The sequence below is a fragment of the Pan troglodytes genome, chromosome 4, assembly GCF_028858775.2.
Source record: "Pan troglodytes isolate AG18354 chromosome 4, NHGRI_mPanTro3-v2.0_pri, whole genome shotgun sequence".
Classification (NCBI taxonomy): Eukaryota; Metazoa; Chordata; class Mammalia; order Primates; family Hominidae; genus Pan; species Pan troglodytes.
This window is the reverse complement of record NC_072402.2, coordinates 141269941-141342029: the sequence shown is the minus strand read 5'-3', so window position 1 is coordinate 141342029 and position 72089 is coordinate 141269941. Positions and strand designations below refer to the sequence as shown.

At 40.2% G+C, this 72089-nt stretch overlaps 1 long non-coding RNA gene across 1 annotated transcript; it reads right to left on the bottom strand.

Annotated features, from left to right (window-relative positions):
• Positions 1-28373: 28373 nt before the first annotated feature.
• LOC112209241 (uncharacterized) lies at positions 28374-65389 on the bottom strand. The gene is made up of 2 exons (XR_002943958.2): positions 65051-65389; positions 28374-28790 (listed from the first exon to the last, which is right to left on the bottom strand). It is a non-coding gene; the product is annotated as an uncharacterized LOC112209241 (long non-coding RNA).
• Between the last annotated feature and the right edge of the window lie 6700 nt (positions 65390-72089).

The following is a 72089-nucleotide window of genomic DNA, read 5'->3' as shown; positions in this document are numbered from 1 at the left end:
TGGTCTCCTGGCTGTTCTTCAAACATGCCAGGTGCCTCCTGCCACAAGACCTCTGCACTGGATCCTTCCCTCTGCCTGGAACATTTCCCCTCTCTGCTCACTCCCTCACAGGCTTCAAGCATTTGCACAAATGTCACCCTTTTTGGAGGAGCTTTCCCAGTTAACCTTATTTAAAATCACAATACTCTAACACTCTTTATTTCCCCTTTTCTCCTTTCCAATTTTTCCTTGCACTCATCACCTGCTAAGTGCTATATAGCTTATTTATTAGGATTATTGCCTCTCTTCCTCTATTTGAACATGAGTTTCCATAGTGGCAGGGATGTTTGTCTATATTATTCTCTATTGCATCCCCACTGCTTGGCACCTAGTAGATGCTCAATAAATATTTTTGGATGAGAATTTTATATCTTTTTAAATGTTTACATTTTTATTGTGAGCTTGAATCACCCTTGAAATTACAGTGAAAGACTGTAAAAAATGAAGAGCTCTTGTTATCCCTTTGAGAAATGGCTTTAGCGGAAGCACAAAAAGGCCTTTGCCCTCAGCTTGAACAGCAGCCTCATGGGATGCCCTCAGAGGCCTTGGTTCCGAATTGTTATGAGGCAGACAGGGCTTTGAATCAGGGCTTATAGTTCCTGATCCCAGACAAAATACTGACGAACATTACTTTGAGAGGTATTTCAGAGTTCTATAAATATATCTGTTGGGACAAAATGAAAAGACATAAGAAATTTAGCATAATGATTAGAAAATCCGAAAGCAAACTGAGTTTAAGCCTTGTGTCTTTACCTACTAGCTGTGTAATTAATCTTGATCAATTAGTCTTGCTCTGCCTCAGTTACCTCATCTGTAAAATAGGGATAATAATAGAACTTACTTCCTAAGATTTCTGTGAGGATGGGACGAGTCAATACCTTAAGTCCTGTAGAATGATGTCTGGCATATCATGCACACTGAGTATGTGTTAGCATCTATTAATGTAGAGAGCACAAAAAATAAATTTAAAAAACATTATGTATATCAGCATAAATTCACATGCATCAGCCTGTTTAGGTTCTTTTACACTAGTACAGAAACCTAACCTTTTTTTTCTTTCCCTTTTGTGCATATTAAATTGCCCTCAATTTTTACATAGGTACTATTCCATTTTTTATCTGGTGGTTATAAGGACAAACCCAAAGGTGAAAAATAAAAGATCTGATGATGAAATAAAAGTCTTCTCATGGAAGTGATTATTGAAGTGTCTTCTCATTTTACCTTCAAGCAAACACGTTTAAGAGGAAAGACAAAAATCCAAACATGTCTGTACTCACAGATGACTTGGTCTGTCTTTTCACACGCCCCTGTTTGTTCACTAAAAGACAGATAATAATATAGATTTCAAAAGAAACTCTGGAGCTGACTCTGAATGTGGGTGGTTGAGTTGATTTCAGAGCATAAAAATTCAGTTTCTATGATCTGCCCACTAGAGTAACTTGAAGTCTTAGCCTGATTTCTGCAATGGTCTCCTAAAGGAAGTAATCAAAGACCAGGCAGGTTCATTCACTCCTCAACCTGAAGCAAGCTGGCATTCTTCTTGACGCTTTCTTTTTCTGGTTTTCTTTCATTAAATATATTTTCTGTCTGCCACTGTCCCCCACTGCAGGCAACATGTTGCTGGCACATCTTTTATTTATTTTTATTTTATTTTATTTTTATTTTTTAAGACAGAGTCTCGCTCTGTCACCCAGGCTGGAGTGCAGCGGCACGATCTCAGCTCACTGCAGCCTCCACCTCCTAGGTTCAAGCAATTCTCCTGCCTCAGCCTCTAGAGCAGCTGGGATTACAGGCTCCTGCAACCACACCCAGCTCTGATTCATCTTTCTGCTCATCTCTCGATAAAAAGTAACTGTGCAATCCAAAGGAAAACAGACATTATGGTCAAATCAATCCTAGTCACTTAAAAATCAAGCTTCCTTCACAAAATCTTCATTGAGTATCTCTTTTAGCTCTCTGCTTCGGCTGTTTTCCTTGGGTTCTAACCAGAAACACGTTTCTATTGTTTAGTCTTAACGAGAACTATTTTTTAATCCTACTTTTTTCTCTATACCTCCCATAGCTGATTTTCTTTCTCTCATTCTCTCTCTCTCATTTTCTCTCTCTCTTTCTCTCTCTCTCTCATTCTCTCTCTCTCTCATTCTCTCTTGTCCCCTCTCTCATCATAAGATTTTTAAAAATTCCTTCCAACTAGAGACGTATTTCCACTATGACACGTGCCGTATGGAATAATTAGCTGGCAGATCTAATGCCCCATCTTCTTGTCTCTTTCTCACCCCGCCCAGAATTCCTACACAGCCACTCACAACCCCTCAAGTAACCACACAAGTTGAATTTGCCCTTTGACATGCCACTCCTGCCCCCCACTCTGTAAACATTTAACAGCCACACCAGAGAGAAAAGGAAAGGAACGCTGGCTGTGTGCAGAGCAAAACCTGGTCAGAGAGACATGATCTGCACCCAACTTGAGAAGGTGACTTGTCCCAGAGCTAATATTTATTTCTCAATGAAACTGTTAGAAGACTGCATAAACTAAAAACCCTTGGATTTAGAGCCTCAAAAAAACTTAAAAGACGATGTCACCTGCCACTTGAGCACTTTTTGTGACCCAGACACTCTCTAAACACTTTACATGGATTAGTTTGTCCAATCTGCACAACAGCACTATGAGGTAGAGCTAGGTATCATTATTATCTCCGTTTTAGTGATGAGGAAACAGGCTGAGAGACATTAAGTAACCTGCCCAAGGTCACCCAACTAGTAAATGGAGAAGTCTGCCTTCTTTACCACGAAGCCATCCAGCCCCCATCCCCCTATCATTTTATAGAAGAAAAAGCTGAAGCCTTGGGAGAATGAGTATCTAGCCCACCAGCAGAAATAGTCCTTCCATTGAGTCTCTTCTGATGTCAACCACTGTGTTACCCAGCCAAACCCCAATCTAATAAAATGCAACTTTGTGCTTCTACTGGTCCCTACACTTCTTACCAATCCTCTGTCCCTCTTTAATGCACTTATCTATTTGCACTGGGTCTCTCCCTGCTGGTCCTCAATGGTAAGGGCCTGGTCTTACTGATCTTTTTGTTCCTTGCACATACCTGGCACTTCATCCCACTGCTTTTCCTCTGCTTTTGAGAGGAATGGTAGGATTGATAAGCCATGGGAGATAGAGTAGCAGTATATCCACCACTCATGTGCTGTCCCTGGTTCCAGAATAATGCACATGCAGTACATATGGTTACATTGGAGAATAAATCAGTATTTTAAGTTTACTCCAGTGCCCTGGAAGTTTACTTCAATAACCAGGAATTGAAATCCCATCATGTCGTCGCAATGTGGTTAAGGCCATGTCAGAAAATAACCAGGGTAGCTGGGTTCAGTGGCTCATTCCTGTAATCCTAGCACTTTGGGAGGCTGAGGCAGGTAGGTCACTTGAGGTCAGGAGTTTGAGACCAGCCTGGCCAACAGAACAAACCCCTGTCTCTACTAAATAATACAGAAATTTGCCAGGCGTGGTGGTGCACACCTGTAATCCCAGCTACTCAGGAGACTGAGGCAGAAGAATTGCTTAAACCTGGGAGGTAGAAGTTGCAGTGAGCCGAGATCACACCACTGCACTCCAGCCTGGGCAACAGAGAGAGACTGTGTCTCAAAAGAAGAAAAAAAGAAAAAAATGACTAGGGCTATGGACAAAGATTTGAGAGTCTGTGCGTGGGTGGGTTTAGATGCCAGAGTAAGAGATGAGTGCAGAGAAAGGAAATCCCTGGAGACAAATCTCTGGGAACAGTATTTCTTGAGCTCTCCTGGAATTTGGCACAGACAGTCCTGTGCTTAAAGCCAGTGAAATCTCTAGCCCCAGAATGGCTTAGGTTCTAATTATAATGTAAAGTTGGGCCACTCTTTGGATACCAATATTTAGATTCTGTACCTGGAAGGTCTCAGGGTGGAGTGGTAAGCCTAGGGGTAGCAAGTGGTTTTCTTCATTAATTCTGCTCATTTGGTCATTACTACTAGGAATGCTGTATTAAGGATGCTTCTGAGGAAAGCAAGCTGCAATCACTGGGGAAGAAGGGCAAGGATTGATAAGCCATGGGAGGTAGAGTAGCAGTATATCCACCACTCATTCACTATCCCTGGTTCCAGAATAGTGCACATGCAGTACATTTGGTTACAATGGAAAATAAATTTTAAGTTGGCTGCAGGGCTCTATAGATCCAAGAATGTTTCACCCATAAATCCCAGTGCTTCCAGAAAGTACTGCTGGACTGGAATCCCAATCATAGCATCTGAGAGAAAATAATGGTTCTTACAAACTCTTTTGTTTTCGTGGACTTTTTTTAGTTTTAGTTTTTATGTTTTTTTTCCAACTTTTAAGTTCAAGGGCACATGTGCAGGATGTGCAGGTTTGTTACACAGATAAACATGTGCCATGGTGGCTTGCTGCATGTATCATCCCATTACCCAGGCATTAAGCCCAGCATCCACTAGCTATTCCTCCTGATGCTCTCCTTCCCCCCACCCTCCAACAGGTCTCAGTTTGTGTTGTTCCCCCCCTATATGTCCATGTGTTCCCATCATTCAGCTCCCACTTATAGTAAAAACATGCGGTATTTGGTTTTCTGTTCCTGCGTTAGTTTGGTAAGGATAATGGCCTCTAGCTCCATCCATGTCCCTGCCAAGAACATGATCTTGTTCATTTTTATGACTGCATAGTGTTCCATGGTGTATATGTACCATATTTTCTTTATCCAATCTATCATTGATGGGCACCTAGATTGATTTTTATTAATTTTTTAAAAAAACTTTTAGGTTCAGGAGTACATGTGCAGGTTTGTTATATAGGTAAATTTGTGTCATGGGAGTTTATTATATACATAATTTCATCACACAGGTACTAAGCCTAGTACCCAATAGTTATTTTTTCTGGTCCTCTCCCTCCTCCTACCCTCCACCCCCAAGTAAGCCCCAGTGTCTGTTGTTTCCTTCTTTGTGTACATGTGTTCTCATCATTTAGCTCCCACTGATAAGGGAGAACATGCAGTATTTGATTTTCTGGTTCTGTGTTAGTGTAATAAGGATAATGGCCTCCAGCTCCATCCATGTTCTGCAAAAGACATGATCTCGTTTTTTATGGCTGCATAGCATTCCATGGTGTATAGGTATCACAGTTTCTTCAACCACTCTACCATTGATGGGCACCTAGGTTGCTTTCATGTCTTTGGTATTGTGAATAATGCTGCAATGAACATACACATGCATGTGTCTTCATAATAGAATAATTTTTATTCCTTTGGGTATATACCCAGTAATGGGATTGCTGGGTCGAATGGTATTTCTGTTTCTAGGTCTTTGAGGAATCACCACACTGTCTTCCACAATGGTTGAACTAATTTACAACCCCACCAACAGTGAAAAAGTATGCCTTTATCTCCATAACCTCATCAGCATCTGTTATTTTTTGACTTTTTAATAATAGCCATTCTGACTGGTGTGAGATGGTATCTCCTTGTGGTTTTGATTTGCATTTCTCTACTGATCAGTGATGTTGAACTTTTTTCCATATGTTACAAACTCTTTTGATTGTAATACCTGGAAATATCAATCTTTGGAAATCCTTGGGGACAAGTTTCAGGCAGAGAGGTAGGAGAAGAGTCAGCAAGGGCCCTGTCAAGGGAGCCAAGGGGATTAAAGGGCATCAAGGCAGGTATTTGGCTAGTCCAAGTGCTGCAGAGATCAGTGCCAGGTCCTGGGAACAGAAAGATCAGTAAAACATGGCTCCATGGCACACCAAGGATGAACTGCTGGGAGCATTATCTGTAGAAAGTTTTAAAATAACAACAAAACCAACTCAAAATTCAATGCTTTTTATTATTGTCAGGCACTGGCAACTCTAAACAATGTCAGTGATAAAATACTCTTCTCTCAAAACATCTCTTATTAGTCTAAGTTCTAATCAGTTGATTGCTGAGTTTTAATAATATATAGGTAAGATTAATATTAGCAGGTTTGTATTTCCTATATTTTAATAAATACTATATTGTACATGGAAGATATTCAGAGAATTCCCAGTTACATAATTGCTACATATGTTTGTTTTGAGTAAAATTTGTAGCAATTTGTTTCAATGTGCTTTGGGCTCAGTGTGTCTCCAAACCTTTGGTATCACATATTCCTGCATTTAAACAGAAGACCTAAAATTATAAATGGCAACGTAGGGATTGTAAAGATGAAAAATACAACTTGAGTTATTTTAACTCTGCCGTTCTCTGTAAACACATGGAGTTTTTATTTGTATTTAAATTTTGACTACAGAGCCATGTGAAGGCTGCTAGAATTGATCCCAAATAAACAAAGACATGGACCTTATTGCAATTTGTGGAATATATTGTGCAGAGAGATTTTTATGTATTTCTACCAAACTTCCATTTCAGACCTTTCCTTTATATCTGTTACTTTGTGCAAAAGTTTCCAAAATTAATTTTTAAAACACATTCTTTAATCAACCATAAGTGAAGATAGACAGAGAAATCTGGCTAGCCATCTATTGAACATGAATATGTGAAAAGAATAATTTTGATAAAGTCATTGGCAAATGCACGTAAGTCAAGGAAACAGAAATATAATACTGTCATTCATTTCTGTGGCAGACCAATTGGTAGGTATGAATTTTTTCCTTTTGTTCAAAACATACAGTGGCATAATTAAAACACATTAAGCCATCTTAATTTTTGTGTATTATAATATTATCTTTTTAAATATTTTTTAATCGGACATGACCATATACATGAAACATAATAATAGAAAATTTCTACTTTCTACATTTCTTTTCTGGCCACTATTATTCACTTCATTTCATGATTATTATTGAAAACAATGTCAACATATTGAGGAGGAAGGTATTAAAAAAATGATCTTCTCAGCCAGGCACGGTGGCTCACGTCTGTAATCCTAGCACTTTGGGAGGCTGAGGCGGATGGATCACCTGAGGTCGGGAGTTCGAGAGCAGCCTGACCAACATGGAGAAACCCCATCTCTACTAAAAATACAAAATTAGCTGGACATGGTGGCACATACCTGTAATCCCAGCTACTCGGGAGGCTGAGGCAGGAGAATAGCTGGAATCCGGGAGGCAGAGGTTGTGTGAGCCGAGATCGCGCTACTGCACTCCAGCCTGGGCAACAAGAGAAAACTCCATCTCAGAAAAAAAAAAAAAAAAAAAAAAGATCTTCTCAGGGTGTCAAATATGCTAGGTATGCCATGAAGCGGAGGAGCCTGCAACCCTGCAGGGACAGACTCAACTTGATCAGATGAGGTTAATAAAAGGGTGCAGGTGGTGTGAAACAGAGTGTGCAGGCAATAGTGGAAGCACAAGGTTGCCAGTTCTCTAAGGGGAAGTGTTGTGTGGGGAGTTTCAGAAAAGACTTGATAGAGGGATTATTAGCTAGCTATGGGAGTTTGGGGTGTTCTAGGGCTACACTTCCTGGAAAATCATGAGGTCAGAAAGGCAGCTGGCCCATTGGTAAAGGACGCACTTTCCTCCACCTACAGCTTGGCAAGTTATGTAATGTCTCTGGGCTGCATAAGTAAAATGAAAAGCAAGGATAATATTAGTACCTGCCTTATTAGACTGTTGAGAGAAGTAAATGAGAATAGCACTGAGAATACAGTGTCTGAGCCACAAAAGCCAGGCTTACATAATAGTTATGAGGAAAGCTTGGAGTCGTTTTAGTGATGCCAGACTGTAAGGTAAAGGAATCAATGGCTGGAAGGGATTCAGGTTCCAGTAGATCAAACCATACTTCCTAGAAGTTTGGCCCGAATGGATGGAGATGCTATAGAAGTTGGAAGATGAAGGAATGGAACAGACTTTGTGGATCCCACCAGACTTCCACACAAATACCAGCTTAACCTAGAGCAGTCTTCCCCATGCCCCATCAGTTACTATCAATCCCATCACCCTCTTCATTTCCCACATAGTGCTTGATGCTAACATCCATGCTTCTCATTCATTTATTTGTTTATTGTCTTCCCCACCATCAGCCCCCTTCACCTTAGAATGTAACTTTAATGAGAACAGCAACCTTGACTGTCTTGTCTACCCCTGCATCTACAAAGCCTAGAATTGCTTTGCTCCTCCATAAATATTGTTAAATTAATTATTGAATTAATGCCATATATCATCAATCCATTTAAAGGGGGGTGATTTCAGCTCATTTGTCAGCAGAGGGAAAGAATCCAGGAATGGGGGAAAGCCTGACAATACCGGAGAGCAGGAATTATTCGGAGCTTAGGATCAAATGCACCAGTCGGGGGATGACAGTAGAAATGATAGAGAATAGTTCTCACCCTGGATATCACGTTTCATATAGAGCTGATTAATATCCCTCTACCTCTCACTCCCAGACAGCTGGACTCTGATACTCATGTGATTAGGCACATGCTGTCATTAATCATCTTTATAAAATAGCTCAAAGAAAATTACACCCAGCAAGTAGCCGTCCAACCTTGTTACGGTCCTCGCATGTTGGTTTGCTCCCTAAAATAAGCAGACCTTGTCTCAGTCTTTCAGCAACCCGAAAAGCTGCAGGAGTAGTTTATATGAAGTCTACTTAGACTCCACACAGGAACGGAGAGAAGCTTTTGGCTGAGATAAAACTACTCATCTAAATGTAGTCAACAAGAAAGTACTCAAATCTCCAGAAATTGTTTAAATAGAAAGAAAAATCTCCTGTGGATAAGAAGTTGCAGCTAGAGAAAGACTAGCAGAATGGAGAGAATTTCTGACTTCTAAATTTTTAAACAAATAAATCACCAAGACATATAGCAGTGTGCTTAAAATAAAGGCTGCACAGTTTGCCCTGTATTTAAGTGCATGCATACAGGGATAATACCTTTCTGGTGACATTTGTCCTTAACATAGTTATTTATCTTCAGGAAGACTTCTCACTGGCACACTTGGCAAAGGTAAAATTCAGTCCATTATGACCATTGATTTGGAAATGCATAAAATACTGGGATCCACAACAAACTGCATGATAAGCAGTAGTGAAAACTACAAATATGGCTGGGTGTGGCGTGGTGGCTCATGCCTATAATCCCAGCACTCTGGGAGGCTGAAGTGGGGGGATCACCTGAGTTCAGGAGTTCGAGACCAGCCTGGCCAACATGGTGAAACTCTGACTCTACTAAAAATACAAAAATTAGCTGGGTGTGGTGGCACATGCCTGTAATCCCAGCTACTCAGGAGGCTGAGGCAGGAGAATCACTCGAACCCAGGAGGTGGAGGTTGAGGTGAGCTGAGATCGCACCGCTGCACTCCAGCCTGCATGACAGAGCAAAACTCTATCTCAAAAAAGAAAAAAAAAAAAACCCTACAAGTATAATCAAAAGATATTTCTTTATTTTAAGTTCCAGGGTACATGTGCAGGATGTACAGGTTTGTTACATAGGTAAATGTGTGCCATGGTGGTTTGCTGCACCTATCAACCCATCACCTAGGTATTAAGCCCAGTATGCATTAGCTATTTTTCCTAACGCTCTCTCCACCGTGCCCTCCCCTGACAGGCCCCAGGGTGTGTTATTCCCCTCCCTGTGTCTATGTGTTCTTATTGTTCAGCTCTCACTTATGAGTGAGAACATGCAGTGTTTGGTTTTCTGTTCCTGTATTAGTTTGCTGATGATAATGGCTTCCGGTTTCATCCATGTCCCTGCAAAGGCCATGAATGCATTCCTTTTTATGGCTTCATAATATTCATTGGTGTATATATACCACGTTTTCTTTATCTAGTCTATCATTGATGGGCATTTGGGTTGATTCCCTGTCTTTGCTATTATGAATAGTACTGCAATGAACATACGTGTGCATGTATCATTATAATAGAATGATTTCTATTCCTTTGGGTGTATACCCAGTAATGGGATTGCTAGGTCAAATAGTATTCCCTGTTCTGAATCTTTGAGGAGTTTCCACACTGTCTTCCACACGGTTGAACTAATTTACATTCCCACCAACAATGTAAAAACATTCCTATTTCTCTGCAACCTCACCAGCACCTGTTGTTTCTTGACTTTTTAATAATGCCATTCTGACTGGTGTGAGATGGTATCTCATCAAAAGATATTTCTACAGACTTTTGTAATGGTGAAGAATGTAAGTTGAATTTCATTTTTGGTGTAATTATTATTAGTGAAATCAGATAATATGGTAAACAAAAATATGAGTATTTTCTCAGGTAAGTTAGAAGAGGACATCTGATGGAAATAAAAAGATCTCTACAGACATCCCAACCCCCATTAGGATTGTTATTGAGTCATATCTAATTTAGGGCTTCCAGACTACATTTCTCTTCTTGGTGTTGTAATACTATATTTTGTCAATATTTTAAAGCAGCATGACCATATATATGACACACAATAACTGAAATGTTTCACTTCCTACATATCTTTGTTTCCCAATACATGTTTTAATTAATTAATTTTTGCATTAAAGCCATATATCCTCAATCCCATTTAAACAGCTCATTTGTCAGCAGAAATAGTACAAGGAGTGGGGAAAGTTTGACAATACTGGACAATAAGAATTCATCAGGAATCTTCATTCGCAATATTTGCACTCATTCATTCAGCCAAAAATCATCAAGCTCCTACCCTGTGTTAGGCATTTTCATAGATAGTAGAGATGGAGGGGTCAGCATGTTGAAGACTCTGCCCTTCTATAGCTAAATTCTGAGGGAAGAGGCAAATAATAGGGTAATAATAAAAAGGGAAAGCCAATGATAACTGATATGCAGGTTACTAAACAGAAGGTTCGGCCAAGTGCAATAGTTCATACCTGTAATTGCAGCACTTTGGGAGGCCAAGGCAGGTGGATTGCTTGAGCTCAGGAGCTCAAGACCAGCCTGGTCAATATGGCAAAGCCCCACCACAAAAAAAAAAAAAAAAAAAAAAAATTAGCTGGGTGTGGTGGTACATGCCTGTAGCCCCAGCTACTAAGGAGGCAGAGGTGGAAGGACCACCTGAGCCCAGGAGGTTGAGGCTGCAGTGAGCCATGAGTGGGCAACTCACTGCCTCACTGCACTCCAGCCTGGGCAATAGCATGAGCTCTTTCTTAAAAGGAGAAGAAAGAAGGAAGAAGGAGGAAGGAGGAAGAAGAAGAAGAGGAGGAGGAGGAGGAGGAAGAGAGGAGGAGAGGGGGATGGGAGGGGGAGGGAGGAGGAGGAAGGAGGAGGAAGAAAGAAGAAGGAGGAGGAGAAGAAGGAGGAGAAGAGAAAGAAAGAGGAAGAAGAAGAGGAAGAAGAAGAAAGCTGTAATAGTGAATGGCTGGTGGCCACTTTCAATAGGGTGGTCAGGAAAGGCCTCTTGCCGAATGCAACATTTAAGCTGAGGCCTGGATATTAATGAAAAGCCAGGTGTGCAAGCATCTGGACAAAGAGACTCCAGGCAGAGAGCACCCATGCAAAGGTCCTGAGGAAGAAAAAAGCTTGTGATTTTTCAGGAATTGAAAGAAGGCACATATAGCTGGTGCATGGTAGTTAAAGTAGGGAGTGGTACAAAAAGTGTAGAGGTAGGCAGCAGCCCAATCACATAGGGCTTTTTATTTCAGGATAAGGCATTTGGATGCAGCTACGGTCTCAATGTTTGCGCCTCCCAAGATTCATAATCCCCTATGTAACAGCATGATCCCAATGTAATAGCATTAACAGGTGGGGCCTCTAGGAGGTGATTAGGTCATTGAGGGTAAAGCCTTTGTGAATGGGATTAGTGTCTTTATAAAAGAGGCTCAAGGGAGCTTGTTCTCCAACTCCACCATGTGAGGATGCAGCCAGAAGGCGCCATCTATAAAACAGAGATCAATCCCTCACCAGACACCAAACCTGCCAGCACCTTCATTTTGGACTTCCCAGATTCCATAAATTTCTGTTGTTTATAACTTATCCAGCCTAAGTTATTAAATTAGCCAAAACAGACTAAGACAGATGCTAAATGTAATGGGCTCCCATTGGAAGGTTTTTTAAAAACAGAATATGCCTTTTTAAAATATTGTAGCAGCTTCATGGATAATGGACCATGGGGAAGCAAGAGAGGAAGCAGTGGGGGGCCATCTGGAAGGAAAGAGATACTGGTGGTTAAGACGAGCACTGAGACAGTGGAGATGCTGAGAACTATTCAGGATGTATTTTGGAAAGCCACAAGACTGGTGAATAAATTGGGTAGAAGTTTAATAGGAAAATAGAAATCAAAGATGTCCAGGTTTTTGACCAGGGCACAGGTGGATGGTGATTCCATTCACTGAGATGAAAAAGACTGGGAAGGCTGCTTGGGAAGGAGGATCAAAAGTCCTGTTTTGAACAGATTAAGTTTGAAATGCCTATTGGACATCCAGATGAAGATTCCCAGTAAGCAACTAGATTTTCAGATCTAGATAGAGTTCAGGAGCAAGGTCAAAAGAGAGAGATACAGATTTAAGAATCATCAACAGTTGGTATTTAAAGCAATGAAACTGGGCAAGCCTATCCAGAGAGAAGGCAGATAGATAAGATAGAAAAGGCTGAGGCCAAAGCTCTGGAGCACAACATTTAGAAGCTCCAGAGTAGTAACAACAAGCAAGAGAAACCAAAGAGTAATTGGTAAGATAGAAGGGAAACAAAGGACTGTGGCATCGTGGAAGTTTTCAAGATTAAAGTTTCAAGAAGGGGCATATGGTCAACCTTGGCAAATACCATACCAAGAAACTGACTACAACGAAGACAAAGAATTGCCGACTATTTGGCAAGATTTCAGTCAGCAAAGACTTTGAAAAGAGCAGATCCACTGGAGAGGAATCAGGAAAAAAACAGGAGGTGAGAAAGTGAAAACATTTTGTTTCAATAACTCTTTTAAGGATTTTTCAGGTAAAGCCAGGCTGGGAATTAAATGAGCCCAGTCCAAGAGACAATATGTCACAAAGACAGTGGTGATACTAGAGACCCAGCCTGCCCCTGTTCCATCAGCTTCAGCCTAATGTGGCCATAAAGGAATTGTAGCCCAGTGTGTCAGATTTCTGATTTTTAAAGAAAATCTCGACGGCTATATTTGTATTTGAAATTTCTCAATTGTTCCATGTTGACTCAATTTATTAAAAAAAAAATCATGACAATCAAACAAATCCATCTGCAGGCCAGATGGTTTGACTAATGAAAATCCCTGGTCTAGTGATTAGAAGTGGAAGAGAAGGAGGAGGCCTGTCCTCTGCTCTCAATTCTCTACCTGTGTTCTCATTCTGAGTAATATCCACCTCACATACTTAGTTTTCTGTATTCTGTTCTAAGAATTTTAACTACTTTATTTTTGTCTAAATGATACACAATAACTAGTTTTACCATTTCTCAGTTCAATTGATTAGTTGTTTGATTTATTCAATTAAATATTTATTAAACAAGCACTAAGCAAGTAGAAGAGAAAATTAAAAGCATAACATTTACAATAGCAGAAAATAAAATGTCACATACCTAAGAATAAATCTAATAAAGGATGGGCAAAGTTTCTACACACACAAAAAAAAAGCCTACATTTTTTGGAGAAAGTAAAAATGATGTTAAATAATGAAAACACGTTGCATGTTCAGCAACTGGAAGATTTAACATATAAAGATATCAGCTCTCTCCCAATTGCTCTATAGATTCAGTAGCTCATCATGAGGAAGGCAATCTCAGTCCAAGTCCCAGAAGGTTATTCTCATGGGAATTGACAACGAGATTATAAAATTTAAATGGAAATGCAAATGGCCATGAATGCCATCGGAATTGAAGAACAAAGTTGGATAGCAAGATTTACTGTAAAAGCTACAATAATTAAAACACTGTGGTATTGGCACTAGACTAGACAAATTGACAGTAGAACAAGATAGAGAATACAGGAACAAACCCATGCATACGGAATCACTTGAATTAGGACAAAGCATAGCCTTTTCAATACATGGTGCTGGGACAACTGGAAATTCATTTGAAAAAAATTGACTTGGACTCCATATACACAAAAGTCAATTCCAGTTATGTTATAGTTCTAAGTTGAAAGGTGAAATAAAGTTTCTATAAGAAAACATAGGAGAATATCTTCATGACCTTGAAGTAGTCAAAGATTTTTAAACAGGACACAAGAAACATTAAGGTGCCATAAAAGAAAAGAAAAGATTGATTGGCCAGGCGTGGTGGCTCACACCAGCACTTTGGGAGGCTGAGGTAGGTGGATCACAAGGTCAGGAGATCGAGACCATCCTGGCCAACATGGTAAAACCTTGTCCCTACTGAAAATACAAAAATTAGCTGGGTGTGGTGGTACGTGCCTGTAGTCCCAGCTACTCATGCGGCTGAGGCAGGAGAATCCCTTGAACCTGGGAGGCGGAGGTTGCAGTGAGCCGAGATCGCACCACTGTACTCCAGCCTGGGAACAGAGCAAGACTGTCTCAAAAAAAAAAAAAAATGATTAAGTGAATCACATTAAAATAAGAACTTCTGTTTATCAAAAGCCTCCATTAAGAAAGTGAAAAAAAACAAGCCACAGAATGGGAGAATATGTTTGCCACACCTATACCTGACAAAAGATTTATATCCAAAATATATGTGGAACCCCGCTCCTTCAAATCATAGGAAATAAAGATAAATAACCCAATTAAAGGGAAGAATGGGCAAATATTTAAAGGGCACTTCACAAAAGAGGATGTTCAAATTACAAAAAACATATGAATAGGCTCAAGATTATTATCCATCAAAGAAATGCAAATTAAAGCCACAATGAAATCCCACTACAGATCTAGCAAAATGGCTGCAATTTAAAAGACCTATAATTCCAAGCTGCTGGAGAGCATGAAGAGCAACTGAAACTCTTATCTGCTACTGAGAAGAACGTAAATTGGTGTAACGACTTTGGAAAACTAACAATTCCTACTAATGTCAAATGTATGCATTGGGAACTTACTCATGACCCAGTAATTCCATAATTTCTTGAACTTGGTGGTAGCATTCAGTTCATGAAAATTTATCGTATGGTACACTTATGGTCTGTGAACATTTTTCTGTATTTGTTTCCATTCCATAAATAGATTCATTTTTAAAAATGCTTAGTGAGTACCTATGATGCACTAGACATGGTGCAGATATCGGGAACATGGTATAAACTAGAAGACCATGGGCCCTGCTCTCATGAAACTGAGTCAAATAAGGAATTAAATGAGCTATTTTTTAATTTGTATAAAAACAAAAATTGTGTACAAATAAGAGCCCATCTTGAAGCTTAAAAAGAAGTGTATAAAAATAGTCACATTTGGTGACTATTCCTTCATTTTGGTGTTTGTAAGGCATTCTGTATGTTCACTTTTTCTGACACTGCATTTACCATTTCCTCCTCATCTTTTGACAAGGGTAGAAATATTCTCTACCCTGCTTGAGGCTCACTTCTTCCACCTATCCTCTGAGCCCTATCATCTTACATGTATTTATCTCTATTAACACATGATATTGTTATTTTTCATTTACATGAATGTCTCCTCCACTAGACTGTGAAGTTCTTGAGGTCACACAAGTACTATCACTATTCTTTAATTCTCATGCCTAGCAGAGTGCTTGAGCTATATATAGTAGGTACTTTATAAATACTAGTGGGATGGAAGAAAGGAAGGCTACAGATATACAACTTCTATGTAGGATACTTACGTTCTTTCATTTTTCTTATGACATATCTTAAAAATATATTTGAACAATAATCGTTTAGTCAGTTCCTGGTACATAAATTTATTGAAGATGAGAATCTTCAATGTGGTGACATGAAGAGTCCCTTTCTCATAATTTCATTTTTCTAAATTATTTTTATTTTTCCATAAGTTATTGGGGTACAGGTGGTATTTGGTTACATGATTAAGTTCTTTAGTGGTGATTTGTGAGATTTTGGTGCACCCATCACTGAGCATCACACATTGTACCCTATTTGTAGTCTTTTATCCCTCACCCCCTTCCCACCTCTCCCCTCAAGTCCCCAAAATCCATCGTATCATTCTCATGCCTTTGTGTCCTCATAGCTTAGCTCCCACATATCAGTGAGAACATACGATGTTTGGTTTTTCATTCCTCAATTACTTCACTTAGAATAATAATCTTCAGTCTCATTCAGGTTGCTGCAAATGCCATTAATTCATTCCTTTTTATGGCTGAGTTGTATTCCATCATATATATATGTATATCACAGTTTATTCACTTGTTGATTGATGGGCATTTTGGTTGGTTCCACAATTTTGCAATTGTGAATTGTGCTGTTACAAACGTGTATGCAAGTATCTTTTTCAAATAATGACTTCTTTTTCTCTGGGTAGATACCCAGTAGTGGGATTGCTGGATCAAATGGTAGTTCTACTTTTAGTTCTTTAAGGAATCTCCACACTGTTTTCCATAGTGGCTGTACTAGTTTACATTCCCACCAGCAGTGTAAAAGTGTTCCTGTTCACCACATCCATGCCAATATCTACTGTTATTTCATTTTTTGATTATGGTCATTCCTTCAGGAGTAAGATGGTATCACATGGTGGTTTTGATTTGCATTTCCCTGATCATTAGTGATGTTGAGCAATTTTTTTAGATGTTTGTTGGCCATTTGTACATCTTCTTTTGAGCATTGTCTATTCATGTCCTTAGCCCACTTTTTGATGGGATTGTTTGTGTTTTTTTCTTACTGATTTGTTTAAGTTTGTTGTAGATTCTAGATATTAGTCCTTTGTCAGATGTATAGATTGTGAAGATTTTCTCCCACTCTGTGGGTTGTCTGTTTACTCTACTTACTATTCCTTTTGTTGTGCAAAACTCTTTAGTTTAATTAAGTCCCAGCTATTTATCTTTGTTTTATTGCATTTACTTTTGGGTTCTAGTTCATGAAATCCTTGCCTAAGCCAATGTCTAGAAGGATTTTTCCAATGTTATCTTCTAGAATTTTTACAGCTTCAGGTCTTAGATTTGAGTCCTTAATCCATCTTAAGTTCATTTTTGTATAAGGCGAGAGTTGAGTATTCAGTTTCATTCTCATACATGTGGCTAGCTAATTATCCCAGCACCATTTGTTGAAAACGGTGTCCTTTCCCCTACTTTATGTTTGTGTTTGCTTGTTGAATATCAATTGGATGTAAGTATCTGGGTTTATTTCTGGGTTCTCTATGCTGTTCCATTGGTCTATTGCCTATTTTTATACCAGTACCATGCTGTTTTGGTGACAATGACTTTATAGTATAGTTTGAAATCAGGTAGTACGATGCCTCCAGATTTGTTATTTTTGCTTAGTCTTGCTTTGGCTATGTGGGCTCTTTTTTGATTCCATATGAAGTTTAGAATTGTTTTTTTCTAATTCTGTGAAGAATGATGGTGGTATCTTGATGGGGATTGTGTTGAATTTGTACATTGCTTTTGGCAGTATGTTCATATACACAATATCGATTCTATCCATCCATTAGCATGGGATGTCTTTCCATTTGTTTGTGTTGTCTATGACTTCTTTCAGCAGTGTTTTGTAGTTTTCCTTGTAGAGGCCTTTCACTTCCTTGGTTAGGTATATTCCTAAGTGTTTTATTTTTTTACAACTATTGTAAAAGGGGTTGAGTTCTTGATTTGATTCTCCACTTGGTCACTGTTGGTTTATAGAAGAGCTACTGATTTCTGTACATTAATCCTGTATCCAGAAATTTTGCTGAATTCTTTTGTCCATTCTAGGAGCTCTCTGGAGGAGTCTTTAGGGTTTTCAAGGTAAACGATCATATTGTCAGCAAACAGTGACAGTTTGACTTCCTCTTTACCAATTTGGATGCCTTTTATTTCTTTCTCCTGTCTGATGGCTCTGGCTAGGACTTCCAGTACTATGCTGAAGAGGAGTGGTAAGAGTGGCTATCCTTGTCTTATTTCGGTTCTCAGAGGGAATGCTTTCAACTTTTCGCCATTCAGTATTATGTTGTCTGTGGGTGTGTCTTAGATGGGTTTTATTATATAGAGGTATGTTCCTTGTATGCCAATTTTGCTGAGAGTTAATCATAAAGGTATGCCACATTTTGTTGAATGCTTTTTCTGCATCTATTGAGATGATCATGTGATTTTTGTTTTTAATTCTGTTTATGTGGTGTATCACATTTATCGACTTGCATATGTTAAACCATCCCTGCATCCCTGGTATGAAACCCACTTGATCATGTTGGATTATCTTTTTGATTTCAACACTTCCAAACATGTGATAGTTGAGTTGTCTCAGTCACCATGCAGCAGTCCAAATTGTAAATTGTTTACCCACTAATATCATCAAACTACTAAATATATCTAAAGTAAGTACTTTATAGCCCTCAAAATGTTTGTATTAATCCATTTTCACACTGCTGATAAAGACATACCCAAGACTGGGAAATTTACAAAAGTAAGAGGTTTAATGGACTTACAGTTCCACGTGGCTAGGGAAGCCTCACAGTCATGGCAGAAAGCAAAAGAAGCAAGTCACGTCTTACACGGATGGCAGTAGGCAAAATGAGAGCACTCGTGCAGGGAAACTCCTGTTTATAAGACCATCAGACCTTGTGACACTTATTCACTATCATGAGAACAACACAGGGAAGATTCACCCCCATAATTCAATCACCTCCCACTGGGTTTCTCCCATGACACATGGAACTGGGGGAGTTACAACTCAAGGTGAGATTTGGGTGGGGACACAGCCAAACTATATCAATGTTCTGTTTTATAGCCAATATATCTTTGCTATAAATTCCCCAATGTGAGTTTTTATAGCAAAATAAATCAGTGACATGACAAAAAGGAGTAAATTAGTGAGTTGGTAATTAAAAACAGCATCATCTGTAACCTAGCAATCCAGCATCCCTGGAGTTAGACAAAGGCATCCAATAGCCTTGGTTTTGAGACACTTTGGAGTGTCTTCCACATTAACTTTCCTTGCCCTCAGCCTGAATGGGCCCTCAGCAGTCAATAGTTAAGACCCCATCTTGTGGCCACCATTGATTGGACAGGGCTGGACACTGGACACAAGCTAAACTAATCAGAGACTCTTCTCTGAGAACTTGAAATTAGGATCAAGAATTTGGAATCAAGCGATTTCATCTCTCCACTTGACTAGACTTCTAACATGGTGATTTGAGAGCCATGGGGTCCCAGGTTCTGCCATGAGGACTAGGGAGCAGAAAAAAGTGAGTCTACAAACAGTAAGAATGAGACAGAAATACAGAGAGAAACAGAGGCAAGAGATGGGGGATGTGCCCTATGCTCACAATGGCTTTCCCACTTCCAGATACTTCTGAGGCCAGGCAGTGCTTTCTGCCCTGGAGTTCATTGGATACCCATGTTCTCTTATGAAAGGAATTCCTTTATGGGTAGCTTAAGCTGGTTTGTTTGTTTGTTTGTTTGTTTTCACTTGCAACCAAGAAATCCTAAGTAATACAAGTTCTCATTCTGTTGTCTCGGAAAGGGGCATTAGTGACTTCTAAACCTTCCATGAAGCTAACCTAGTTTTAACTAATTTTGATTTATATATGTAAAAAGTAACCCATGAACATGGCACGAGTAAAAAAACTGAAAGTAAAAATCTTCCTCTACCCTCAGTCCCTAAGTAACTGTCCTTAATAGTTCTTTATATATCTTTAACAAAATGTTTATATAGATACAGATAGACGTATTGATATTTTATTTTACATAAATGGAATCATTTTACAAATGTTCTGTTGTTTGGTTTTTATACAGTAATATACCTAAGATATGTTCCCATGTCAGAAAATATGTATCTATCTTATTATTTATGAAGGTTGCATAATATTCCATTGTTTGGAAGTACTGTAATTTATTTAATCTCCTAGGACTTAGATTGTTTTCAGTTCTTTAGTATCATGCTGCAATGTCTTGCCCATGTATCTTTGAGTGCTGTTGTGAGTCTATTTGCAGTAAAAACCTCTAAATTGTAATTGCTAGCACCCATGATTTGTGCATTTTAAATTCAATAAATATTGTTTAACTGACTCCTTCCATGAGTCTAACTCTGAAGAAAGGAGCATTAAAACCTCCTGTAAGTAGAACTAGAAAGGGTGTGGGATAGTGAGTCAGATAAAGCACAGAACACTGAAGTATGAAAGGGAATATGGTTTTGTATGACACAGGCCAAAAGATGCTCAATGCTTCCTCATCTGATATGACCAAGACCAACGAGTTCTTAATGGGCCATTTTGAGTCACCACGATATAGATTTATATTCACCCACATCCTGCCTGGTAGGGTGAGACATGACCAGTAAAACCCAGTCCCCCTGTGGTTGAGAATTTATGAACTCAGGAGAACCCTGGAGACGAGAATATTTTTTTCTAAATCTTGCCTCCCTTCCAAAAGTTCTTCTGAACAAAATGAAAAAATGGGATTTCTCCTATCTAAGAGTTTATTTCACACTTTGTGGTTTAGAGAGCAACATGTCACTCCTTATAGGACTCTGGGGTGGCTATGACAATAATACCCATTTTACAGATGATGAAACTAAAGACAAAAAAAAAAGTGACTTTCCCATGGTAATAGAACAAGTAAGTTTTAAAGCTGGATTCAAGCCAAGGACCTCTGGCTAGAAAACAGTCCTTCTTTAAAGCAACGACACTAAGCTGAAATAGCTGATTTTGACCCCTTAAACAAACCATTTATTTGTAGCTAGTACAAGCCACTTGTTAAGTAATAGTTTTCCAATTGGGTATTTGGGAGCCATGTAAATACAGCTCCTGTGCATCAGCAGGGAGCTGTCAGGGTTTGAACCTTCAAGTTTCCTCTCTCACATTATTGAGTCAAAACCCATCACATGTTAGAAAAGAATCAACTCCACTTAGGAGAGAGCTGACTGAGCACAGGCTCTTAGGAAAGAGATGAGTAAATACTTCCGATAATTAGACAAAAAGTCCTAAATTAGCAAAGCTTTCTGAGAAATTTTGACATGTTAGGAAATCCTCAGAAGTATAGAATTGCTTTTCTGCAACCACTTACCTTCCCATTCCCTACTCCCAGCACATAACCATCAAGCAACCAAATGTCCATGAGGTCGGAGTTCTGTTAACAAACCAGCAGCAGTAAATGCTGGCCCATGGGATGCCACTCTCTGTGTCCAGTGGCCTTGGATCTCCACGAGGAAACACAGTTCCCTCAAGTGACAAGAGTTCTGCCTTACAATCATGAGTGTTAAAAATAGATGTGTACATGCAAGAGGAACAACCATGGGAAGTGGTTTTTGGCATTTCCTGTGGTCATATGTGCATCTGTTACCCGCCAACTGATTTCTAGAATGTGATTACAGATAGCTTACAGTAACAATTTTTATACCAAATGCCTAACTAATAAAAACATATGACTCTTCAGAAGTACAAATGCAAGGTATGGTGAGGAATTGAAGAAACAATCAGCATGATTCAGATCCTAAAATAAAATAAATCAGCACAGATTACATGATTCTATATTCCAGGTGTTCTCCTCCCTTCCTTCCACTTTTGATCTACACACTTTCCATCAATGATCTCATTCAGAACCATGGAATTAAGCATCATCATTACCCTTATAATACCACAACTCCCTCTCCAGCCCTAGATATCTCTATTGAGCTTGAAGCTTGTATAGCCGACTCCACCTTAATATCTTCAAATGATTGTCCAATAAGTATCTCAAACTTGACATAAACAAAACAGAACTTTGTGGGGGTTTCTTCCCCAAAAACCTATTTCTTTCCTATTCTTTCTCAAATAAGTAAATGGTAACATCCTTCACCCCAGTTCACATACACACCTCTAACAATTTTTGTTCATCCCACCTTTTTCCTCATATCCAATCCATCAGCAGGTCAAGCCACATGTCTCCACATCCATGGCTGCTCTTCTAGTCCAAGCTTCCTCCATCTCTTGCCTGGATTACTAAAACAGACCTGCTTTTATTCTTGATTCCTGGCAACCCATTCTCCCCTGCCTAACCCCTCCATCTTCCATCACACTTAGGAAAAAAAATGCCTGGCCAGGCGCAGTGGCTCACACCTGTAATCCTAGCACTTTGGGAAGCCAAGGCGGGCAGATCACCAGGTCAGGAGATCAAGACCAACCTGGCCAACATGGTGAAACCCCGTCTCTACTAAAATACAAAAAATTAGCTGGGTGTGGTGGCACGCCTGTAGTCCCAGCTACTCAGGAGGCTGAGGCAGGGGAATTGCTTAAACCTAGGATGCAGAGGTTGCAGTGAGCCGAGATTGCGCCACTGCACTCCAGCCTGGGCGACACAGCAAGACAGCAAGACTCCGTCTCAAAAAAGAAAAAGAAAAAGTAATGCCTTACTAATACCAGCAATGCCATACAGAATCTAGCCTCTCCTCCTGTCTGAATTACCTCATACCTCATTCCACTCCACAAATACCCAACATGCCTTGTTTCTGCTCCTCAAACATAACAAGCTTGTCCCTTAGGGCATTTGCTTCTTCCTCTCCCTGGAATGCTCTTCGTCCAGATCTTCATATGGCAGGTTTCCTTTGTCATTTGGGCTTCATTTCAACAGTCATCTCGCAGGCCTTCCTTGAGCACCCAAATCTATGTTGTTCCTTCTACCCTTCAGTCACTATCACATATATCACGTTACCAGGTGTTTTTTTCAAAATGGCTAAATTATCTTTTCTTCTTCTTAATTTTTGGTTTCCTCCATTAGAATGTAAACTCTTGAAGTCGGGGGCCTTGTCTGCCTAGCTCTTTTTTTTTTTTTTTTTTTTTTTTTTTTTTTGAGACAGAGTCTTGTACTGTCTCCCAGGCTGGAGTGCAATGGCATGATCTCGGCTCACTTCAACCTCCCCCTCCCAGGTTCAAGCAATTCTCCTGCCTTAGCCTCCCGAGTAGCTGGGATTACAGGCGCCCACCACCACGTCCAGCTAATTTTTTGTATTTTTAATAGAGACGGGGTTTCACTATGTTGGCCAGGCTGGTCTCGAACTACTGACCTCGTGATCTGCCTGCTTCGGCCTCCCAAAGTACTGGGATTACAGGCATGAGCCACCGAGCCCAGCCTTGTCTGCCTAGCTCTTGACTGAATTCCTAAAGCCTGTTGAATAAACCCCTGACTGACTTAGTAGATATGGATTTAATAAATCCCTGACTTCATAGATATGGATGAAGCCTGCATGTGACTGTTGACTCAAGTAGAATGAGTCTGCATTACGCCAAATGAGAAAATCGTTGTGTATTTGATCTCTGCCTCATCTGGAAATTTCTTCTAGAGAGAGAAGAGAAGAATTCACCCAGGACTACCAGAGCAGTAACAACTTCTGATAAGCAGGGGCAGTTTTGTCACAGACTTGATCCAACTTGCTTCTTCAGGTTCCCAGATATATGAAGAAACAGAAAGCCCATGACAGATGCATGTTTTCATTTATTCTACAAATATTTATTGAGAGCCTACAAAATCCAAGGATTGTGGTAGGTAGCAAGAATTCAGTGGTAAATGTGACAGAAATAGTCTCTGCTCTTGCTGAATTCAGAGTCTGATGGAGGAGACATATAGTTACAAAGTAACTACACAAATAAATATTTATTTTGTGATGAGATCCAGGGGAAAAGCACAGGATGCTATGACAAAGAGAGAGCAGGAGCAGCTCTTCCTGACCAGGCGCAGTTCTTCAGGAAGAACTGCCATACTGCATTGGCATTAAGGCAAACTCACAGAAAAGAAGAACCACCACGAGGCCAACCCTTGATCCTGTCTTGTCTCCCTTCGCCTTCCCTCTACTGCCACTCCCTTTACTAGAAAGGTGATTTTCTCTATGCAAGCAGTACAAGGCTGGGTGACCCCAATGCATCTAACAATTGGTCCCATAGGACTTGCCTGCAACAGCATGGGGGAAAGCAGATGACCCACTTGAGCCAGATTCTCTGTGATATGCTCACCTTTGTCCTTCCTCCTACCCGCTAAAAACCAGCAGGTAGCCAAGAACTTATCCCACTCATGAACAATACCGCCATGACTACTAGTACTATTGCTTTATCATCATCCTCTTTGGTTAGCATTGACTTAGATCTTCATTTGTACCACTGAGTTCCCTGTGTCCTAAGCGTTTGCTTTCCTGATCTCCTTCCACGTTCACTCATGTTGTGGTTTCTGCAACTATTCAGGTACAGATGAGAAAACTGATATAACTGTTTACGAACGTAGACTATTCACTTACAGATGAGAAAACTGATATGCAGAGAATTAAAGTAATGTGCCAAAGGTCACATGAGAAAGTGATAAGCTCAAAGTTAAAACCCAGGTCTGTCAGCCCACTCTCAACCACCATACTATGCCACTTCTCTATGGTAGAAATCAAAAACTGGAACCTTCTCTAGAGCAATCTTAGCTCAGGAAGCCAAATTAGGTATATGTTATGATCCTGTGATATGTTACATAACTCGAGATGAAAGAGAAGCCTCATGTATATTCAAGGCTTTGTGGTGCCTGATTTTAGCAGATGTGAACCCTTCAGGGTATCTGTTCACCAGTTACATTTTGTACTTTCAAGGCACAGTGTACTTTGAAGATAAGACCTTATTTGTTCTCAGAACATTTATTGGTCAGAAACCATTGTGATCACTTTGCAGATAAGGCAACTGAGGTTTGGGACTGACAAACCAATATGGCCCAAGTCTCATAAGTTACATCAGAAGCCGATGACAGACTGCAGCCTCCATCTTTCATGCTTTTGGCTGGTCGCCCAACACCTCCAAGCTTCAGCTTCCTCATCTGCAGCGTGAGAGACCTAGTCCAGGGCTTCTCTGCACACTTCCTTTTCCCCAAATTCACATCACTCAGTGTTGGTTATAGTGGTCACCAGTTAGCTCTGCCTGTCCAACAAATGTACTCTTTTCTTTTGGTGCCCCCTTGTCTATGTGGGAAACCATCCTCTCTTGATAGCCCAAGCACAGCTCCAAGGCCAGGGGAGGGCAGGACCCATTCATTAATACCTGTGCTGCATCCAAAGAAGGAAAGGTCATTTCCCAAAGGAAAATCATGGCTTCACTGACCTAAGCAAGGGGCACAGATGCTCAACGTAAAACCCACCCACGTCCACCACAAGGGACTGCTCTTCAGTGTGCCGGAGAACTTAAACTTTCTCCAAACCTGGATGCAAGAGGCCCTAGGCCTGGGTTCGGTATGACAAGGGCCCCTTTAAACAGGAAAGCAGGAAGAGCATTCCAGAAGAAGATAGGATAAATGTGGAGTTGAGCAACTTGTGCAAGGTCATTTGAGGCTCTCAGGAGAGAAAGCAGGCCACCTGGCTGTTATTCCAAATTTCCTTCTAACCCCGCTGCTCCTCTGCTCCAAAGTCTATACCCATAGCTATGTTGTCCCATTATAAAAGGAAGATTTGCTTTTTTTTTTTTAAACTTTCCAAATGACAGTTGTTAATAAGAAATATCTTTAATGTTTCCTATTTTATTGAGAAATGAAGAAGAAAAAAATCTGAATTTAAGGCCATTTAGAAGAGAGGAAGAAAAAATGAAACAAATGTGACACCAATAATAAAGAACACGTGAGATTATGGAAGAAAATAGCAGTGGTATCCCTCTGGACCAGAGGTCTCAAAGGTAGCCTGAGGACTGATTTCGGCCGTTGGATATGTTTTATTTAGCCAATACAATGAGTCTTTTTAATGTTGAATTAATTGCCAACATTTAAAAACTGAAATGTTTTATATAAAAAGATTTCAGATGTGAGCGTTTGCTCGAATTAAGGAATAGGCATTCCCTCTGTACAGCATAAGAATTCTGTTCTCTGTGTCTCTCAAAGCATACTCTTCATTGACATTAACTGCTAGTCCCCATAGCTGTTCGAATTTCGCAACCTCTGACTTAGATAGTTCTACAGCAGCAGCAGCTGCTGCTGGCAGGAGCTAATGTAACTATTTCCCTGAGCTTTCAGGCTCACCCCAGAACCTGAGCTGCTCCTAAAAATGTTGTAGGAACCTGTACCATTTATCTTGTCATGCTTTGTCAGCTCTGGCTTTGTGGAAGGGAACCTAAATCAATATCCAGTTTAGTTGAAGAAAATGAGACGGTTATAGGTGGGTTTACATCTCACTTAGGCTTCTGATGTCAGAACCGGGAGTTTAACATGAGCGGCTTGAAGGAAGGTGAGTCAGTGAGGTTGAGATGGAATAAAGGAGCTCTGCCAGGCAGGGGGTCCAGCCAACTTCTAGAAACTGCCAAAGCCAGGAAGAGGCAAGGTGGAAGAAAAGGTACTGGTGAAAATATTGAGTCTCATAGAGGAACCAGAGAATAACACCAAAAACCAACAAGATAGGTGTCTGAAATGTTTGTACCCGTCAAGCAAGGGTTTCGCCATTCATTTATGAGTGCATTGAACAATTTAGACAGTTAGTAGGTAAGTTTTAGATCATAGAATTGATTTTATTTTTCAACAAATGATTATTCCTTAATCCATTTATTCATTCAACAAATATGTACTGAACGTGTTCTGTATGTCAGGCACTGTCCCAAGCACTGAATGGCTGTGCATGAGAGACAAGCAAATGTTAAATTTTAACTTACTTTATTATGTTTATTTGTTTTAATATATTGGTATAAATTTTGGCCTAAGTCTTCCCTAAATCTCTGTCATATATGACAATAAAGTCCTGGAATAGTAATTTCAGGGGTTGAATCAGGATAGCCTTTGACACAGATAGGAGACTTCCAGCATGGAAGGAAACGGCACTCAATCAGTAAAAAACACTTTAGCACCACCCCATATTTGTTTGTTTATAAATGAGATAATGTATATTATATAATACATTATAAAATATACAAAGGAAATGTTCAATTTGGAAATAATGAAATTTGTTATTTAGTTGTATTTATTATTTTTAAAAATAGAAGTTCTAGTATTTCTCTTCCACTCTGAAACGAATTGTTTTATGCACTTTCTGAGGTGTGTCACCCCACAATGGAGACCACTGGATTAGAATTATTTAATAATTTAAAATTTAGAATCGCTGCCGATTCTAAAATTGTCGTAGGGCTCTATGGTGATCAGATGTTAGCATCAACAGGAATTTGGACCTTTTTCATTGATCCAATTAAGTGTATGAGGGGTTGCTGGCTCAGGGCCTTCCCAAGGCTGCTAAAGTCCCAGGTGATCTTCTAACCCATGTCCCTCAAAGAGGACAGGGTGATCTCTCCAAAATGGAAACCTGCTTATGGAATGTCACTGCTTGTAGCCCTTGAGAGGTTGGCTTTGCATGTACCATGGAAGCACAGGACCCTCAGGGTGCCCTCCAAGGCCGGTCTCTGCAGCTGTGCTCCCTCAGCCCACCCCCTATTGATTGCCTCACTCCACTCCAGACCTCCTTTAGGTGTTCAGGGACACACAGGATTTTTAGGGCATTGAAACTACTCTATATGAAACTATAATGTTGCACACATGCCTTTATACATTTGTCCAAACCCACAGAATGAACAACATCAAGAGTGAACTCTGATGTAAACTACGGACTCTGGGTGATAATGATGTGTGAATGCAGGTTCATCTGTTGTAACTAATGTACCACTTTGGTGGGGGGTGTTGATAATGGAGGAGGCCATGCATGTATGGGACCCAATGGTATATGGGAAATATACCTGTACCTTCCTCTCAATTTTGCTATGAACCTACAACTGCCCTAGAAAAATAAATTTTTCTAAATAAAGAAAATAGTAAATAGTAAAAATAATGTTCAATGATGATAAACAAGCTAAATAAAAATAGTAGGAAAACAGAATACCATAAAATAGTAACACATTAGAAAGATGAGTAGTTAATATTTATATAATGGTTACTTTTTGTTAGGCACCATTTCAGAAACTTTACATATATTAACACATTTAATTCTCACAAACACCCTTATAAGTTAGGTTCTATTATTATCCCCATTTTATAGACAAGGAAACTGAGACATGTTGAGTTGATAACATGCCTACTGTCTCATATGTAAGTGACAGAGTCAGAATTCCAGCCCAGGGCCCCTAGCTCCAGCCTCTGAGGTCTTAACCACTGTACTGTACTAGCATGTTTAATAAAATGAAAATATGTTCATATATTGTGACATCTGTTCTTTCAAAGAGCAAATTCACTCTCACCCGTGATCCATAAGGAGCTTAATTCCAAATTTTGATTGTTATGACATTAAGAAAGAGCTGTTAATCTTTGAGGATGAAGAGGTGTCTTGAAAAGGAATGACTGTCCTAACTTTCTGTTACTGATAAAGCTCGTCCCCCCCGCCCCCACCCCAAAAATAGGTCTTTCCCTCTTCAGTGCCAGGAAGCCAATACACAGAACAGAAAGTGAGCATCAAGCAGTACCAGCTTCATTCAATGGCCATGAAATTGAGAACCAGGAGATTGGCTCACAAATCACCTTCTCAGCTTGTGAAAACCAGGAAGTCACAGATACAGAATATCTCTAATGACAGGGTCAGGCATTAAAAGCAAAGAGAAGAATATTCACATCTTTTCTGGAAATGGGCAGAAAACTCAGAACCAGAGTTGCCGCCTTCCTTTTTGTCATTTTATGGTTTCTTCTGTCACTGTCATGGTGATTGTCAACTGTCATGGTGCTCGCGGGAATGTCATTTAGCACGGAAATTTGATTATAATGAAGTTCCAGGTTCTTCAGAAGTCAAGTGAGCTGCCATCTTGGATCCAACAAGTCCCAGTCGATTTGGTCACGAGGGGGAGCTTTTGACGTCAGGCTTCCTGTTCCCTAAAGATGAGCAGAGTTAAGGTGGGGTAGAAATTTACCTAGTCACATGGGCATTACATTGGGTAATATTTCTAGTGGTGTAGATTAATGACACCCAAATATTATAACTCTTTATAGAAGAAGATTTGTTTACTCAGAAAATTTGTACTTTATGTCTGTCAGGTATGAGGCACTGCTAGGAATGGGGGGATTCATCAATGATTCAAATAAGCATAGTTCCTGCCCTCAAGAAGCTTATAATTTTGTAGAGGAAATAGACAATAAACACCCAACTCCTCATTAATTACCACTGTGAAAGGAGTTACAGAAGAAATGTCAGAGTACAGTGAGCAGAGAGAGGCCAGCCACACTTGGTCAGTGAGATAAGAATGCCTCTTGCCCTCCACTGGTGAGCATCTCACTGAGTGCAGGGAGGCTGTAGAGATTGGACCCCGAGCATGTGTTTGATCCATTGGCTAGAGAAGAAACTTCTTTTGATCAAATCCTGCCACCCCACACCAGCTGTGTGACCTTGGGCAAGTTATAGCACCTCTAAGCGCCTTCATTTTCACATCGGTAAAATGTGTATAATAGTAACACCCATCTCATTAATGTATTGTGAGGATTAAAGAGAAAATAATTGTATGGCAATTTGAACTGTGCCTAGAAGGTAGTCCACACTAAATAAGTATTAACTACTATCATTATTAGAAGTAATACAATAATATTGTCTTAAAACCAGAGATCTGAATCTAATAAAAATTAAGAAAATATTAAATAGAATAAAACTATGCATATAATAAATACTAAATAGAATAAAATTGGAAAGATAGTAAAGAGGATATCAATACGTGGAAATACTCCAGGCTGATAACCAAGATGAATTTCATACCAGATTGCTAATGTGTCTGCCCAATCACCTACAAGATCTGCTGAAACGGCTCTCCTAAAAATGTCCCCATATCTCTTCATGGTCATCCTGAGTTGGAATTCCCAGAGTCAGAGAGACAAGAGTCTATTTTGGCTTTTCCCTGAAACTTAATCGAGTGTAGCTGGTGTTTTAGACATTGTATCCTGATATTTTAGCTCTTATTGAAGTTATTTAGGGTTTTTAGGAAGGGTCTTGGATTCTTCTCTTTTGCTAATTTTTGATGTATTATTATTAAATGATTGTAACCATCATTAGAATTCTATGTATTTATGTGTAAATTTAAAATATTTGTAACTTTAGTATTTAGAACTACTTTAAAACAAAACCATGTACAAGCCTATCCATATTCTTTCAGTTTCATTGTGGCTGGATACTATGTTGCCTTGAATTTTACCTGTTACTTGCCCAGCTTCTGGATTTCCAGTATCAGAACATTAGAGGTTCATATTTTCCATACAAAAATAGAAAAAGTCATAATGGAGTGAAAGTCCCTGGGAGATTCACCCTTTCTTCTAGTGTGGTGTCTCAGCAAGTTCCCAGGCATATCACAGGATGGGAAGGATGGGGAAATACTCATCTAGGGCACTTACAAGGAGATAAGAATGGGAGGGCAGAGGGAGTTGGTCACCGTGCTTGAACAAAGGGAGAAAAATATGTACACCTCTCATGAGTCATCAGTGAAAGCATCCAGCATGCTCAGGGGGCCTCCTGAACTTCGAAACTTGGATTTAATCCAGACATGAAATATGGAAAGTCACTCTTTATGCAATGCTTTCATCACCACCTCCGTTTTGCCTCTCTTTCATCTCAGTTAAGAGATACAAGACAGGTTCTTGTAATGACTGCCTGTGATTGCCATGCTAACAAAACTATTTACATGGAAATTAGGAATCCCATGTAGAATTCCAGAATCAAAGGGCCTGTGGATATGGTAATCAAGAAAATGTCTTTATATCCACATTATTGTGCCCATATGGTTATGATGCCATCTGGGTACTAATTCTAATGCTATTCTTTCATGAGATGTTTAATAGTGCTCAATATTATTGACTGTTTAGTAGGCAGTAGAATTAGAGTTCCAATTATATGAGGTCATAGCACTGGCTACATGAGTGACCAGAAAGATGACTTATAGGGATTCCAGAAAACACACACACACACACACACACGTACACATGCACGTACACATACATGTATGCACTCATCAGGTAACTCTTTAAAAATCACTTAAATTCCTGATGAAGAGGCTACCACTTCTAAACTAATAAATGTCATGTGGACAGATATCTCCTTAGTAGCTGGGCTCATGCCATCCCTGCCCAGAAAAGGGGGCTAGAATCCCACAGAAAAAGCAGAAGATTATGCCCTCTTAGGAACTATAGTCCATCCTCCCAAGGTTTTTTTCCCCTTTAAGCAAATCCTCCTCACAAAAGAAAGATATGTTTATTTGTATTTTCAGTTAAGTTGACTATTTATTCACATTTCCTGCTGATGAGTCATTTATGCAGTTTACTGAAAAAAATAAATTGGTCACTAAAGCACTGCAAAATTAGGGTTCAAAGACGCAAAACTGACGTAAGCATCAAATAGGTATGGGTTAAGAATTTAATCAGCAAATAGATCAGTCAGCACGCTAGGACAGTACTCACACAAAGACTGGGTTTTGTTTAATTCTTTTCCAAGGGATCAGCACAGCCAGCCTGTCTGGAGCACCTCTGTTGGTTTTGCTCATCAGATACTTGTAAACAGAGCAAACACAGATATTTGATCAAGAAACCAAACCCCACATGCCTGGAATCAAATGTGAGAAAATATCTTGGGCTTACTCCTGTGATGCCTGTGTAAAAGTCGCACCGTTTGTCTGTAAATAAAAGGCCTGAGTTTATCAGAAGATCATAGGAAAATGCAGCAAATGCACCATGTTTACAATGTGCAAAGGCAGAGAGAAGCATCAGTCCTCAGCATGAGATTGTTGGTTATGCCTGTGGGGGAGCAGATGGGAGATCACTATTGACCTCTAAAGTAGCTGGGTCAGCCAGACATGTTGGCTCATGCCTGTAATCCCAATAATTCAGGAGGCCAAGGTGAGAGGACTGCTTGATCCCAGGAGTTCAAGATTACAGTCAGCTGTGATTGCACCACTGCACTCCAGCCTGGGCAACAAAGCGAAATGTGGTCTTTTTTAAAATAAACAAATAAAATGTAAAAGTGGCTGGGCCTGTGCTCCGTATACAGACTCATTTGCCCTCTTCTCAAGAACTCATCTGCTTTTAAAACTGGAGGATGATTGTTATTTTTATTTCTTCTTCTGGATACATTTTTAACCAACGTTAGAAAAATCAACCAGAGAGACAAATATCCATATACATACAGTAGCTTCACTAAAATATCTAGGATGGTCGAAACTGTCACCAAGGAGCCTTAGAAATGGATATTAATAACATGTACTTACCATGTGCTAGGCACCACATATATTACCTGTGTTAATTAATCCTCAGAACCATGGAAGAGTTACCATTATTATTCTCAACTCATGGATGAAGAAAATGAGACATAGCTTTGCCAACATTCACAGCAAATAAAGGGTGGCCCATCTTGACTCCAAGTTCAAGGTCTTAGCCACTACTTTGCTGACGCCCATTGAAGGTGAATCAAGCACACCTGCACCATATCCAGCTGGTTGTATTATATCCAGTCCTTCTTATTTTGCAAAGAACCAATTCTCCAAATTAAAAGTCTCTTAATATCACCCTAAATCTACAATCCATAAAACACACCTTTGATTTGTCATATACATTTTCTTTAATGAACAAAGACAAAACTTTGAAATTTTGTTCAATTGTTTGAAACAATGACCTCCACATGTTGCCTAACCTAACAGATGAAGTGAAACAATCATTTTATAGCTCCAGTTCTTTATCTGCTATTACAGCCTCCAGCGTTTAACAAACTGTCACAATGTAAATCCCACAAGGTTCTCTAGAGCTCACACAGTTCTGTGTCCACCAAGCACTGAGCCATGTTTATTGTATATGTTCACACTTGTATCAGGTGCTGCAGGTGTGTTGGCTCCCCTAAAGGGAATAGACATTCCGGCTCCATTCTTTTTCTCCTTTTACAAAAACTATTTTCAACTACCCCCTCCATCCGCCTGCCCCTACAACCTCATTCTTCTCAAATTTGCATGCTTCAACAAGTGTGATACTGTTGAACTGCAGTAAAAGTTTCACTGTTTCCCAAGGCAGGTGGTGCCTATAACTTCACCAAGGCCTGAGAAAAAAAGGATCGCTTTAAAAGTCAGGCACTGGGTTGTCTCCCTTTCCTTGTTGTCTGCTTGGGCGTTCCCTGGTACCCCACTGTCTATAAAGGATGACTAGTGCTGAAAGATAGGAGAATGACCCACATTAGCCTTTATTTTCTAAAGCTAAGTTTAAAATACTTGCAATAGATAATCAAAAGAACTGGGAATTTAACTCTGAGCATAGCAATTTTCACCTGATTTTCTTTGCCTTCCAGAAAAGTGCCTGAAAACAGGAGGTATGCAATAAGTAATTGCTGAATAAATAAATGAATGATGCATGGGTAAATGAATGAAAATGATCTTCTCTCCATTCTATTCCTCTTTGGGTGGCCAACTTCCCTGTAAACTTCAAGTCTTAACTTAAAGATCACTTCATCCCAAAAGGCTTTTTGTAACTGCCCCACCACCACCAAATTAGATGAGTTCCTCCATTCTTTGCGTTTTCTTTCATTATGCTAATCCCTGTAATAATTCATATAACGGTTCTTTTAAGTACTTATTTATTGCCACTCTCCCTTCTAGAACATAAGCTCCCTGATGGAAAGGATGCGGTCTGCTGTGTTCGCTGCTCTACCCAGCATCCAGCAAGTGCCTACCATCAATTACGCACTTGGTAAATATTGTTGAATAAATGACAGAAGTTGCTATACGACAAAGATTTATTCTAGAAAGCTCTGTGGACTTGAATAGACCCAGTCCAGAGAGCAGCATGTGTCCTCATGGTGCATGAAATACACCAAAAAGTTTTAAAATCTCTTGCAGGGGCTCCTGTTCCTGACCTTTTCTTTTCTTTTCTTTTCTTTTTTTTTTTTTTTTTTTTGCTGGACTGCCTGACAGAGGTTTCTGTTTTCCTCATGCCCTGGATGTCCACACAGCTGCACACTGAGCACAGACTTATTCATAGGCAGCTTCCTGTCACGTGAGGGACTCCAGATTTAGTTTTCTGCCACAGCCAACAGACCCAAAGGGCCCATGCCCACCTCTGCTGGTCCACAGGTTCAAACGCTGCTGCCTGCGCAGTTGAGCCCTGGCCCCTCAGTTGCCCTCTCCCACTGTGGGAAGGAGACAGATGGGTTCTCCACATGCCTGCTGCTACTGGGAATGGGGTGAAGAAGAAGGCTACTGGCCTGGCTGTAAGACGGCTTTCTGAGAGGGAATCTGGCTGGGACAGGAGCCCAGTGGGCTGGTGGGGAGCCTGACTGGTGGGGGGCACTTAAAGAGTTCATTCCTGGGTTGACATTAAAAGGAGCACCCCATAGTTCCAGTTCTATTTCCCTCACCATCCACTAATACCCAGCTTCCTCCATGCAGAGGATGGGTAAACTGTGTCACTGGTATTTAGAAACTAATCTAATCGCATCAAGCCAGAAAGCCCTAACTGTATACTCACTTTCTCATCTGGGTAAGCCCCTTAACACCCCTGAGCCTCAGTTTCCTCACTGTGAAATGGCAATAATGCCTACCTGTTTGTGCTATGATAGGAATCCAGGATTCATAATAATAATAATAAACAACAATGTGTGATCACTTACTATGTGCCAGACATTGTGTGATAAACTCGAGATGTATTTAATCCTCACAACTTGCTTCTGAGGGAGCACCTCTTATTATTCCCATTTTTATAGATGAGGGAACTGAGGCTGCAGAGAAGTTGTGCACCTGCCCAAGGTCACCTGGCTGGAACATGATGATGGAATCTGTATGACTTTCCATTACCGCAGAGGTTCTGAGCTTGGACTCTGAAGTCCAACAGTGTAGTTTACAATCCAGCTGCACAGCATACTGGGTGACCTTCCTCTGTTCACGCACTCATTTGCCAGCCTGGCCAAGCAGCTCTGTGAAAGGGATCGTCCAGGAGGCATTCTGCTCACCTTGATGGTTGCCCGGCCAAGGGACTGGGTTGTAATTTATGGGGAGCTCCATTCATTGGGAATACAGCCACATTCACAGTTCTTTCATTACGCACCTTCCCAAATTATAAAGGCAGTGTTCTAAGTTAGGCTTTTAATGCGGTTCACTGTTTCCCCATATCTCAGGTTGATCATCTTCCAGACATAAGTAAGTCCTCATGGTGGACTGAAGATAAGTAGCTGAATATACATTTTATTATTTATTTATTTATTTATTTTTGAGATAGAGTCTCGCTGGCTGCACTCCCAGGCTGGAATGCAGTGAGGCGATCTCAGCTCACTGCAACCTCTGCCTCCTGAGTTCAAGTGATTCTTCTGCCTCAGCCTCCCAAATAGCTGGGATTACAGGAACCCACCACCATGCCCCTAATTTTTGTATTTTTAGTAGAGACAGGGTTTCACCACGTTGGCCAGGCTGATCTCAAGCTCCTGACCTCAGGTGATCCACCAACCTCAGCCTCCCAAAGTGCTGGGATTACAGGCATGAGCCACTGCACCCGGCTGAATATACTTTTTATAACTGCCCTGGTTATTTGGTTTTTCTAGAGAGGACCAAGAAGTAGGTGGGGCTTGCTGCTGCCTGCAGAACTGTCCACTTCTCACTGCCATGACAGGAGAATAGGAGGGTGATATGGTTTGGCTGTGTGCCCACCCAAATCTCATCTTGAATTGTAGCTCCAATTCTCACATGTTGTGGGAGGGACAAGGTGGGAGATAACTGAATCATGGCCGAGCGTCTTTCCCGGGCTGTTCTTACGATAGTGAATAAGTCTCAGGAGATCTGATGATTTTATGATGGAGAGTTTCCCTGCACAAGCTTTCTCTCTTTCCTGCCGCTATGTAAGATGTGCCTTTTACCTTCTGCCATGATTGTGAGGCCTCCCCACCCACATGGAACTGTGAGTCCAATAAAAACTTATTTTTCCTTATAAATTACCCAGTCTCAGGTGTGTCTTTATCAGCAACATGAGAACAGACTAATTCAGAGGGCTATGAAGTAAAATTGCCCATAAGAATCAGACCAGGCTGGGCGCAGTGGCTCACGCCTGTAATCCCAACACTTTGGGAGGCCGAGGCGGGCAGATTACTTCAGGTCAGGAGTTTGAGACCAGCCTGGTCAACATGGGGAGACCCCGTCTCCACTAAAAATACAAAAACTAGCAGGGCATGGTCGTGCACACCTGTAATCCCAGCTACTTGGGGGACTGAGGCAAGAAAATCGCTTGAACCCTGGAGGCAGAGGTTGCAGTGAGCCGAAATGGTGCCATTGCACTCCAGCCTGGGTGACAGGTGAGACCCAGTCTGAAATAAACATCATCATCATCATCATCATCATCATCATCATCATCATCAGACCAAATAGTTAATGCTTGCCTGGGTATCTTCTTGGTAAATTGTCTGAAGTCCAATTTCACCTGGAATTACCAGTTTATAAAAATTTGCTTTCAGAAAGAAGATAGTAACTTTGTGGGACAGATGTATAAATTAGCTTGTATGAGTGATTATTTCACAATGTATACAAATATCAAGTAATATACCTAAAATACATGTAATTTTATTAGTCCATTTTATCTCAATGAAGCTGAAAAATAAAAAGAAAAAATTGGCTCACGCCTGTTCCCAACACTTTGGGAGGCCAAGGTGGGTGGATCCTGAGGTCAGGAGTTCAAGACCAGCCTGGCCAAGATGGTGAAACCCCATCTCTACTAAAAATATAAAACTTAGCCAGGCATGGTTGCAGGTGCCTGTAGTCCCAGATACTCAAGAGGCTGAGGCAGGAGAATTGCTTGAACCCAGGAGGCAGAGGTTGCAATGAGCTTAGATCACGCCACTGCACTCCAGCCTGGGTGACAGAGCGAGACTCGATCTCAAAAAAAAAATTTTTTTTTAAATTAAAAAAGTTTGCTTTTAGTATTACCAGATATTTTGAAGCCATGGATATACTGCAGGAAACAGAGTCCCACGAGGTTGTCCCAAGCTATGCCAACCCTGCTCACCTGAAAACCAAACTGCCCTTTAACCTAAGACCAAGGCATTTCTCAAGCCAGAAGAGATGCCTTGGTTGAATTTATAAAGGCAAATGAAAAGGAAAGCTTTGGACCAAATGATAATTTCAGGATGATTCTACTTTTAAATCAAATGCAAAAAACATGTTTTTCTTCAATATGTTTACAACAATACAGGAACTATATGGCTGGCACTGTGCTAGGTGCTTCACAAGTCACATTTAAGTTTTACAGGAAGCAACTGAATTAGAGAATATTCTTCTCATTTGCAGATAATGAAAGTAAAGCCCTGACAGGTCCAGGAACTAGCTCACCATCATAGAGCCTTTGAGAGACAGACAGGACTCAGATCTAGCTCTGTCAGACTCCAAAGTCCCGTTTTCCTGTGTGCCTTCCTGAAAACTGGATTGATGTTATCTCTTGAGCTGAGAAGTCCTTCATTCCTGCCAAGAAATGGCTTCAAAGATTATTTGAACAAGGAGAAGCCGACAATTTAATAACAGGAGAGCACTGTGCACATTTTTGGTTATGTCTATACAAGAAGGGATGGCTACTGGTGGAAAAGGGAACATTTCAGTCTAATAATTGGGTTTATTATCTGCATGACAACAAGTATAACTGGTTTGGCTGATGTTGTCGATGAGCTGTATGGGGGAGGAAGAGACCCAGTTTGGTAGTTGAAGCAGCTAGTTAAATTGACCAAACTTTTCTCTTTTCACATTGTCACTGTGGTACCATTTGCACAGAGCAAAGAAGCTCAGCTTGGAGGTGTCACGCATTTGCATGAGCATTGCTGTGTGTCTAACTCATTTCCTAGAACCTTAGGTATGATTTAGAAAAATCAAGTTTGAGGTCTTTTCCCTTTGGGGAACTTTCAGAATGTTGAAGGCCATTTTTTTAACTTTCATTTTAAGTTCAAGGGTACATGCGCAGGTTTGTTGCATAGGTAAACTTGTGGTATGGGGGTTTGTTGTACAGGTTATTTCATCACCTAGGTATTAAGCCTAGTGCGCATTAGTTATTTTTCCTGATCCTCTCCCTCCTCCCACCCTCCACTCTCCAATAGGCCCAAGCGTGTGTTGTTCCCCTCTATGTGTCCATGTGTTCTTATCAGTTAGCTCCCACTTACAAGCGAGAACATGCAGCGCTTAGTTTTCTGATCCTGTGTTAGTTTGCTAAGGATAGTGGCTTCCTGCTCAATCCATGTTCTTGCAAAGGACGTGATCACATTCTTTTTTGTGCTGGCATAGTATTTTATGGTGTATATGTACCACATTTTTTTCTCCAGTCTACCATTGATGGGCATTTAAGTTGATTCCATGTCTTTGCTATTGTGAATAATGTTACAGTGAACATACGCATGCATGCATCTTTATAATAGAATGATTTATATTCCTTTGGGTATTGTATTAGTCCGTTCTCATGCTGCTATAAAGAACTGCCCAAGACTGTGTAATTCATAAAGAAAAGAAGTTTAATTGACTCATGTTTCTGCAGGGCTGAGGGGGAGTGAAGGGGGAAGCCCCTTATAAAACCATCAGATTTCCTGAGAACTTACCAGAATCATGAGAATAGCATGGAGGAAACTGCCCCCATGATTCAATTACCTTGCACTGGATCCCTCCTACCACACATGGGGATTATGAGAACTGCAATTCAAGATGAGATTTGGGTGGGGACACAGCCAAACCATATCAGCTATATATCCAGTAATGGGATTGCTGGGTCAAATGGTATTTCTGTCTTTAGTTTATGAGGAATTGCCACACTGTCTTCCTCAATGGTTGAACTAATTTACGTTCCCACCACAGCATGTAAGCATTAAAGGCCATTTTTATGCAGCTTATGCCCATGGAAGCATTTCAGATGCCATAGGAATTGAAAATGTTTTTATGTTTAGCCTGAGTGATACATGAATGTATATTAAGAAAAAATGCCAGTGATATAGCAACATATACAAGTTAGTATCCCTTTTACCCATCCCATTCCACACTCCCAACCTTATTCCCCTCCCTAGAAATAGCTGCTTTTATCAGCTTAGTGCACATCCCTCAGTGCTTTTTTTCCATATATTTAGATAGATAGATAGACAGATAGATAGATAGATAGATAGATAGATAGATAGATAGATAGATAGATACATGGATGTATATGTATGTGTGTAGAATTTTTTTAAATCATAGTTGACATCAGACTATATCAATTATTTGCAGCATTCTTTTTTCCTTAACAATCCCTTTCTTTTCAGTATATAGAGCTCTATATTATTGTTTTAAACTGTTGCATGGCATTCCATAGTATACCATAACTTATTTAGCCATTCCCCTATAATTAGATATTTATATTATTTAGTTTTTTACTGTTACAAACAATGTTATAATCAACTTACTTGTACATTTATCCTTGTATATTCTTCTGACTGTATCTGAGGGAATATTCCTAGAAATAGAATTGCAGAGTCCAAGGATGTGTATTTTTATGTCTATTTTTAATTTTGACAGAAAAATCTGCCAACTTACCCCCCACCCCCAGAAGAAAAGGATAATTTCCTCTCTAAACTACAGTATATAAAAGAAAATGTGAAAATTTTGCAACACCATCTCTTCAAACCACTGCAGGAAAGTATTTCTCTCCATCTAAAATATTCTTCTTGGTATCAGAACTTCCTAATAGCTGATAAACTCTGGCGCCTGGCTCTCTGGAGGCATTTGGTGAGCTCCCTCCACCCCACCTTAACTGGAAGGGTATTGACACTCCCCTGCCAGGGAACTGCAGCTGGACTCAGGCTCCCACAGTTCTGGGTTCTTCATAACACTCATCTTTCCATATTATAACTTATCTATTCATATTTGACTCCTTTATTAGGGAATAAGCTCCTCAGGCAGACACCATGTTTACTCATCTCTATTCCCAACATATACCTCAGTGTATGACACCTGTTAGTGTTCTTTGTACCACTGTTTGAATGAATGGCAAGAGGGAGGGAGGGAAGAGGAGTAGGGAAAAAAAGTAGGCTGGTTTCCTGACAAAACTGTGAGGGTCCCAAACCCTGTGAGACTTGGACAAACTTTGTGTGAAGTAGACAGATTCAAGATTACTAGTCCTGCCAGACTCTAGAAACCCAAGCATCTGGAACCAAAGAGGAACATATTTTGTTTCTAAGACATTACTCAACCACATACCTGATATGGGTGACACTGCCCATCTCCAGTCTCTGAACTTCAAGACAAAATACAGGACTTTTGAGACAGAAATGACACACTTTGAATTTTCCAAAGTCACGTCAATTTTTTCTTTTTCTTCAACTGTCTTAGATACTAACAAAGCTGTGTTTGGAAAGATGAAAATGAAGGATGTTTCTGGTTTGTTTCCAGCCTTAAGTCTTTCCCAGGACCTGTCCTTTTAGAGCTCAAACGACTTCATACCACCACACTGTCTTCTTTCCCACTTAATTTTCCAGACATCCTGCAGGCTGCCTGCCCACTCCATCCTGCCTTAACTTGCTTTTCTAGTCAAAGGAACCCCCTGAAGGGACTCCTGTGCTCATTATTTAAACAGCTGGAAAATTGCTTTGCCTTTTCTCTGCCTACATGTGGCATTCAGGACTTGCAGGATATGCTTTATCATTGAGTCTTGCACTGACTCAGGCAATTTCCAGGAAATATTTAACATTTCCTGAATGCAGTCAAGTTCAAGGAACTGTCTAGAACCACTCAGGCTGAACTTGCACAGTCTATATCTAAAGCCACCAGCATTAGTGATCTCAGTATGAGGGAGATCTACACATAAATGCAAGCATCCACATACAAGATAAAGGAAGGGGAAAAAAAAAAAGAAAGAGAGTGAACAGGGAGGGAAGGAGGAAAAACAATCTTAAAAGAAAGACACGAACACTGTAGTTGAAGACATGGCAAAAGATGCTATGTCTTATTTGAATCAACAAAGTGATAGATTCTTAGGGACTACCTTCTCTATAGGCCCCTTTAACATGCTGGTTTAAACACACTACACTCACACAAACTAGCTGCCTATATGCCTGGAACACTTGTTTTTCTGTCAGTGATCAAATACTTATTGAATTTACCATTGGCTTCAATACTCCGGGCTTCTGAGATTTTTGTAATACATCAGCAGCATCAGACATGAGCTTCATTAGTTACTCCAGCAATCTTTTAGCATTTCTCGTCCAAACCTTCCTACCACCTTCCAGACATCCTGAAAGCTGCCTGCCCACTCCAACCTGCCTTAACTTGCTTTCCCAGGGGCCTCTTATTCTAGCAGTACCTCTACCGTTACAGTTTCTGAATTTATAGCTTTACGATTGGAAACCCTCTTGAATAACTCTATATATTTTAGAACCAATTAAGAAATATAAGTATTTCCTTACCTGGGGTTTGCTTTTGCTGTTTTCTGTCTCCTTGGCTGCATTCCAAAACTACTACCAACCTAATCCAAGGACATCTTTCTAAATGCTGTCACTCACTTTCTGATTTTAATATTATCATTATTATTATTTACTTCATTTGTCAGTAACTTATTTGAACTTCCTCTAACCCAGAGGTTCTTAGCCACAGTGTTGAAAAGTCATTTATATGGATCAGTGCTATTGGTGGCAAGTTCCCAAAACCCAGTTCAAACTGAATTAAACAATAAAGAGAAGGTACTGTGCATCTGACAAAGGACTAATATTCAGAATCTACAAGGAACTCGAACAAATCAGCAAAATACATATCTTTATTTATTGGTAGATTTTATACCAATAATGTCCCTTGCCCACTTGTCAAGTACTGGAACAAATAATCCCATCGACAAGTGGGTAAAGGACATGAATAGGCAATTCTCCAAATAAGATATACAAATGGCCAATAAACATGAAAAATGCTCAATATCACTAATTATCAGAGAAATGAAAATTAAAAGCCCAATGTGATATCACCTTACTCCTGCAAGAATGGCCATAATTTAAAAATAAAAAAATAATAGATGTTGGCTTGGATGTGGTAAAAAGGGAACAGTTTTACACTGCTGGTGGGAATGTGAACTAGTACAACCACTATGGAAAAGAGTATGGAGATTCCTTAAAGAACTAAAAGTAGAACTACCATTCAATCCAGCAATCCCACTACTGAGTATCTACCCAAAGGAAAAGAAGTCATTATATGAAAAAGATACTTGAACATGCATGTTTATAGCAGCAAAATTTGCAACTGCAAAAATTTGGAATCTGCCTAAATGCCCATCAACCAATGAGTGGATAAAGAAAATGTGGTGTATACATATACTATGAAATACTACTCAGCCATAAAAAGGAATGAAATAATGTCATTTTCAGCAACCTGGATGAAGTTGGAGACCATTATTCTAAGTAAAGTAACTCAGGAATGGCAAACCAAATATCATATGTTCTTACCTATAAATGGGAGCTAAGCTATGAGGATGCAAAGGCATAAGAATGATATAATGAACTTTGGGGACTTGGCAGGGGAAGGATGGGAGGGGGTTGAGGGATAAAAGACTACGCATTGGGTACAGTGTACACGGTTCAGGTGACACGTGCACCAAAATCTCAGAAATCACCACTAAAGAACTTATCCATGTAACCCAAAACACCTATTCCCCAAAACCTATTGAAATAAATTATTTTTTAAAATAAGAATAATAGAGAATTATTAGCTCCTATAACTAAAATACACCAATAAATATAGGTTTGTGTGTGTTATATGGACTTTAGGTACAGTTTTGTTTGGCTCTAGCTCCTTTGATCTGCAATTCTCTTTGTTCTGCTACTTTGTCTCATGCTGACTTCACACATGGTAGCAAAATGGCAGCAGCACTTCTAGGTTTCACATCCACACTGTACCACATCTAGGAGAAAGATCTTCTCTTCCCCACAGACCTCTCCTCAACCAACAGTCAAACCACAGTCCTGGTTTTCCCTCCAGGAAATCATAGGTCAAAGGCCTTCCCCTGAATCTAAAAGAATGGATAACTGGTTTGCTTAAGTTCATCAGCGCCTACTCCTAGAGCCAGGAATGGATCACTATCACCCTTACCCCATGACTGCTACTCATTGGGGAAGGTGGGAAATAGAGACAGGGAATTCAGCCGCAACATGTGCAACAGGGGAACATAGGGAAAGAGGAGGATTTGTAGTTCCTGAGCTCAGAACTGTATACAATCTGCAGAGTATTTAATCAGTGAGTGCCACAGTCCAGAAGTGTCCATATCAGTAATGCAAGTGGGTTGAACATATGAAATATTATGTATCAGGTATGACTCAAAAGATGGAGAACCTCTGCTCTAAGGCATAAGCTACTCAAACCAGGAAGTGTGTTATCTTTGTTGCTGTGGCATGTGGTGAACGTGAACTGAATTTACTTCCAGTCTCCCGGACCACCTGACTGTCCCCTCTATTCTTCTTCTTTCTGTTAATATCCTGATGTTTACCCTCCTCTTTCCTAAACCTGGTTTTCATCTCCTTAAAGTCTGGAATAAGGGAAAGGCAAGATCACCACCCCTTTTCTGGATAATATAATTTTTAGAAAAAAAGACCACGAAAGCTTGAACATGTGATCAAGTGAAGTAACTTAAGAGAGTCGAATAGGGAATGATATGTTTCCTGTGTGAACATCAAGAAAAGGCACCCATCCATGGACTTAAATGTCATTTGCCTGTGGAGAAATGTGGGGCAGACCTAGAGCTGCATAAGGCTTTGGTGCCGTTGTATTTCATAAAGTAAAGAGCTTTATTTAGACTGAGCACGTGTCATTTGTCACATGAAGAGGTGAGACTCTGGCCCACTATTATAGGATATGCATTTCCTTTATTATTCACTGAGAGATGAGGAGTCAACGCTGAGCTGCAGATGCTCTTTCTCAATCCGCCTTGAGACAGGCACTTGCAAGAGATCTGTTTGTATAGTCTCGGGTATAATCTCTGGTCATGGATCAGGATTTCTTCTACTCAAAGGAAACTGACCTAAACTGGACTGGGTTAAGATGTTTAGAAACCATAAGCATTGACAGTTGATGGTGGTCTCCTCTCTGTAATTGAAAACAATGCTTACCTGTAAAACACAAAATGTATGTGCCTACAGAAATGAAAGTAATTTCACTCTGGCTTTACAGGTGGCAAATTTCTGAATATGTTTAATTAACTGAATTATTCTCTCCTCTCCCTCCCTGCATCTCTCTTTAGAGCCCCTGTTTTCCTGGTGGGACTTTAAGTGCATACCTGTTCTGTATTATTAATAATTCAGCCCCAGGTTTGTAAGGCAATAAGCTGCTTTGTCCAGTGAGCTTCGCTATTCCAACCTGCTGATTGAACTTATTTGCCATTAAAAAAAAAAAAAAACCAGAAAGCTTTAGGGTAACTTGGTGCTAGCAAAACCAACGTTGAGGTCAACTAAAGAATCCAGCCTCCCAGATATTGAAAGCTCCAGCTGCTGCAATGACCACAGGATGAGAGAATTACCTTTCTTTGACCAGGAAATGTAAGAGCTACTTAAGAGTTCGTTTCCCTCAGCCTCCCTGATGGGCAGTACTCCTATACCGTGTTCCGATCTAAAGCCAATTCTTCCTCTTATGTGCACTTGACCCAATTCCCTTTAGCCAATCAAAGACAACACTTCAGCATTCTGCCTCCTTCTCCTACATTATCAGAACTTTCCCCTCTTTCCCGGATCATTCTTATCAGCAAATAAGCATGATGCTATTTCTCCTGTATTAAATAACAATAATAAAAAGCTCCACATCCTCCACAGCTACTCCCCATTTCACTGCTCTCCTTCACAATACTAACAGCTGCACTCAGAGACTCCAATTCCTCCCCTCCCATGATATCTTCAGCCCAGTCCAGCCAGATTTCCCCCACTCCCCCTCCCCAGCAAAAATGCTCTGGTAAGGGTCACCTGTGCCTCCAGATTACTAAACTCAATGGTCACTTCTCACTTTGACGTCGATTCGTAGGACAGCATTCCCTCTTGGTTTTCCTCCTCCCTCCCCCACTCTCCTCCCAGTCTCCTTTGCTGTTCCTCCTCTTCTCCCCTGCAAAGCTGGAGTGCCCCAGCAGCTCCATCAGTCTTCATTTTACTCCACTGGTGACCTCATTCATCTCATGAATTTAATCCTATGTTGACAACTGCAAGGATTCTATCTCCAGCCCAGACCTCTCTCCTGGACCCCAGACTCATAACCAATGGCAAACCTAACACCTCCACTTGAATGTCTAATAAATGTTTTAAAACTCAGTATATCCAGATGAACTCTTATTTTTTTCCCTCCCCTCATTCCCATCCCTATGAAACCTGTTATACCTTTACCTTAGTCCTTGCCATCTCAGCGAATGGAACTCGAAACTTCTCTTTTGCTCAAGACTCTAACCAATCTATCAGCATATCCATATCTTGAAAACAGAGCCAGAGTCCAGCCTCTCCAGTAATTACTACCTGATGCAGACCTCACCAGGATTACAGGCCAACCTGCTTCCACTCTTGCCCCTGTAGCCTGTTCTCAACACAACAGCCACGCCAATCTACATAAAACATGAGCAGATCATGGAACTCCAATGACTCACTCAGGGTAAAAGCCAAGGTCCCCATAATTTGACTCTCATTACTCTCTGACTCCTCTCCTTCTGTGTTCCCCTCTTTCATTACCCTGCAGCCACCCTGACCTTCCTGCTCCCCCTCAAGCAGACCAGGCATGTTCCTACCTTGAGGCCTTTGCACTGGATATCCTTTGGCCTGGATTATTGCCTTTGGCTGGAATATTCCCCTTGCCTGGAATATTCCCCAGGTATCTGCATGACAACCCTTACCTGCTGCAAATCTTCGCTTAAATGTCAGCTTCTCAATGAATCCTACCTGAGAACCCCACTTAAAACTGAAATCTGCCCTCCCTCCACCACTGGTGATCTTCTTTATCCTGTTCTATTTTTTCCAAAGCATTTACCACTTTCTAACTTATTATATAATTACTAATTCATAATACGTGTTGCTTATTGTCAGTCTCCCAGCAGCCTCTAGAATGTAAGCCCTTGTGGGTTTTTTTTTTTTTCTTTTGGTCTGTTTTATTCACTTTATACCCCAGGCGCCTAATGCGGTGCCTGGTAATTCCTAGGTGCTCAATAAATACTAACTTATTTCTGTGCTATAATAAACTGTTTTCACTTTATAAACCGTGAGTATTTTCTATGATGATTACTTTTATGTTTGATTCTACCTACATCCCATAATACATGTATATGTGACATACATAAGACACATGACTTTGTCACTATAATAAGATCCATGCCACTGCCATGGAATTCATATGTATAGATCATAAGATCCATATACAAAAGAGGCATGACTATGTCACTAATATGTGAATAAAAAGATCCATATTTACTCTTCAACTGGAAAGAACTTTCAAACCCTATCTCTCTAGACTCCCCATAACATCATTCCCATATTAGAGCACTGCAGGAAAATTCACAAGGGATAATGGGAATCAGAACCACACAGTAATCTGTCATCTCTACAAATCTAGAATTTCTAGGCCAGGCATTTTTGCAGTGGTATCGTCGTTAAGAGTGTGGGTTCTGGAGTCAGGCTGCCTGATTTTTTATCTTGGAACCAGGATTGACTAGACCTCCATTTTGTCACCTATGACACTGGCCTTATTATCTTAATCATTTTTGTTGTGTTGTTATTATTCCCAAAATAGTTGAATAAGAGGCATGGTAGGGAAAGTAACAGCACCCAAAGGATGTCTACATCCTATTCCTGGAATCTATGAATATGTTACTTGACATGTCAAAAGGAGTCTTTGCAGATGTGATTGAAGTCACAGTCCTTGAGATGGGAAGATGATCCTGGATTATCGGATTGAGCCCAGTGTAATCACCTAAGCCCTCGCAGGCAGAAGAGGCAGAAGAGTCAGTCAGAAGAGGCAGGAAAGACACGAAGCATGAGAGGGACTCGGCCTACTGTTGCTGGCTTTGGAAATAAAGGGGCAATGAGCCAAGGAATACGGGAAGCCCCAGAAAGTGAAGAACAACCCTGACCAGAAAACTAGCAAGAAAACAAGACCAAAGCCTCATATACACATGCAACTGAACTCTGCCAGCAACCTGAATGATCCTGAAAGTAGATTCGCCCTAGACCTTGGGGAGACTGAAGGTATGGCTAAGGTAAAGGTATAACAGGTTTCATAGGGATGGGAATGAGGGGAGGGAAAAAAATAAGAGTTCATCTAGATATGTTGAGGTTTGGCTGTGCACCCAAATCTCATCTTGAATTGTAGCTCCCATAATTCCCACGTGTTTTGGGAGGCACCTGGTAGGAGATAATTGAATCATGGGGGCCATTTCCCCCATACTCTTCTCATGGTAGTGAATAAGTCTCACAAGATCTGATGGTTTTATAAGGGGTTCCCCCTTTTGCTTGGCTCTCATTCTCTCCTGCCTGTGGCCATGTAAGACATGTCTTTACTTTCCGCCATGATGGTGAGGCCTCCCCAGGCAGGTGGAACTGTGAGTCCATTAAACCTCTTTTTCTTTATAAATTACCCAGTCTCAGGTATATCTTTATTAGCAGCATGAGAACAGACTAATACAGCCTACATCTTGATTTTGACCTGTGCACCTCAGAGCAGAGAAAGCAGCCCAGCCTCCTGGACTTCTGGTCTACAGCACTGTGAGATAATAAAATGGGTATATGCTGATGATGAGGAACATGAAGGGCTACCAAGTAGCTTTCTATTGTTTATATACCTCACATATTCCTGCAGAAAGGCTTTCAGAAAGTGGGGTGTTGTAAATGGGAACCAACATGTTGACCAGTTCACAAACCCATCAGGAGCATGTCAGTTTCCCCACATCCTCACATAGGTATGGTCAGACTTTTAAAACATTTCCCTGTCTGATATGTCCAAAATTGTTCATTTAATTATACTTTCCTAATTACTAGTTAGGTTGACCATTTTTTCATATCTTTACTGGTCACTTTCCCACTATTGGAAATTGTTTATATCTTTTCTCCATTTTTTTAAATTGGAAGTTTTGTCTTTTCTGGTTCATTTGCAATTCATTATATAATCCATAAACAAATTTCTTTGTTGTTACAATAGTTGCAAATATCTTCTCCCAGTTGATTGCTTATTTATTTAATTTCACTTAGGGTGCCATTTTTAAAAAATATAGCAACTGATTTAACGTAGTACACGTATCGATCTTTTCTTTTGTGGTGTGTGATTTCTGGGTCTTGTTTGTTTGAGAACTCCTCCCTGCCTTAAGAGGATTCTTAGAGGTGACTTAGAGCCCACCAAGGAAGACGGACAGTAAGAAGGGGCCAAACTTATAGACTTTTCTGTTTCTGTGCCACTCATAATAGCACCTTGTTAGATTTTTTTTTCTTTTCTTTTTTTTTTTTTTTTTTTTTTTTTTTGAGACAGAGTCTTGCTCTGTTGCCCAGGCTGGAGTGCAGTGGCGCAATCTCGGGTCTACCATGCCCAGCTAATTTTTTGTATTTTTAGCAGAGACCAGGTTTCACCATATTGGCCAGACTGGTCTCGAGCTCCTGACCTCGTGATCCGCCCGCCTCAGCCTCCCAAAGTGCTGGAATAACAGGCGTGAGCCACCGCGCCTGGCCTGTTAATTCTTTTATATATCAAACTCCTGTGTAGGCTTTGCATTGAAGAAAAAATTTTGCTGTTGAAACACACACACACACACACGCACAAAGAATGTTACCACATTTGCTAAGATTTCTGTCCACAGAGCCAAAAAGAGAAACATGATGAATTATATTAACTCATAAGAGAAAATAAAGAATAAACATAATATGTCACGTGGCTTTTGTTTGCTGGTAAAAGAAGGACTACCAGACTGCTGGGAGAGGAAACCCCTTAGCACAGTGTCCTAGGCATAGGGGCCATCTTTCAAAGAAGGGACCTAGTGAGCTACAGTAGATTCAGAAGATTCAGAAAGATTCTCAAATGGCCCTGCTTATGGAACTAGAGGGAGATAAGGAGTTCATCTCAGAATACAGGCTTCTTTTAGGGCCCCATTGAAAGTATGCATGTCCCAGCCAGGTCTTAAGTCACAGATCTCCTGTGAGCTTCAGCTAAGAGCTCTGATTGGTGCCTCAGCAGCTGGCAAATCAAAGGATCTGGCTGGGAGAGCAACTCTCCCTTCATCAGGCATTCATCCCAGTTTTGAGCCTCTGCTCTCCTTTCTCCTCTCTCCAGTAGGAATGAGAGGGCTTACTATTTAGTGAACTCAAATCCTTCATACTTTGAAGAATGCACATGTTCAGTATCCTACAAAGGTGAAATAAACACACACAAATCATTGCTACCTTGCAGTTTATAAAACCTTTCCTATCCGCAACTTCACATTTGTGAATTTAGTGCCCTTCACAATATGGGGAAGTCTAGCTCATTCTTTATTGTGGTGATGGCTGGATAGCCCAAATTAGCTGAAAATTTTTATTTTTAAATATATATATTTTTTTCAATGATATGTTTCTATCCCTAACAAAAGTACAGAGGTAAAGGAATACAATAGTTTACTTTATTACTAACATGGCTTTTCCTTTAACTCTTTTGTCCCTCCCCACGTATTTATATTATTTCCTTTACTTTTCCTTTTTCTTTTTTTTTCTTTTTTTGGCTTGTATTAAAGTCTCATTTTACAGTCTCTCTGCAAGGGCCCCTTGGTCATACTTCACTTCATTTTTTATGTAACCTGCTTAAGTTTAAAATGATCTGTTTTCTTAAACAGGGTTAGCACACATTATAATATGTTTCCTGGCACTCTGCCACTGCCCTGTCACCCAGCTCTCTGGATTTAAGGCTTGTTTCTTCAAGAATGTGCAGAACTATTCTGAAAAAAGAAAAAGAATTTGAAACTCTTCTTCCAAGAAAGGCATGCAGAGGGATTTTTTCATACCTGTACCATACAGAGGATGAGTACAGCATTTCCTTTGGGCAGTGAGAATATTCAAATTAAATAATACTCAGCCAGATTTTTCTACCCCCAATCTAAAGTATGTATCAGCGGAACTTCCACTGTGTGTCAACCCATGAGTTTCCCCAAGAAGTCCTTGTTTCATGGGTCTGGGAATTGAACCAAGTGAAAAAGACTTACTGATTTCTCCCCAGATTGTGAAAGATCTCTAAGTCCAGCTCTAAACAAATGTATAGCCAACACACATAGTCTTAAGTGTTTACTCAGAAAGCCCTACATATTTCATATTTTATGTCTGTTTTTCCATAGCGTGTGGTTTTTGTTTTTGTTTTTGTTTTGTTTTGTTGAGACAAGTTCTCACTGTTGCCCAGGCTGGAGTGCAGTGGCACAATCATAGCTCACTGCAGCCTCAAACTCCTGGGCTCAAGTGATCCTCCAGCCTCAGCCTCTGAAGTAGCTGGGACAACAGGCACACACCACCATGCCAGGCTAATTTTTAAAATTTTTTGTAGAGATGAGGCCTCATTACATTGCTCAGGCTGGTCTCAAACTCCCAGGTTCAAGCAATTTTCCCACTTCAGCTTCCCAAAGTTCTGGGATTATAGGTGTGAGCCACCACACCCAACCCTTATACACCTTTTAAAGTACAAAGGAAATAGACTCACTCTCTACTTAATTAATATACTGTAAATATCCTGGTAGGCAGAAAACAGAATTCCATGCATGGAGTCTAACTGAAGAGACTTTAATGAAGGAATTATCAATAGGGTAAATGAAGCCAATGAGGAATATTGAAGCTTCAGGGGCCAGCAACGGCCAGAAGATATTTCCACCCCTTAAGCTAACAAGAAAGGGGAGGAAAGAGTGTTGTGGGAGCCCTGTGGGAGCTGGAGCTGAGAAGCGAGGGCTGCCTGGCTGGAGCTAGGCTCGCAGCTCATGGCCAGATGGCAGTGGAAAGACAGAGAGGGAGTAGGGACAAAACACTCTGGCCCCTCTCTTCCTCCTCTGAATTTCCTGCTTCCATTGGCCAAACCCAGCCAGCAAAGTTGGCAGGTGAAGGAGCCCAGGGAAAGCAGTCCACAGATCAGCCTCCTGAGGCACAGAGAAAGGCAGTGGGGGTGGATGGCCCAGGGAATGGATGCTTGCAGTGGGCGCATGAAAAATAACCAATGCTGGGGTTAAGAGTGAACAGGTCTGAAATTTGCTGAAGATGATCTTTTTAGACAATCTAATTCTGTTCATGAGATTTTTGGTGTTGGCGGGGGGTGGTAAATGGCTTAATTTATTGTGAAGAAGCACTCTTGCCTTCTGAGTGAACTGGCCTTGCTAAGAGATATGAGCTGAATCCAATGCATGAGAATTCAGCGGACCTCACAGAGTCATAAAGTTTTTAAGCTGGAAGGAACCTTTTACAAAGCCTCTAACTCAGCCACTGTACTTTCGAGATAGGAAAAAGTAGGCTCATGATGAGTCTTCTTCCTTCCTTCCTTTCATTCATAACAAGACAATATTTGCTTGATTGCCTACTAAGTACTAGGCACTGTTCTGATGATGAGAATGCAACAGTGAACAAAATAATATTCTGCTCTCATGGAGCTTATGTTCTAGAGAGGCAATAAACATCAACAACAAAAAACATATGCTAGGTAAGAAGGGAATGTGTGCTATTAAAAAAATAAGGCAAAATAAGACAGTAGAGGAGGGCAAGAGATGGAATTTATCCTTTGTATGGTAGACATGAAAGACTGCTCTGGTTGGCACATTTGAACAGGGACCTGAAGGAGATAAGGGACAGGCCATGTGAACTTCCAGGGCAAGAACATTCCAGCCTGAAGGGCCAGGAAGCGAAGGGCCCCAAGGGGAGCATGCTTGGTGCTGAGCTCAATGAGAGAGGGTTGGGATGATAGGAGATGAAAGCAGCAGGCAAGCTGTGGGTCAGGCAGGAAGAGCCTTGCAGGCTTAGCGGAACACTGCATTTCATTTTCAGGGTGATAGGAAGCCATTGCAGGGTACTGAGCAGAGCAATGACATGATCTGATGTATATTTTAACAAGATCAGTCTGGCCACTGTGCAAGAATAGACTGAAGGGAGGCCAGGGGAAAAGAAGGGAGACCAGGGAGGAGGCTGTTGGAGTCATCCTGGAGAGGGAGGACAATGGCTGGGGCCAGCATGGAAGTGGTGGCATAGTGAGAAGGCATCAGATTCTGGATATGTGTGAACATAGAACTGACAAGATCTGCCAATGGAGGAGCTAGAGGGCAGTGAGACAGAGGAGTCAAGGGTGACCCCAAGCTTGTTGACCTGAATATTAGGAGAGATGCAGCTGACATTACTGAGCTTGGGAGAGGAGGAGGTTTGGTGGAGTAGGGGGATAAACAGGATTTAACTTAGAGACTTGTAGAGCTTTAGAGGTCCATTAAATGTCTATGCAAAAAATATATAAATACATATACATACATAGATACATATGGAGGTGCATGTGCGTGTGTGAAGCTCAGGAGAGGAGTTGATGCTTGAGCTACAAATTTGGAGATGGTATTTAAAGTCATAAGAGGATGAGATCATCACAGAGTGAGCACAGCTATAAAAGAGCAAGATTAGCACTGAGCCCTGAAACACACTAATAATATTAGTAACATTTATTCTTTTTTATTATTATTTTTACAGCTAACACTTGGCACTATATGCCAGGAACATAGTGCACTTTACATACGTTATCTTTTTTAATTCTCATAACAGTTATGTGAGAAAGTTATCCCCATTTTACAGATAATAAAATTGAAAAACAGAGGAATTAACCAGCCTGCTCAAGTCACACAGCCAATATGTGGCAAGGCTGGGAAGTGAATCCAGAAAATCTGACTCAAGATGAAGCAGTGAACCCAAGCTTACATAGCAAGTTTGTGACAGAAGATGTCTGACAAGCTTCTCTCTATGCTACGCTGCCTCTGCTGAGTAAGTTCTTTCACTTCCATGCAGAGGCACTCAAAAGTACAGAATCACGCTGGAACAATGGGCACCCAGATATCAAGTTTACAAATTTACAAATTTGATCTCATTTCTTCCTCCAACATGTTGAAGTTTCTGAATCTCTCTTTAGTGTCTCTCTGGTGCTAAGTATAGGGTCTTGCTCACAGGAGCTGCTCCATCACGGAGGACTGAGGACTAAAAGGCCACTGGGGATTAACTATCTCGCTTTGATGGTAGGCAGAGTGAGAAGGGAAGCTATATCCACATAGCTGAGGTTGTAAATCAAGGCTAGGAAGAAACCACCTTCTGGAAGTCACACAAAACAGAGGACTTCCTAGTTATATCTGTGACACATGGACCTGCCTAGGAGAATTAATTACAACTAAAGACATGAACTGGAAGGTATTCAGCATCCATTCTGGAGGTCTGTTTGGTGCTGATCTCTCTCGGGACATGGCCGTCTCTGCCCCAATCAGGGCCTCCTCTCAAAGAATGGCATTTTCTTGTGTTTTGTACCTAAGCTGGCAGCACAGATAGCATCACTTTGCCTTTCCACCACTAGCCTTCAGAGATGTGGCGGAACCATAATTGGAACCTTTCAAAGAGCTATTTGGATAAACAAACTGTCAGTTCTCAGTTATAAATAAACTGCTATCAGCCATCTGAAAGAGACAAAATGATAGCAGTGTACCAAAATGCAAAGGGACACGCACCTCAGAACGCCAAGCTATCCAAGACCAGTTGCGTAATCTGTAACTCCCACCACCTCCATTTCCCAAATGGATCTGGAGCGTGATGTAAGGAAAATAGCTCAGCCTTTGTGGTCAGACGGGTCTGGGTCTGAATTCTGTCTCTGATGTTCTTTAGTGGTGGCCTTGAGCTGGGTGTTTAATTCCTGAGAGCCTCATCGTCCTCATTTGTAAAGTGCGGAAAGGAGGAAATAATTCCTAAATTCATAGGGTTGCTGTGAGAAGATGAACAGAACAAATATGGAAGCAACACAGGAACTGGGACATGATGGTACTCAGTAAACAGTAGCTCTAGTGGTGACGATGATGTTGACGGTAACAGACACAGTGGTAATAATAATGCTGATGACAGTGGTGGTGCAAATGTCATCATCCAGCATTTGAGGACTTGTGCTGGGCCCCGGACTCTGTGGGATATAAACTGGAAGTCTCAGAGCTGCTGCTTCAAAAGAGAATAACAGTGAGATTAAACTAAAATGCTTGAAAACCTAACTATTTAACTGTTATTAACAACAATGAGAATATTTAATGTTTATTTAGTGTTTGCTATGTGCCAAGAATGGCCACAAGTAGTTTATATATATTTCATTTAATCCTCACAAAACCCTTTTGAAGAACGAAGGATAATTAGCTCTGTGTCAGATTAGAAACCCAGGACTCACAAAGGTTAAGTTCTGGATAAAAAAGCAATTGCTCACATCTTCTCTAGTAAAACTGAGAATCGTTGACTCCTACCACTGCATCAAAACACAGAGTGCATTATACCCTATGGTAACAATGGATCACTGTCAACATCTTCTACACATATCAATTTGCGATTTTTTGTGTACCCCCTTGTTCCTGGCAAGCAATATGCAAGAGAGACTAACTGTAACTGATGAGCCCCTGAAGAATAGTGATTCTGTCTGCCTCTGCAATACATAGCACTGGTTATTTCTTCAATCTTGCTATACTTTAAGAGAAAGAGGCAAATCTTAAATTTTTTTTGCTCATAAAATAAATCTTGCAAGGGCGCTGTTCTTTATAATGTCAATAATATTCAATGTTTACAGTAATGGATTAAAATCAATAGAGAAGGTGCTATTATCCTCATCTGACAAAAAAATAAATGGCACGGAGTGATGCAAGACTGTTCTAAAAGCCTAAACTGATATATTTTATCTTCTAACATATGTCATCCCTGCTATTGTCTGAAGAAAAAAAAAATAGCTGAGTACATGTTGAAAATGACTTTTTTTTTTATTTTAAAGGTTATTTTAGATGCCGCTATTACTTTTAAATGTAAGCATTAGTGGTTGGTGTTATTTACGGTTTATTCTGATGTGCTCATTTTCAGTGCCATTAAGCTATGTTATTATGATCCAGAATGTGTCATGTTATTAATCCCTCCAGAACAGACATCCTAGCTTGTTCACAACCATATTCCCAGAAGACCTAAGGCAGTGCTGGTATGATGGTTGCTCTCAATAAATGTTTTTTCTGGAAAAAAGAAAGAAATTGTAAATGTCCGATTTAGGGTCATACAGCTGGGAAAAGCTAAAGCAGGGATTCGAGCCCAGAGCATCTAACTCTAGACCCCAAGCTCATAACCACTGTACTATATTGCCTGCGTCCCCACCAGATGTACAGTAACTATTCTAAGAGGGAAGAGGTCAGCGTGCTCTGAGATGGTGAATATGTAGGGCTTGTGCTTATGGTTCTTATGAGAAATTCACACAAATTAATAAAAGCATGTTTGAGATGCATATCAGGATTTACGCCAGAGATGGCAAACAAGTAAATCAGGGAGATAGTTTGCCAGTCCCACACAGTATATCTAACATTTAAGATTGGGAGGTTTTATTTTACAAATACAGATTTCTTCCTTTTCTTAAAAAGTTGATGATCTAGAAAAACTGGATCGTATTCCAGATGACTTTAATGAACTGGATCCACTGTTGCCTGCAGCCCACGCGTGTGTTCTTGAGTTTGCCCAGTTCTCAGAACTCCCTGTTTATTTTTCCTGCAAACTTCACTTGTTTATACACCTTGCCTGGCCCCCGTAGATATTTGAAGGGCAACCTCCTGTGGAGGCTCACGCACAGGACTAGGGCATATTTCAGCTTGTAGTTAGCAAAGCAGAGGTCCTTGATCAGTAATTGCTACCACTGGAGAAAGTGAGGAGATCCTGGACCTCATGTGGACCAGGCCACCTCCACCCAGGGAAGATCAGTCTGTGGCTGCGTCAGCAGATGTTTTCTCTGAGCAGTTCCACCATCCACCATGAACTCCTGACCATCCATTGCCAGTTCTCCTTCCTGCCTTCCTTGCTAGCTGCTGATCGTTAGTTCCTTTCTCTCCATTGTACAGCAAGATTCTTACTCACTTCTCTTACCACCTATTGTTTTCATTGTGGGATTCCTGTTAAAGGTGTTCCAAAAAGTTATTTTTTCTTACTTAAAAATACCTTGTTTTCAACTTCCCACAGTAGTTCCCCAAGTTCATGAGAAAGCACGACCATAGCAAGCCATGAAAATAAATATGAGACCTCCCTTTAAGCCTTTTGTTGAAAACTTAGTGTGAGGCAGTTGTGCATAAAAATAGAAGAAAATATCTTTTCTGTATCATACTTCACAATTTTCAAGGCACAATTACATCTACTATCTAATTTGATCCCCCAAACATACCAGTGAGATGGCAGAGTGGAAGTAAGATGTTTATGTTTCAGAGGAGATTTCACCTCAGAACCAAAGTCCACATTCAAGGATCAATGATCAGTGGACAAGAGAATGCGGGTTAGTGCTTAGCCTGACCCAGAATGAATCACCACAAGTACAATGCAGCTCTCACCTAACCATAGATAGTTTACCACTTTATCAGGGACCTTTGCTCTGGAAGAACTGAAACTGAAGTGCAACTGCTGAGGACCTACTCATTGGACTTCCCTTCCTCACTTCTTACCTCTTTCCTTCCTTCTACAAGTGGCTATTGAGTACCCCTATGTGTCAAGCACTGTGCTAATCCCAGGCGACACAATAATGTCTGACTGTATAATGCCGAGAGAAGGTAGCTCAAACGCTACAATACTGCCACCTTGTACTCACATGGCTCTTTATGATTTTCAAAGCCATTTTGCAGCACCCCTGTGTGCTGAGTGTACAGCCATTTTATAGATAGAATTTAAGCTCAGAAAAGCAAAGTGACATACAGCTAGGAAGCATACAGCTAAGATTCAAACCTGGTCTTAACAATGATCTTTTCATTACTGCTACTACTGGCACCTACCAGTACCTGGCACATAGTAGGTGCTCAAGAAATGTATCCTAAACATAAATTACCATCACACTGCCTCTGAAAATGACTAGAAACATCTAACGTAACATTTCTCCTTCAAGGCCAAGAAAACAGGCCTCTCAGGAATCTTTCACACCTCTTGCTCAGTAAAAGCCAACAATGCCTGAAATTAATCACTATTATTTTCACCTAAAGCCACATATGAAGCTAGAGAGATATAAAACAAACACCTCTGCTGAGGAAGATAACTGCAGATAAAGCTTCTTTCTTACATTCGTTGACATTCTTGTTTGCCCAAGAACAATCAGTTAAGGAGGAAATATTTTTCCCTATCTACCTCAAACCAAATTCCAAACCCAAAGTCCAATATTGGATAGTAAGTAGTAAAGCAATTTGCTTAACCTTTTCATGCTCCTTTTCCCCAGCTGAGTTTCCAAGCCTAGCATGGCAAGGGCCCAAAGAGTCTCCTCTTCAATTTTTCTTCTATTTTGCAATTTGGTGGGAACAGAGGAGTGCGTGGGGAGCAGTTTGATCGGAAAACTATGGCTTGGTTTGGTTCCAATATCAGTACAGAAACAAGGGGGAGTGACTCAAGAACAAATTCTGTGGTTTGAACCTTCCCCATTGGAAGCCTGGCTGCCCACACTCTTCACTCTGGAATGGCCCAAGAGGATCTGCTGCCTGCTACGGCTCTAATTCTAGCCCACCCCTCCCTGCATAGGGCCTAGCCAGAGTCAATTCTCCCTCGGGAAAGGGCAATCTGGATGCTGGCAGGTAAAAGAGCTGCCATCTAATCCACCCAATTCACAGCCACCTCATTCCTTCTCTACTACTAGGCCCTCATTGTCCTTACCCTGTCCAACCACATCTCTACTGCTCCCAGAATCAATGCGTACACTGGAGTGATGCTGGAAGTGATAGACAAGAGCATAAATCCTGTAAAACATAGCATATGTGGCCATAGGAGAGTACAGCTTTTAGTGGATATTTAACCCTCTAGCCCACTGTCTTTTCCACTCTTACTCCCACCTGTTTCTCTCTCTCCTGTTTAAATCACCCAGTGTTTCTCAAAATGTAATCTCTGGACCAGCAGCATCAGCATTGTGATGGTTAATACTGAATGTCACTTTGATTGGATTGAAGGATGCAAGTATTGATCCTGGGTGTGTCTATGAAGGTGTTGCCAAAGGAGATTAACATTTGAGTCAGTGGACTGGGGAAGGCAGGCCCACCCTTAATCTGGTAGCACCATCTAATCAGGTGCCAACGAATATAAAGCAGGCAGAAAAACGTGAAAACAGAGAGACTGGCTTAGACTTCCAGCCTACATTTTTCTCCCATGCTGGATGCTTCCTGCCCTCAAACGTTGGACCTCAAGTTTTTCAGTTTTGGGACTCGGACTGGCTTTCCTTGCTCCTCAGCATGTAGACAGCCTATTGTGGGACCTTGTGATTGTGTAAGTTAATACTATATATATATGTATGAATATATTCATATATATGTGAATATATATATTCATATATATACGTGAATATATATATGAATATATTCATATATATATGTGAATATATATATGAATATATTCATATATATGTGAATATATATGAATATATTCATATATATATGTGAATATATATATATATTCACATATATGAATTTGTCAGAAATGCATACTCTCAGACCCCACCCCAGACCCACTGAATCACTCAGGGTGGGGCCCAGCCATCTGTGTTTTAGCCAGCCCTCTATGTGACTCTGATGCACACTCAAGACTGTGAACCACTGGTTTAAACAATTTCTCCCTTCCACTGGGTATTATTCTTCTAGATCTCCTTACTGACATCTATCTTCTCATACTTATATAAATGGACAAAGATTTTGTAATCACACTAATAGAGTCTGCAAACTATAATCTTCCATATGAGGTGAGAAGAAATGTCAGCCTCTGAAAATTCAGCTAAAAGTAGCCAGTAAGGTGTCATGAGTTCAGAGAACATTAACTCTGATATCAGATGGCTCTGGGTTCAAGTTCATCAAATGTTCAAATCCACCACCTGCTGGCTGTGGGATCTTAGGCTAATTATTCACCTTCTGGACATTGCCCATAAAGCATAGATAAAGACATCCGTGTTATAGGGTTGTTATGAAGATTAAGTGAAGTAGCACATGGGAAGTGCTTGTGACATACAGTAGCCGCTCAGGAAACATACTCATCTTCCTCCTCACCCCACCTCCAGTAAAATTACAATAAAAATATACTCAGCTGCACATTGATGTTCTTCCTTAACTCTCCCAAGTCTTTATCAAGGAAATAGGAGATCTCCTGAGGCCAATCAAAAGACCAAATTATCTCTCTGCCTGTTGTCAAAGCAAGGTGGCCAGCTTTTATGCTCGGGATTAGAACATGACCAATATAAGTGGGAAAACCTAGTCCTTTTATTTTATCTAATCTAATGATGACTGGTTTTGGAAGAAGAGGGAAATGAGCATGAAATCTAGTGAATGGGGATTTTGTGTTTAAGAATTTTTATTCATCCAAAACTATCCAACAGAAAGAAAGTGTGACAGATACTTTATCACATGAACTGACTTATTTTTGCTTCTACGAAGGAGTAGGCCTGGTGCAGTGGCTCACGCTTGTAATCTCAGCACTTTGGGATGCCAAGGTGGACAGATCACCAAGGTCAGGAGATCAAGACCATCCTGGCTAACACGGTGAAACCCCATCTCTACTAAAAAATACAAAAAATTAGCCAGGCATGGTGGCACATGCCTGTAGTCCCAGCTACTGAGGAGGCGGAGGCAGAAGAATCACTTGAATTCAGGAGGTGGAGGTTGCAGTGAGCGGTGGTCGCACCACTGCACTCCAGCCTGGGTGACAGAACAAGACTCTCTCTCAAAGAAAAAAAAAAGAAAGAAGAAAAAGAAAAGAAGGAGCAAAGGAGTTCAAAGATTTTCCATAGTCTGGACAAAACAGCACTTAAAAATATCCCATTCCCTTTGTGCTGAATCTACACTAATAATTTAACAGTTATTGACTGCTTACTACATGCCTGATCCTAAGCTATTAAATGATACATATGCATTTGTGCACTGAATCCTCAGAAGTAATTACTATCACCCCCTCTCCCAATGTAAAGATGAGAAAACTGAGATTTAGAAGCTAAAGGTAACTTGCCTAAAATCACCAAGACCTAGACTCTGAGGTCCTAGTGCAGAGTCTGCACTCTGAACCACTAAACCTCCAATTACTAATTCAGTTTTTCAGGTAGCTCTATACAAGAGAGTGGCTCTCCTGAGTAGTAGAAACCAATATTCTACCCATTGGAAAGTTTTGTGACCCCACTACCAATCAGTCAGTCAGCATTCTGATTTATAAATCTGTCGCCTGTTAATTTCTTTATAAGTTAGTTCCTGGTAGAGTGATAAACTCAGGGACAGCTGATTGAATGAAGCTTTATAAGCTGCGAAGGTGAGGCTTAGGTTCTGTCCTGAGCTTACCCAACCAAGGAATTGCCTACCCAAGCAGGCCCGCTGGAGGCAGCTAGCCAGCCAGCCAGCCAGTTGTCTTCTTTCATACCACTGTAAATGATTCAATCACAGCTCACATAATACAGACAATTCAGAGAAAAATGTAGGATGATTATGTTGGAAGAAGCAGGAATCTAGGAGCTTTAAGGATATAGTAGAGGTGAATGCAGCCAGAAATTCTAAGTTAATGATGGCAAGTAGGTTTCATTTTATGTGACAAATCTAATCAATTGGTGGTAGTGAATGCCTAGGGCTCTACATTGAGAAGGATTCTGATGCCACTTCTGGGCTATACAGTAGAGAATGCCACGATTAATTGGCAGTGTCTGCCATGATCACAGGCAGGCATGGGGGCCCATATGTCATATATTTACCATATGTGTGCTGGAGAATGTCATAATTAGCAGTGTCTGCCATGATCACAGGAGGATTATGTCATATATTTACTATCTCTTAAGTGTTAGAATCTCAGTTGATATTGATCATTATATTGAATGTAGCATCCAATTACATTTGAGTAGAAAATAACGTGTTTTCAAAAATATTTACCAATAATAAATTGTATGAAATCACTGCACTATGGGCTGATTCCTGCTGATGCACATGCAAACTTGTAATTACTTTCTCAGTACTTCTATCCTTTGAAATTAGTGTCCACCTCAGTATGGTAAAAAGAAAAAGAAAAAAATTATTTCAGTGTAGGAACTTTGGGAGTTTATCTCAAACCTGAATTTTTTTGTGAACAGAAGAAGGTGTTGCTTTGGGGACATGGATCTGTGTATCCAACATCACAAAATCATAAGTTAAACTTTTTTTTTTTTTTGAGACGAAGTTTTGCTGTGTCACCCAGGCTGAAGTACAATGCACGATCTCGGCTCACTGAAACCTCTGTCTCCTGAGTTCAAGCAATTCTCTTGCCTCAGCCTCCCAAGTAGCTGAGATTACAGGCGTGCACCACCACACCTGGCTAATTTTTGTATTTTTAGTAGAGACAGGGTTTCACCATGTTGGTCAGGCTGATCTCAAACTCCTGACCTCAAGTGATCTACCTGCCTCAGCCTCCCAAAGTGCTAGGATTACAGGCATAAGCCACTTTGCCTGGCCCACAATTTAAATATTTTAAAGGGGTAAAAAGCACAGTTTTTTTTTAATTAAAATCCCAAGAGGACCCCCACATATATGGTCACCAAATTTCTAACAATAGTGTTATTACTCTGCAATAGGGAAAGTAGATATTTATAACAAACAGTGTCAAGTCTATTGAATTCCCATATGAGAAAAAAAAAGAAGGAAAAAAGAGTACTGAACCCACCTCACACGATTTATAAAAATCAACTTCAGATATGAAAAGAAAAACAATAATCTTTCAAACGATAACATAGGAAAATACTTTCATCACTTCAGGATAAGCAATATTTTCTTAAATAAGACATTAAAAGTACCAACCACAAGAAAAAGATTGATGAATTGAACTATATTAAAATTTAAAACTTCTGCTCATCAAAAAATATTATCAAGAGAATGAAAAGACAACCTGCAGTGTGGGAAAAGATATTTGCATACAAATATCTATATATTCTGTGTTTCCAGAATATATTTACATTTTAAATTCACCTAAATCAGTCAGATAATCCAATAAAAAAATGGGCAAAAATATTTGAGCAGCTACCTCACAAAAGAGGATATGAAACTGGCCAATATAAGAGCTCAACATCTTACTCATCAGAGAAATGCAAATGAAAAGTACAATGAGATAATGCAATGCACCCACCACAGCAGAACTGCTAAATTTTTTAAAAGGAACTTGTAATCACAAGTGTTGATGAGAATGTATAGTGACTGGAACTCTCATATACTGCTGTGATGTAAATTGGTACAATGTTGAAACTGTTTGGCATTACCTACTAAAACTAATGCATATGGACATTATGATGTAGCCACTTTCACTCTTAAATATATAAATAACAGGAAGGTATATATATATGCACCAAAAAACATATGCAAGAATGTTCATAGCAGCATTATTTGTAATAGCAAAAGTCTGGGAACAGCACAAATATTCATCAACAATAAAACAGACAAATATATTATGGAATATTTATACAATGCAATATTATACACAGCAACAAGAAGAAATGTCTGCTCCACACAGCAACATGGATGAATCTCACAAGCATATGGTTGAGTAAGTATAATAAAAGAAGCCAGACACCAAAGAGTGCATACTATATCATCTGCATCATTCCATTTATAGAAACTCAAGACCAAAATTTATTGTAATAGAAGTCAAAAGAACAGTTTTGTTTGGGTGAGATAGGAATTCATCTGGGTTGCTGAAAATGTTCTATCTCCTTATTTGGATGGTGGTTAGGACACTGATTTCATTTAAGGAATTGATCTGTCATGACAGAGGTCAGAAAAGTGGGAATAGTGCATGTGAATGGAGCATAAGTGGACTTCCGTGAGCTGCTGATGCTGCGCGTCTTGATGTGGGTGTGGTTACATGGCACTCACTCTATACACGTTCTTCAAGCTACTCGCTTATGGTTTCTCCCGATTTCAGTGTGAATTTTTTATTTCAAAAAAGCTTTTACTTTAAAAAAAAAAAAAGTACTGTATACTGCATTTGAGGGAGAAATGGCACTAAATATCCTAAATAATATGGACTGATCATCTATCTTAACTGGAGATAACAAGAATAGAAAACATTTATTGAGTATGTAATACGCATCAAGCACTGTGCTAAGCACTTCACATGGAAGCTGTCATTTAATGCTTCTGTTTCCCATGAAGACTGGTCCTACTACGATCCACATTTTACAGATGAAGGATCTGAGGCTTTGCTAGCTCAAGGGACTTGCCTGAGCTCAAACAGCTAGTAAGTAGAAGAGCTGGGACTCCAGCCCTGGTAGTCTGTCAAATAGAAAAATGGACTTCAAATAATGTTTCTTATAAAAGGAAAAAAAGAAAAAGATGGGCATGTGCATCCCTGCTCTCTGGCCGTATATGTGCTTAGAAAGCTGCCCACTGTCTGCCTGCCCAGTGGGTTCACCCTCAGCTGCTCAGGCCCAACAGAAAGATACTATGAATTGGCTTTTCCTTCACATGTCGTCAGCCTCCGGGACTGAGGAGAGGCGGGTTTGTTTGCTTTGGATCTCAGGGAAATACTGTGGCCAGCACTCACTGGATTTCCTGTAACTGGAAAAGAGTGAGGTAATGATATTCGACGAGGGTGGAAGACAGGCCTCACCATGAGCCATGTGTGAAACCACCCTGTGTTATGCCAGGCCTCAAACAGGCTCTCAGCCCATTCTACCATGCATTAACAGGACACACACCCCTTCACACCCCCTCTTCAAGCCCTCTTGAGACTCCTCTCTTCTAAGAACTCCATGATGGAAAATACTAACATTTGGTTCATTCCAGAGTGCTGCCTTTCACCAAGAGCTTAGAGTTGCTTATCAACTAGATACATTTCCCTGGTCCGAGTTGGGAGGTAAGATGGGGCACTTTGCCTGGAGAAGTTCTGAAGAGATTTTTCGGAAACCTCGTGAGTGACTGACTTCTGTTATTTCTTCAAGTCTATAAATAAACCCAAGTAAACCCAGCAGGTAATGAGGTTCTGGGACTCAGAGAAGAGTTCTAGCATTTGCTGATCAGAATCTTCTTCCTAAGCACATGGAGAAGTAGGAGCGAGACTCAGGAATGGAGCCTTCCGCTCCCCGCAGAAAGGTAAGCATGGTGTTTGAGCAGTAGGAGGAGATCTGACAACAAAGGAAACCAGGAGCTCCACTGTCAGTTACAGACCCGCTGAACAATTCAGTTCCCTTCGTCCCCCTGCAATCCAGAGTAATTCTGTGGGTTTCTATTCTTCCCACCAAGAAGTCCTCAAGTGCCTTATGGAAGTCTTACAAATATTCCTAGAAAAATCACCAAGACCCACAGATTCTCCTCAGCCAGAAATTTTCCATTGGGCTCCTCTGCATTTACACTACATTGATCCATTCTCATCATTTATCCACTCGTCCATGTTTTATCAGTTCATTTATGGGTTCACACTGTCATTCATTGAACAAATGTTTCTTGTGTACCGACTATTTATTTGGGGAAATCAGCTGTGAAGTAGAGACATTCTTCTTCTCTTTCCTAAGTCACATAGTTAAGTGTTCCTTATTCAACTTTTACATATAATTATACATCTAGATAGCATTTATTGAGTGCCTAGTGGACACTGTTCAAACCATTTTATATGTATTACCCATCCTCACAATACTCCAGGAATATTTCTATTTTATAGGTGAAGAAACTGAGGCAGAGAAGCTAAAAGTAATTTCCCTTAGGCTCCATAGCTAATAAGTTACACAGCTGGGATTTAAGCCAGGAAGTCTTATTCCACAGTCCATGCTCTTAAACCAGTTAATATGTCTATATAGAGAAATAGGGGGAAAATCCTGGAAGGCTATAATCAAATGTCAACCAAAGTTATGTTGTTATTTGGAGGTAGAGAGAGGGTAGAATGACTAGTGATCTTTATTCTTTCTTCTTGCTATATATTCTATTTTACGATCAGAAAAAGTTGAGGAAGCTATAAAAGCAGTTAAAGAGCAGGTCTGTAGGAGTGAGGCTATTCAAGGGTAAATGATGGGGGATGAGCTTACATTCAGTTGAAGGTCTCACAGATAAGGACATCGTTCCCTGGAGAAGTACCACCTAAAAAGGAGATGCATCTTGGCTCCAAGATTTGTTCAGTTCCTCTTCTCAGCCTGTAAGCCTTTTTAGTGACATTGCCTGGTATTTACTAATAGGAAGATTCTAAAACAGGTAGGATTTTTAGTGACCGTGCCGGCCGCCTGAGAACAATGTGTGCTCAGGGAACAAACATGTTGCATAATCACCAGCCCAGAGAAGGTTAACTGCATAAAAATACCTGCTTCAGAGCAAGGCTTGGTGTCAGCTCAGTCACTATGACAGGTTACCAGTGACCCAGGCTGCAGATGCCTTCTTGCCCCAACCATCACCCTGCTGTGAAGTAAACAATTATGTTATTTTCATTTCAGTGACATTCTCATTCCCATGTCAGTAAGTTTGTTTATTTACAGCAATAATGATGAGTGCTGATTCATTTGCTCAAAGGGAAAAACATCTAATTAAACATTTATTTTGTTTCAGGTATTATGCCCTTTGGTTCACTTAATCACCAAAGCAAATGTATGATATAAAATATGACCATCCCCATTTCATATAGGAGAAAACTAAAGCTTGGGGAGGTCACATAACTCATCAAATAACAGTTTTCTAAGAGATGGTATGATAATCAAACTAACCTTTTTAAAAATTATCTATTTGAGTATAAATAGAAAAAAATGCCATAAAACAAAATGCAACTCATGCATTGCAGACGTTGAAAATGAAGGTGTTAAGGAGGACACCCATTCCTTTGAGAGTTCATTTGCTTTTCATGAAGTAGGCCTAATACCTTCTTTGTTTACTTAATGATATTTTAAAACCAAGATACTACCTTCAATGGCTGAACATGATTAGGTTATGTTTGGAGGTTGCATATTATTCTAAGTGCAATAGGAAGCCATAGAAAGGATTTCAGCAGAGATTGACCTGGTCTGATTTGTGTTTGAAGTTCATACTGGGTGCTGAGGGAATAATGGATTGAATGTCTGTCTTCCCAATTAGACAGTAGGCATTGTTCTTATTTGTGACTTATTTGCTTATACCTGTCTGTGCCCATTCAAATGTCAGCTCCATGGGAGTAGGAACCTTGTCTATTTTTTTCACTATTGTGTCAATAGTCGCTGAAACAGTGTTTGGCCCAGAGCAGGCCCTCAATAAATATTTGTTGAATGAATAAGTGAATGAATTAATAAAACAACAAATGAATGTGGTAATCACATAAATGAATATGTAAAGGGTGGTGCTTTGAAAAAAGCATAGAGTGCCATGAAAACATATAAGAGGGGACTTCGGGGACTGGGAGGGGTGATAAATGTTGTAGTTTGGTGGTAAGGGTAAAGAGAGGTGGATTCAAGATCTGTTTATGACATAAAATTAATAGGACTTGCTGATGTACTAGTTATGAAGGCTGGGGGCCTGCATTAGATATAAAGGTAAGTTTCATTCCCTCAGCCCTCCAAACTGAACATCTGATTCAATTCAGTTCCATTTGAGATGAGTGAGTGTTTTCCAAGTTGTTTATTAGTTATCTGTACAGAAAGCTGCAGAATAGCAAGCATGATTTTCCAAATAGTGAGATTCTCTCACTGAAAATGGGAAGATAAAAGGAGTTATTTTTGTAGTATCTATGGGAATCAGTTGGTAGCAATCTCTCTGTGATGCTTTCTTCAACACTCCCTCCCTTCAGCTCCTGATATTTCTATAAGGTTTCCATGGCTAGGTTTCCATGACACCACAACAGTCAGTTTGGTCCATTCAGTCAAAAACCTAATTGGTCAGAAAAAAAAAAAAAGCCTTTTCCTGCACCTAAATGAATGCAGCCTTTCTCCACCCACCAACACACCTACACATACCCACTGACTCCACCCCATCCCACACACACACATTCACCATTGCTTCTAACACAGAGCTAGGCACACAGATATTTACAGCTATCTGTGACTTCCCTACTTGGGTTAAGATAACTTTCATATGGTAGAGAGTTTTGTGGACCATCTGATTAGTATTTGTAAAGAGCTATTTTGAAGTTAAGTGTTCTTCCAGTCTGGACTCTGAAAGTGACTCTCTTGAGATTACTTGCTAAAGGCAGACGCTATTGTTTTATAACTTACAAAAAATATTCCTTTTATCATCCTCAAAGACCAACTAATATTTCATTATCCTCATTTCAAAAGCTATAGAAGAAAAGATTATTTTCATACATGCCTATGAAACATATGTTTTCCTTTTCCCTTGAACCCCCTTGTTCAGGATTTGTTGGCTAGCCAGCCCTCCTGAGCTTGGCCTGCGATGGGTTTTATTTGAGATTTCCATTTCTTTGACATGAATGTTTTGGCTAAACTCACAGAGGGCTCATTCACAAGTTGTGGAAAGTCTTCACTCTCTACATCCAAGGCATGCCCTCTGTGGCACAGTGGGCTATTGAATCCCTGCCATGGTGACTGGTAGATGCATGTCTCTGTCAACATTTTCAAGTCATAAAGCTATGATGACTAAATAAACAGCATGTGGACTCCATCATCTCAGGCTTCCTATGTAGAGCACGCTGGCTTTGCTTGGGTGGGTTCATCTGTAGATGGTAGGCAATTCTTACGAAAACGATGGAGAGGGTGTGGTATCTTCTCAGGCCAAATGCTTCTGCAAAGTGGTAGACACATAAGATACACCATAATCATCAAAATTCTTTGGGAGTCAAATAATAGGGTAAGCAGCCTCTCTTACACCAAAGTTACTGTTCTGGGGGTCCCAGAAATGTCCACATTAATTAACATTGTTATAACTCAATGTGCAAAGTATCCAGCTTCTATTGATTGTTCCCATTTGTCTCCAGTGTGTGAGTTTCTAGTAGCTCTATAAATACAATGAAAGCCTAAACCAGGCACTGTCAAGTAGTACAGCCTTATGGACCCAGCTGGGAATTCTGTACTTTCCTGATGTCTGCAAGGTGGTCATATACGTGTAATTGTCTCAGTTTCATAAAGAGCTCAATGAAGGGACAAAATAGACAATCATGAAAATAAATGTGTTTCATTTTATTAAATCTCTTTGGGAGTTTTTCTGGCATGGTTGTATACAGGACCCTGAATACGAATATGGGACAGTTTTATTATACTACTGTTTAAAATATAACACAGTTCCCCAGTGTCTTTTGGACATGTGTTTCCTTCTTGTTCCTTTTGTGTATAATGTATGTTACGGATGGGAGAAGGGAATGTATTTGATCATGTTTCTTCAAAGTTGTATTTCTTGCTCTGGCTTCCAATGTCCTGCATGTTTTGGGTCCTGTTTTTTCTAGTTTCATTCTTAATCACTTGACCCTCTATCTCTGCAGTTCATCTACCTGTCATTTTTTTTCAATCCTTGACACATTCATCTTCCCTCCCACCCCAGAGCCTTCATACATATAGTTCTGAGTGTTGGACAACTCACACCACACACACACAAACACACTCACAAACCCCACACACTCATCAAGCACAAATCCTCTCCTACCCAGCACTGCTAGTCATCCTTCAGATCTCAACAAAAGCACCACATGTGCAGGGAAGCCTACCCTGACCCTCCCACGTTAAATCAGGTATCTGGTCTTACATATTCTCATAGAACTTATTCTTTTCCTTTAGAGCACTTGACTCCATTGGTAATTATTAATATATAATCATTTGGGTAGTTTTTAATTAATGGCATTATTTACCATAGATTTTTTACACCCTATAAGAAGAGAGACTGGATCTGTTTTTGCTCACCATCATCTCAGCTTGGCACATAGAATCTGGCACATAACTGGCTTGCAATTAAAATTGAGTGAGAAAATGGATGGATGCATGCATGCATGAATTAATAAACATGAGTGTATGTGTGTATGCATGTCTGTGTGTGTCTTTCAGGGAATGAGAATGTTACTAATGTAACTTGCAGAGGGAATTTTTCTGTTCTCTTTAATTCAGGCTATTCTATTAAACAGGAAGTAGAAATGAGAGTATTCTTCATATGAATCAACTTCTTTGCTAATTCTGCTTAAGAAATCAGCATTCATTCAGTCACATAAACACCATGAATGATTCATGTGCCTTTGGTTACCATTCAAGGAAAAATCTATTTATATGACTTACAAATATCATATAAATACTGTGTCTTGTTAACTATGCGTCTGTGTTCCTTTCAACTTAATCACAGAAATAGCAATTACTCCTCTCTAACACCATTAACAATCTCCTAATGTGCCAGAGATAAATTACTCAATAAATAAATGTTTAAATACATCAGCAGTGACCTATTGGGTATTATGTTACACACCCTGGACATTCAGCAGCAGTCGCCTTCTTCATTTTCCTCTTCCTGCTCCACCTCCCCACCGTGGAGTAGCCTGTGGAATTTGAGACCACTCCAAATAGATAGGATGAAGAGTACAAATACGTATGCTGAAGCTTAAAGATAAATGCTGTGGGAAGGCCTTGTCACCCACTACTGACTGGTACAATACAGCTGAGAATGCATTTTTGATCATGTACCAGATAATTAAAATAGTTGCAGAATGGAGAAAGGTTGATAAAAGGCACATGGGGAATCAGAGAGCTTAAAATAGTCAAGATTGCATACCAAGGCCAGATTTGAGTTCTAGCTCTCAGTGGTTCCTGCCCATTCAATGCTGGCTTAGGGAGAAATGGTCAAAACATAATTCTGCTAGTACAGTTATATTTATAATACAGAAACCAAGGCCTTTTAGAATTACCTTATACTTTGGATTCCAAGTATGTGTTCTAGTCTTGGCTACAGGGTCCAACAATCCATGGAATCATGGAAAATATATCTTGTAGTTCACAAATAGTACCGTCTTACAGGACATATTGTCTAAGCACTGCAGTGTTGATTTCTAGGACAATAGGCATCAAATGTTCATAATATAGTCCTGCATCATAGCTTCCTTTTTAAAAAAAAAATCTGTCAAGCTGAGAATAACTAATTTTTTAGAGCCTGGATTTGCCATCATAGAAATTATTCTCCTAAATTTGCTATTTGAGGTATTTTTCTAAATAAAAGTAATACTTCCTTTTTGAAGTATGTATTTATATCTGCATATAGATATATAGGCATCTATATAAATATGTAGATAATGACAGCAACATTAAATAGTATAGATATTTATAAATTAAGAAAATTAAGGCTGGGCATGGTGGCTCACATCTGTAATCCCAGCACTTTGGGAGGCCAAGAGGGGCGGATCACGAGGTCAGGAGTTCGAGACCAGCCTGACCAACATGGTGACACCCCGTCTCCACTAAAAATACAAAAAATTAGCCAGGCGTGGTGGTGTGTGCCTGTAGTCCCAGCTACTCAGGAGGCTGAGGCAGGAGAACCGCTTGAACCCGGGAGGTGGAGGTTACAGTGAGCTGAGATCGCGCAACTGCACTCCAGCCTGGGTGACAGAGAGAGACTCAGTCTTGAAAAAAATTAAAATCCCTCATTTTCCTCCTTTTCCTGCTGCATGTTATTTTCCATTCCACAGAGATATCCAGTGTCAACAGTTTGGTATACTTTTATTTTTACATAAATAGGATCCTACCATATTTTCCATTCTGCAACCTATTATATTTTTCTTTAAGATATATTTTAAATGTACCATAGAAGGAGGCTTGGTAAAAGATACGTAGGATTATTGTATTATTTTTTAACATCTAGTGAGTACACAAATATTTTAAAATAAAAGGTGTTTTAAAAGCAATAAACTTTTCACTTAAAAAAATCATTGTTTATTGTACAGTGAAATACTGAACGTTACACTACTTCACTCTGTTGAATGGGTTACTGACATTCCATTGTTAAGTTATATGATAATTATTTTAGCAAGTCTCCTTTTGATGGACACTTAGATTGTTTTTCAGCTTTTCAATATTGCTATCATGATGCAATGGACAACCTTGCACTTTGCCTCCAGTTGTGATGCAATTTGACAGGCCAATCTCCTAACCTGTTGCAATAATTTTTATGTTTGAGGCACATATATAGACTTTACAATCTCAAGTAGTTGTGCAAGAAAGTTTTAGTACTAGAATATTTGCATTTGTGTAAGAAACATTTAGTCAGAGTAGACACAAGCAAATGCCTGAAAGGTTTGTGTCTACTCCTCCAAAGTTGCTCAGCTTTTCAGACAAGCCCTCTCCAGTGGGATGCGTGTGTTCACCAGATCCTTCCCATGTGCTCAGAAAAGAGTCTGTAGGAGGCCTGTATGACTGAGTGACCTTCAGCCTTGACACAGTCAAACAAACAAAACCATCCGCAAATTCAAGAAAGAGCAGAGAAGGAGCTTCCCCAAGTTGGTTGAAAACATAAGGAAAGAAGTCTGAATTTGGCACCTCTCCCTGTGTGACAACCAATGACAGGCTTCATCAGAATTCAATGTTTCATCCCTGGGATGAGGCCAGACTTGTTTTGAATGTTAATATTTGTCATCATAGCACTTATCCATTTTGATATTTATTAATGTAACAAATTTAGGAGCCCTTACTTTGTACAGGGCATTATGATATAAGTATTGGGATATAAAGATAAACAAGGCACTCTCTGCACCCCACAAAAAACTCCAAGACTGTCTAGATTAGCAGTCTTGGGTTCTTTTACAGCCATGGACCCCTTTAAGAATCTGATGAAAACTGAGGAACTAGAAAAATATGCATCTGCATATATACCCAAAACTTTACAAATGATCTCAGCTAGAATCCTAACCTTGGAAGCCAACTATTAATCAGTGGACTCCTTGGTCTATTGGAAGTGCAAGATGGGAAACTGGAAAATGTAGAGATCATCCAGATGAAACAGCAGCTGTAAGAATGCAGCCATACCCTACAGCACTTCTCATTTTGTAAGATACTTTCTCATATCAACATCCTCCTGCGGTAAACCTACTCCATTTTTGTCAGATGAGGCAATATTCTCAGAGAGATGGTATGACTAGCCAAAGGCCACTCAGCTAGAAGTTGGCAGGACTCTGACCAGAATTCAAGTCTATGACAT